At 46.4% G+C, this 63,899-nt stretch overlaps 2 protein-coding genes across 2 annotated transcripts; one reads left to right on the plus strand and one right to left on the minus strand.

Moving 5' to 3' along the window:
* Positions 1–281: 281 nt before the first annotated feature.
* Positions 282–10,193, minus strand: RPLP2 (ribosomal protein lateral stalk subunit P2). Its single transcript, XM_084856706.1, has 5 exons — positions 10,124–10,193; positions 8,861–8,984; positions 4,947–4,995; positions 1,155–1,250; positions 282–399 (listed from the first exon to the last, which is right to left on the minus strand). Exons 2-5 carry the CDS (start codon positions 8,981–8,983, stop codon positions 323–325), a joined length of 345 nt encoding a protein of 114 aa, XP_084712832.1. The 5' UTR covers position 8,984; positions 10,124–10,193; the 3' UTR covers positions 282–322.
* A 4,050-nt stretch (positions 10,194–14,243) lies between these two features.
* PIDD1 (p53-induced death domain protein 1) lies at positions 14,244–48,348 on the plus strand. Its single transcript, XM_084856692.1, has 16 exons — positions 14,244–14,459; positions 17,567–17,941; positions 19,318–19,731; positions 22,184–22,387; positions 23,639–23,693; positions 25,177–25,378; positions 26,514–26,636; positions 27,247–27,426; positions 29,176–29,323; positions 29,717–29,852; positions 31,572–31,722; positions 32,665–32,788; positions 33,276–33,394; positions 34,837–34,944; positions 41,791–41,996; positions 43,946–48,348. Exons 2-16 carry the CDS (start codon positions 17,677–17,679, stop codon positions 44,181–44,183), a joined length of 2,673 nt encoding a protein of 890 aa, XP_084712818.1. The 5' UTR covers positions 14,244–14,459; positions 17,567–17,676; the 3' UTR covers positions 44,184–48,348.
* Positions 48,349–63,899: the final 15,551 nt, after the last annotated feature.

The raw sequence follows: 63,899 nt of genomic DNA on the forward strand, positions 1-63,899 counted from the left end.
ACTGTCTTAACAAACCCAGTTCAAAAGCATCTGACAACAGTAAGGTTAAGAAAGCTCTCCCAGATTGGAAGGGTTCAGCTTACAATGGGAAGCACTGATTTAAAAAACAACGAACAGGTCATAGACTTGAAAATGTAACGCAATAAAGAAAACCCATAATAATTACAACACAGCAACTAACTTTCTCACAGGATGCCACATCTGCAGCAATTCCAATGGTTCCATATATAAAGGAAATAAAGAAAGCTCATGCCTATAAATTAGGCCACAACAATGCAACATCTTTTAACAAAGATTTATTACAGATTCTCATAAGGACATTTTAGTCAAACAGCCCGAATCCCATGTCATCATCAGATTCTTCAGACTCTTCTTTCTTTTCCTCTTTCTTCTCTTCAGCTGAAAAGACAAGTAGATTTAGACAGTCAGTTGAAAATTCTCAAAGCAGCATGCTTGCAGGCTTATTCTATACAGTTCCCTTAAATATGAGATGCGAAGATCAAATAATTAGGAATTAGAAAAAATCCACACCAAGTCGCAACAGGGATTGCGAAAGGCAGACGTCAACCGCCATCAAGTTGTATTAGACTCAAGCACGTGCAGAATGGGGCAGGGACAGGCAACCTGATACCCTGCAGATGTTTTGGACTAAAACTCCTATAAGCCCCAGCCAGCATGATCAATGGGCAGGGATTATGGGAGTTGTAGTGCAAAACATCTGGAGGGCACCAGGTTGCCTGGGATAGTGTTTGAAGCTCCAATTTCTACATTCTATATTGTACACCAACATTACCTAGAGCAAAGGAGCATCAGGAAGCAGAGGAGGGTGGCCTGAGGTTAGTATCCATACTAAAGGAAGCATGGAGTGTCAGAGCTGAGGATGCACTGATCCTTTCACTAAACTTTTACAAGAGACTGCTGATAAGAACATCTCCAGTTATTCAGAGATGGGCTTTCTCCTCAGAAATACTGTTTTATGTGGAATTGGTCAGGTTTAACAAAGGCAACATATTATATGGGTTGGTCAGTCAACAATTTTTTCCATGATAAATGTGTGCTATGCTCCAGGATAATATCAAACTTCCTGGATTCCTATCCATGCAAAGCTCGCCCAGCCTGCTTAGATGTTGCTTTTCATGCTAAATTATACTCACCAGCAGCTGGTGCAGCACCTGCGGCTGGTGCAGCGGAACCTCCAGCGGAGGCAGCTACAGCCCCACCGACTGGCATGCTGGCAAGCTTGCTGAGACCTGGCGGAAATTAACACAGAAAAATGAAGCGCTGCTTGTAGAAACAGCCTTGCCAACCAAACAGAACACTGATTTAGGCATCCAGTGGGTATGAACTCCACCCTGGCAACTAAATTTGCTGCAAGGGCCTTCTTTGAGTCAGAGCTCTGTCTCCACTGGCCAAGTACCAGACCGTTCCCCAGCCTTAGCTACCTCCTCAATCTCACTGCATAACCCTCTTCCCTCCCTGCATTTCTGACAAGGACAGGAAGAGAAGGAGCTTTGATTGGATTGGCAACTAGCAGATCTGGTGACTTTCTGGATGATCAGCTTTGCCACAGGGGCCTTTAACTGTTGATCCTAAAACATCAGATACCTCACATTACCAACATTAGAGCAATTTCTGTTGATCCCCAATCCCACATCAGATGCCAGAAACAGCAACTTCATATTTCCTCAGCCTAATTTCATCACAGAAACTAGGCCTGTCAAACTTGTGATGCCCACCAGCACCACCACCACACAGCTAGTGAGACCAATTCATTTCCATTAGCAGCATGAGGCCAAACTCAGAACTGTGGCAAGGAGTCATTTCTGCAGTTGCATAGTACATGATAGATATGCCTTGGAGATTTATAGACTTGCTACTGCTTAATGCCAACTGTTCCAGGGAAGTTGGCAATATATCATTTCCCTTGTGAGCAGTGAGATTCCCTTGACTTTCATAAGCACGTCAACGGGGGCAAAAAGCCTGTTCTTTGTTTCTAGGAATACATATCTAAACAATTCCATGGTGTTTCTGGTGCCCAAAGAGTAAACATGTTTTATAACCAATTCGGCATATTCTCAGAGTATTTTTAACGTCAAAGCCGAGTCGTTTAGATGTACTAAAACTTACTTAGAACAAATATACAGGCCCCAATTAAGGATTATTAAACAGCTCTGATAGTTTGCTGTACCAGTCCTCCCACAGAAGAATCTAGCTGCATTAACATGATCACTTATAGGGCTGTAATTGTTACTATGACTATTATTTATTCAGCACCATCAATTTACGTGACAATTTATTATACCATAAGACAATGAAGCCAGAAAGGTGTAAGGGATTAATGTGAGCAGATGTCATTACACATACTTCAGCTGTAAACAGATATGAGCATGGAGGAGTTAGTAAGGGCCTCATAGGAGGGAAAGTGGTGCCATCATCCAAGCATTTAGGGACAGAATTCCATACATAAGGGGCATCAAGACAGAAAGCACTATCAATGAAGTGAGCAGACCCTCTTTAGGTGGTAGAGTTGGAGGTCACAGGCAGGGGACACATCAGAAAATAAGGACAGAAAGATAGTATATGATGAGGATAAGATGGTCTTAAACCCAGCACCTGGATTTGAGGATGGGCAAGCAGATTAAATAATTTTGCCAAGGAGTTCTGAACGGAGTGGAGGTGACTGAAAAGTGACAAGGGAAAGCTACAAAGAAAGCTGCTGCAATCAGGGTGGGAGATGACCAAGCCAGAGCATTTTGAATGAGTAGTTACTTGACTTAGCAACAGGTTGAATATTGGGAGAAAAAGGGGGAATCCTGAAATGAAGGTACCATTGCTCATTAACAAGGTGGATAGTGATATAAAGAACACACAAGGCAAGTGAGGGAGGTTCAGCATGCTGAATTTTGGATTATAAGATGTCCAAGTAGACATGTAAAGAGTGTGGCTTGGGACCAAAGAACAAGCCCTTAGGATTCTCAAAGGATTTTTCAGGGAGGGGGGGAGTGGGTTCTGGGCTGTCATATTTTTAGCACTTCACCAAGTGAGATGTATTGAGAGAGATGGAAGAAGGACATGAAATAAATGCATAAATAGGCAACCTAATGCCCTCCAGATATCTTGAACTACAATACCCGTAAAGGTAAAGGTGTCCCCAGGCAGTTGTGTCTGACTCTAGGCAGTGGTGCTCATCTCCATTTCTAAGCCAAAGGGCCAGCGCTGTTCGAAGACGCTTCCGTGGTCATGTGGCCGGCATGACTGAACACTGAGGTGCACGGAATGCTGTTACCTTTCCCACTAAAATGGTACCTATTTATCTACTTGCAATTTCTTGCTTTCGAACTGCTAGGTTGGCAGGAGCTGGGACTGAAGACGGGAGCTCACTCTGTCACGCGGCACTCGGGTCTCGAACTGCTGTCCTGCCAACCTTCCGGTCTGCAGTTCAGCATCTTAACCACTAAGCCACAACACCCATAATCCCTGACAATTGGCCATGCTGGCTGGGGCATATGGGAGTTGTACTCCAAAGCATAGAGGCTTTGATAGATTCAAATTTCACAACTGAAGGAGGCAAGGCACTAGGTAGAGAATGAGGAACAAAGACTTTAGTAGAGCAGAGACAGAAGCACATATATTTGTTATGAGTAGCTATGCATCAAAAATGGGATATAAATCCTTCATCAAAAGGTCTGTTCAGTCCACTCTCCAATAATTAAATATTAGCATATGTTTCCAAAAATGTGAGCTAATGTTTTGTAGCAATTTGTTGAGAACATCCTCTATAAGAATAGGCAAGCAGCAAGTGCCTGTTTTTAGGAGGGTTTCCCCAAATTAATGTAGTCCACCAGCGAAACCCAGCAGGTACCAGCATGAGCCTGTGGGAATTAGGATGGACTCGTTACATTTCATAGCATATTCCACAAATACCACATGTATTTATTGATAATGCTCTGGGTGGCTGTTCTCCATAAAGAGCAAGGACTGATGTTTGGCCACTTGATAATTTCAAAATCAAACACTGTGGCACAGCAGTTGTGTGACAGATAACTAAACGTCTGAATCTTGGCTCAGCAGCCCACCACAGTACTGGACAAGATGTAGCATGGCAATTGGTGGTACATTCAGGGTGCAGTGAAACAGATGAATGTTTCACTGTGATTTTCACTCCTCTTCTAATGACCAACTTCACTACAAAAATGAGTTTCTTGGGGTTCTCAAGTTAATTGGCTGGTTCACACAACACGACAGCCCACAGTGGATTAAATAAGCCATGGCAAGGCTGCAACGTGTGCGGTCACTATTTGCATATCCAACTCGGCTCGGGGGTTGTCATGTCATGTGAACCCTGTGAGCATGGGTTCAGTGGGTAGAAATGGAGTGATCTAGGAACTAGAGTAAAGCGCAAAGGGAAGGGAAGCTAAGATGCATAACTTTACAGTCTGATACCAGTTACCCTGCTTGTCTGAGTTCTTCTTTGCATCACAGGAGGGCCACATTGACTGGGTTCACACAACACGCCACAACTCGTCATGGCTTATTAAACCCACAACAAGCCACGGCACTAGCTTGCATATACAACGTCCACTTAGGGGTTGTTATGTTGTGCGAACCCAGAAACCGTGGCTAAATCAGGCCATGGGTTGTTTAACCTTTGCATAACCCATGCTCAATGGGTTTCCACAATATGACAACCCCTGTGCAGAGGCTGGACATGCAACCTGGCACCCACAGATGCTGTGGCTCATCATGGAGTTAAATAGCCCATGAGCTGCAGTGTGTCATCCAAACCAGGACACTGAGTCCACAGCAACACATTTTGCATTGGGATGCTGTAAGAAAAATAGTTAAAAGCCTCTGAAGTGAGAAGTAGCAAGCTCTCAGCTCTGATGCCTTCAGTGCCGAAGAATGCACCACTACATTCCCTTCCAAAACCCTTCTTCATAATTCACCTTGGGCAATGACATCTTCAACATTTTTCCCATTCAGCTCACCAATGACCTGTGGGAAGCAAATGGAAAGCATTACCTAAAAAATCTTCTAAGAGCAGAGAACTCAAGGACAGGCTGCTTCATAACCCACACTCACTGAAGCCAACTTAGGAAGCGTATTTCTAATGAGGGAAGCAATCAGATGTGCTACCTTCACAAATTTCAGAGAAAAATTCTGCAAACCTCTGTAATAGTAAGCCCCATAAATTAGGTTACCCAAGTCTAAAGAAATAACAAATGAAAAGAGGGTAGGGCTCACAACGTAAGCAACTCCATTCGTGTCCTTCCTTTGTTTTTAACTGAAGAGGTTTCCATGCAGACACTGAACAAATGTACCCCACCTAAAACTGAGCCATAAACAGGAGCTCCCCACCCCTACATTCCCCCCAAAGCAAGCCCTGCCTATGTTACTGTTGGCAGAGCTTGCTTTACTGTTCCATCATGCTCCAGAACTGTTGGTTAGCGTGTTTAATTTTTTTAGCCACACACATATGCATGCATTGTTACTGCTTATGAGTTGGGTTAAGGGTTTAGCAACACAACAAGAAGTTGTCTGGGGATTATCTCTGATATAGCAACATGTGTACTGTTGGATGACTCTAAAAGGGAAGGCACATTCTAGACACAGGGACAGGAACATTATATGGAACCAAGCTCCAGGAGGAGTTCACCAATAATTTCAAGGTCAGCAATGTTGTGTTCCCAGAAAGATGAAGTAGAAAAGCAGCTTAACTGCTGCATGCATATCTGTTTCTTCTGAAAGTTTTATTTAAAGGTCCTCTAAACTTTCAGTTTAGCAATATCCAGTAAGTGCTAACACATATGTGAACAAAGACAAGAGCAAATTCCTATGCAGGGGGAGGAGTTAGAGGGAAGGCAAATTTGAAGGTGCTGGCAACCACAATCAATCCTGAAACATACTATTTGTACATAAAACGTAACAGAATACTTGCATCTGAACTGCAAAGCAAACATTCTGGTTGAAAGCCAACCACCATTTTGCTGGGTTTTTGAGAAACTGTAACCTGATATTGCAAGACTGAAGTTTTTACAGAAAAGGAGTGCGGTGTGTCTCTTTTACTATTTGGCTGGGGAGGGGGAAGGGTTATCATTTCTGCATTACCCACTCCTGTCCTAATGCAGACTAACAATCTAGCTCCAAAATCTATAAAACAGTCAGTTCAACACGCTTTAAAAAAACAATTGGCCTTGCTCCTCTACATAAGTTGCACTGTGCCACAGTGAACTCTTGGACAGAGGTTACCACCTCCTCAGAATGCATGACTGAAGTTGTGCTTAAAGAAGAATATAGTGATCCCAAGGCACTTTTCTGACAACTAGTTTACTGGGGATAAAATTTCCTCATCAGACATGTCTTACCATGGCTTTTTGCCTGGAATCTCATGTGAGTGGAATATTCCAATAAACTGAGAACTATTTTTACAAGTAGAATGAAAATGCAACATTCTAATAATCAAATGCGGAGATTTCATAAGAACATAGGAAGAGCCATGCTAGATCAGACCAAAGGTCCATCTAGTCCATCATTCTTTTCACAGTGGCCAACCAGCTGCCCACGGGAAACCCAGAAGCAGGACATGAGTGCAACAGCACCCTCCCACTCGTGTACATAGGTAAACTGCCTGGTGAAGTATTTCCTTTTATCTGCCCTGAATCTCCTACCAATCAGCTTCATGGTTCTACAATGGCGTGAGGGAGTAAAATGTCTTCCTATCCACTTTCATCACACCATGCATACTTCTGTACACCTCTACCATGTCTCCCCTCACGTGCCTTTTCTCGAAGCTAAACAGTCCCAGATGCTGTAGCCTTTCTTCATAGTAGAGTTGCTCCAGCCCCTTGATCATTTTAGTTGCCCTTTCCTGCACTTTCCCCAACTCTACAATATCCTTTTTTTTAGATGCAGTGGCCAGAACTTTACACAGTATTTCAAGTGTGGTTGCATAATAGATTTGCAGAAAGGCAGATTCCTAATTATGCCCAACATGGAATTTGCCTTTTTCATAGAAGCTGCATAATGGGTCAACATTTTTATTGAGCTGCAAGCCATGGTGGGCTGTGGCATGTGCATGCAACCATTCTGAATATTCAAACTGTGGCTTGCAGCGACATCCAAACCTGATGGTTTGATGGATAATGCGAGGGTTAAGCAACCCTTGCATAACCCATGGCCTGTTTGAAGGATGGGACAACATGGCAAGCTGCGGTCATGGCTTGAATATTCAGAAGTCGCCCAGCATGCATCACAATCCACTGTGACTTATTTAAGCCACAGTGATTTGCAAACCAGGTCCTAGTCTTAACATCAGAAAACATTACGGCACACACAGTATTGAGCTGTAACAGCCTACCATCTCCTCTTCCTCTCTTGTTGGCATTCAGAAGACAAAGAGAGATGCTGCACTGAGCTTTCATTCCAAAATATGTTATGACAACAGAACTTTGCTGCTGAGATGTTCACACAGGGCCTTTTTTTTTTTTTACTTGCCCTAGGAGAATGGCAACTTAAAACTGTAGCATATACAAGCAGTTTTCCAGGCAGCAACCATATTACATTTACTCTCCAGTAGCTTCCTCTGCTTGATTAAGGAATATTCCAGGAGGTAATTATTTAAAAATGTTACCTTTTGTTCAGTTGAACTTTATTGCATTTATGTTTGAGCTAGGCTAATGTATTTTGGAACAAAAGAGCAAGGTTTGAAGAGTTTAAGATAATGTGCACCCAAGGGAAACTGTAACTTATCTTTGGGGATTTTGCTGGAAGGGGAAATGTCACCAAGTCATTAAATAAAGGCAATTTAAAAACTCAGTGGCACAACTGTGTCTTTTTATTAACTAACCACCCTCCCAATTAGCAGACTAATATTAAACATTCCATTAATCAGTTTTCAACTATATACAATGGGTTGGGTGCAAACTTAGTCTCACTTTGTCCAATTTAAACTACATGAAAAATTGATCATGAGTTCCGTAAATCCCATTGCTTTCAATTGGGCCTACATGCAACCAAGTTATAAAAAGGTAAAGGTAAAGGTGTCCCCAACCAGTCGTGTCCGACTCTAGGGTGCGGTGCTCATCCCCGTTTCTAAGCCGAAGAGCCAGCGCTGTCCGAAGACGCTTCCGTGGTCATGTGGCCGGCATGACTGAACACTGAGGTGCACGGAACGCTGCTACCTTTCCCGCCAAAGCGGTGCCTATTTATCTACTTGCAATTTCTTGCTTTCGAACTGCTAGGTTGGCAGGAGCTGGGACTGAAGACGGGAGCTCACTCCGTCACGCAGCACTCGGGTCTCGAACTGCTGACCTGCCGACCTTCCAGTCTGCAGTTCAGCATCTTAACCACTAAGCCACCAAGTTATACAGCAACCCTATTTTTACTTACCTGAAAGGAGGTACCACTCATCCCAATGGGGCTTACCTCGGAGCAGACATATATCACTGTCTTGTTAGTCTGGATCCAACCCGCTATATCCAAACACCTGGCCAGAAAAGTGTCCTTCGGCAATGTGTGCTCACTGCTACAGTGTATACAGCATTATATTAAAGTCACTCCAAATCACCTCAATTCTGGAGCCTGAAAGTTTGCCCCAACAAGGTGACTTAAAGTGCTCAAAAAGTCTCTAGAAAAACTGTTTCACACTTCTGAGGAAGCTACCAAAAAACACCATTTTGCAAGTCTTCACAAAGTTGAAACTCGGATGAGTGCAGTCAAGAGAATCAATTGCCTCTTTCACAGTCATAAGAGAAGGGAGTGGTCGAAGATATTAACATCCTTCCCTCAGTATGATAAAGTTGTACTTACACCCAAGTCAACAAGAACAACTTTCGTGCCACATCACACACCTTCCACTCACCTTGTTCAAGCGTTCATCATCTGTCTCAATGCCTACACTGTCAAGGATTTTCTTTATGTCTTGTTTGTTTGGAGTGCCATTGCCTCCAAGGATAGCAAGAAGGTACGCTGAAACGTATCGCATTCTGAAAAAAGAAAAGCGGGTTCTTAAAGATCTGGCCTGTGCTTACTCACTTGATTGCCACCAAATGCTTTTTCTACCAGATATCACATGCAATAATTTTAAGATCAATGATACTCCCTCCACTTCTAGGGGAATACAAATAGCTGCCCTCAGAATTTTCGATATACTTAACAGTTACCCTCGTTATCCCACACTAGGCACCTCAAGTGAATAAACCCTGAGCCTTGTAGGGAGGGAACCTAACTCAAATTAATAAAGCAAATGCTTCAGGTGCATAATGTCTCTGGGTCAACCTTTGACATCACTACTTTTATTATTTTTTTAAGAATCAGGTAGCAGATGATGCAAAGGCCTTCTGCTTGAGACCACATGTAGTAACTCACTCATAAATGTTTAAAACAGGGGTAGTGGAAAGAGAACTGGGGGCTGGAAGAAGCTGCACTTTTCTGAACAAACTCCCTCAAGGGAATCATACACTGCTATTACATCTTCAACCCATACCAAGCCTTTCTTCAGTTATGTACTTCCTTTAAGTTAGACTTATTTTGTTTCAGAAGGTCTCACCTCCATGGAAGACAAAATCACACGGCATTCAGTTTCTATATGTCAACTTCCCAATATCAAAACAAGCCAGAAAAAGGCGACAGGCTCTTCCTGGTTTGCTTACTAGGCAGCTTCCTCTCCCCCACTAATTTGTTCTCTCCCGCTATCTCTTATAATATTGCACTAGTGTGTAACATACAGTGTTCTTTCCCCGCTATTTCTTATTCTTCTCTTATAGAAGACCAGTATTAGGAGACACTCCCCACCACCGCCATTTGTCCACGTACAGGTCAAGCTTCCAAAGCATTTATCCCTCCCGCACAGATCCTGGACCTTAAATGCGCCCTCTTCTGCCTTCCTTCACAGGCCGTCATAATGACCGATTCTTCTTCTCCCAACGAGGCCTTCTCCACGCCGACTCAGGAAGCACATGGCCGCCATATCATCCCTCCACCCCGTCCCGCATGGGCATCGCCTAGTCCCAAGTCCTAGTCGACAGACTCGCGCAGTGAACAAAATAGAAAACTACACACATCCTGGGCGCGCCCACTGCAACGGCCGGGGGGCAGAGCAAAGAAGCCCACGACACCCACTTACTTGAACGCGTGCTTGGGGCAAAGGCCAGGCCGCAGGACGCGCGCTCCCCACGACGGCGATCGTAAAAAGGAAAGGGCGGAGCTTACCGCACGGGGTTCTTCCTTGCACCTTCCAACAACCGGCTTTGCTATTGGGCTCAAGGAGTAACCAATCAGAAGCCGCGTAGTTAGCAGCGGCTTCTCTGGTCGTCTTGCCCGGCAAATCGGAAATGACGTACTTCATACTGGGCTGTATGGACGCCATGCCACTAGAGGCAGCGCCTCTAGTTGGTTGCCATTGGCTTCCGCCGTTGCGGTATCGTTAGAGCGGCTGCGCGTGTACTGTGTGTATGTGTGTGTGTGAGAGAGGGAGGGTTTTTGCTTTATGTGCCCTGGTGTTTGGGGTAAAAGTCCTTTGCGTTCTGCGCTGTTAACACATCTGTGTGACTTCATTTTGTGTCTTTATATCTGTAAGTAAAGCGGTGGGGAAGCCCTTTAAGGCTGCTATCGTATGCACGCTTACCTGGGAGTCTGCCTCACTGAGCAGAGCGGGGCTTATTTCCGATTAGACATGCATAGGGTGCTGCTGCTGCAAGTTTCTTAAATCCAGTAACGCTGCAATCCTATCTAGGAGTAATCCCGATTGAACTCAGTGGGACCTACTTCTGAGTAGTCGTGTATAGGATTGCACTGTAAGTGAACGTTGAAATCGTCTCTCATGTTAACATGTCTTTATTTTTGTCTCCTTCCTAATTTTCATCCATGAAGGCTCCTCCTCCCTCAGCTGTCATCACCAGCAACCATTCTAGCAGGGTGTAAAAACGAGGGGGGAAGCAGGACTATTCCACCAGCCCCGCTGAAATACTTATTTTTCCTCTTCCTTTCTCATCCCTTTTTCCTTTTGTGTCATGTCTTGTTGAGGTGGTAAGCCTGTAGGCGGGACTGCCTTTTTAACTAATTGCATGTAAGCCAGTTTGGGGGCCTTCTGGTATGAGGTGTGAGATAAAAATATTTTAAATTGAAAAATAATACGCATTGCAGTAACAGTTTGAGACCTGAACATGTTTACTCAGAAGTTAAAGCTGCAATTTTAGATGCACTGAATTGGGAATAAGGCCATGAAACTAAGTGAGGTTTATTCTGAATAAACATACAGTGAAACATATATGGGAAAAAAAAGAAAAACATGGGCTAGACAACCATATGGCTTGTGCACACTTAAAGCAGGAGTAAAATCCTATTAAACTCAGAGCCATTATCTACAGCTGATAGATTTTTGTCTGAAAATCCAGGTTTCACATCACTAGGTCTACAATTTGATACTGTTGTGCAATGAAAATTATTGGTCACCTGTAAAGGCCATGTGGTTTCTTAGGTGGACCCAATGCATACTTACTTGGAAGTAACCCCCACTGAGTTTTCCATATAAACACACTTTAGAAGCTGATGCCAGTCACTGTTTTCTCAAGCTGGCCAATTAATATCAGTGCACATACCAAGAAGAGCAGGAGGGAGATGATCATTAGAGGCTTCAGCTGCACCAGTCAGGAGTGAGATGCTTCACTCTGGGTTCTGTTTGTTGTCTCTGACCGTGGGGATGTCATGGTGCTTCATAAATGTTCCTAGAACCAAAGCTGAGATCGAAGAAAATGAAAGAGCACTGCTGACTAAACCCATCCCCAAAGGTTCTTCATAAGACAGGTTTTACAGTGCATAAATTCTTGTCCTTGTTTGGATAATGATCTTCCTAATATTGAAAAGTCAGTCAAGTCTGGGGAAAAAAAGATCAGTCACACAATCTGTAGTTAAAACAGTTTCAGAATAGATAGATAAACAATTGTTATGTGCTTAGTATTCCATCCTCCAGGGAGATCTCATTTAACTTTGAGAAAAATATGGAAACCGTGTGGTGTCTCTATCCCAGGTGACCAATTGTTTCTCATTGTGCAACAGAATAAGACTGTCATAAGTCAGAAAAAACCCTCTTATTATCAATAGCTAATAATAGGAAACCAGAACAGTTAAATACACACACACACACACACACACCAGGATGTCATCAAATGGTTTGTTCTGAGCTACATACAATAAGTCTGCATTTGGGTCACAACTGTGGAAAACTGCAGTTTGGGTTAATCTCTGGAAAACTGCAGTTGGGCAACATGTTGTCTAGGGTTTGAAGATGGTTTTTGAACCTAAGCTCACATCAGAGAAAAAGGTATTCTTTGCAAGAAAAAATACCATGTGGCTATTTCCTGTATGTGCTGTGCAGCAATGTCCTTGAATAACTATTTACAGCACAATCCTAGGCATGCCTGCTTAGAAGTAAATCCCACAGTGTTCAATGGTGCTCACTCCCTAGTAAGTGTGTTTAGAAAGGATTGCAGCCTTAATGCAACTAACAAGTGTGTGTCTTTGTGTATACTGTATTTATTTTACTCTAATATATATACACCACTCTGGGATCCCTTGTGGATGAAGGGCATTTTATAACCTTGTAAAATAAATGTTAAAATGATTCTACCCTTAAAGGTGATCTAAAAATCATTTTAAATAAACATTGACAGGATCTGGGTCTACACACACACACCTCATTCCCTCTGATAGAGAACTCAAGTAGTTAAGGGCACAATCCTAGGGGGTAGGCGGTGGACTCTGAACTTGGAGGTGACTGCCAATCCAATGCAGGGCAGGAGAAGCACAGAGGGGATTGTTCCCTCTGTGCTTCTCCTGCCCTGCATTTGCGGCTAGACAGCCAATTTCAGCTGTCTAGACATGGGAAGGCAGAGCTGGGGAGGAGGCTGCCGGATGACACACATGCATTTCCGCCTTCCCTGCCCCAGAACATACCTCGGAGCACCCCATTTTGTCCGCTCCACACTCCTCTTCCAAGCACGGAGTGGGGGGCTGTTCCGCACTGCCTGCAAGGCAGTGTGGAAGGGGTGGGGGGAGGTTCTCTGGGAACTGACCTCGGAGTGCGGGCTCCAAGGTTGGTTCCTGGAAAATCACATATCCTATGGCTGTCTAGCCGCTGACTAGCAGCCATAGGATTGCTCCCTCTGTAAGATTGGAACCAAAATGGGGCCACTGAGAAAAGTGGAAGATTATCTATAATCTGGTGAACCCAAAGTATGCAGAAGTAAAAATGAAAATACACCCAGAGACACAACCCCAACCTGGTTCTCTCCAGATATTTTGGACTACAACTCCCATCATTCCTGACCATTAGCTATGCTTGCTGAGACTGATGGGAGTTGTAATTCATGTCCAGCTGGCTTAAGCCTGAAATAGGAGGAACACTCCAGTTAGGGGATGAGGATACATCACAGCATGTTGTTATGGGCCCCACTTGTTTCTGTCCATATGGCCTTAATTTTGCAGTTTAAATAAATAGCAGTGGTGTGGTTTATTTTAGTTAGGTAATTATACTGACATCAAATGGGAGCATTTGTTTTAGGAATAGGAAGTCAATGCATGCCTGCATACTGGTTACACAACAAGCTGCAAATATGGATGATCTGGTGAAAGAAACCACATTTAAAATAACGAAGAACTTTCGATTTAAATCTTGGGCCCTCAGGTGCCACTTTTCGGCGTTGTGATCGGCAGTATCGAGATGTCACCTTACTTGTCTAAGATCTCTCTCACAACCCAGGAAATTAGTTTCGGCGTAACTGGATTTCTGTTCCTGGTGAGAGCGGGGAAAGTATGGCCTGATCTAACGCATTTAAGAACCCCCTCCCCTGCATATGGTTATGACTTCTTAAAGGTTGTTTCTAATGTTTTGCTACGCTTTCTTTGATTGTGGTTTTTATTTTCCGAAATCGTTGTACGCCTTAGTTGGCTTCGGAGAGGCGGTACAGAACGACAATAAATTAAGAATAAATCGCATGAGCAAAATTAACCTCTCGGCGCTTTACGTCTCCAAGGTGGGGAGAGATAAAGGATCACAGCAGCGGGCGCTTGTTGGGGAGTGGCAGATCACAATGGGCCCAAGTCCCCCGCAAGCCAAAACCGGCGCTTCGTCTGCACACTAATCACAGTGAATAACCAACCCTAGGCTCGCCGAGGAGGGAAGCATGTGAAATCGGGAAGCGCGGAGGGCGGGTGGTGAGCTGCACCTTTAAGAGGAAGACGGGCCTGGGAGAGCTTGGCTCTTTCGCAACGTGCCGGCCGCAGGGGACTCCTGCAGGCCGGCCCGGTCAACTAGCGGACTCCGGGGCTGCGATCCTGAGCATACTTATTTGGATTAACTCTTCCAGGGAAAGCAGTTGTGGGCTTTACTTTCCACTCAGGGTGGTAAGGGTCGGGGGAACTAAAACCGCCGAGGAGGGACAGAGTATGCCATCTCAGCTCGGGTAAGAATCCTTTCTTGTCTGAAAACAGGGAAGGGGGTGGCCTGGGGCGGAGCTGCTTTAGTCGGGCTGGGTGGTATGTCACCGGGAGCCTCTTTCAGGAACTTTTGTATGTCTATGCGGCTGGAGGTGGGACGACGAGCCGCACGTGACTGCTTTAGCCGGGGCAATTTTTGTGCTCGTTTCCTGAAAAGTTCCTGCAAAGATTTCTTCCCCCGCCGCTCAGGACGCTCACAGGCTGGCCCTAACCACGGATATTCGAAAAAAGGTCCCGCCGAATTCAGCGCGACTTACTCCCTGGTAAGTATGGTCAGAACTGCGGCACAGGGCTGCGACCCTTTGTACAGGGAGTAAGTCAGGAACCTATTTTCAGTGCTCAATGTCAGTCCTGAAAAATGTGTGCTAATGACCAAAACCATTTTTGAGCATATGCAGAGTTCCTTTTCCCCTTTGCTGAAAAATCACAGCCATTCCGCATCCACCTGCGATTAAGGGGGAAAGACATCCGTCCTGGGTAGCTGAGCCTGAGTTTGGCCCTTCTTTTTAGAGTTAGGTGTCACAAAATGGCCAGGGGCAAGATATTGTTATCTGGGCAGTTTTAGTTCATTTCTTAGCCTGAAATTTGCCCCATTTAACATTGTGGCACAACTGGGCCCAATAACTTCTTGGAAACTGTGTGTGTTGATGCAGCACTTGCTGAAGTGAAGTCGGTTTGGGCCTCGTTAGTACCTGGAAGGGGACACATGGGAACCCAAGCTCACAATCTTGAGTTCTGTGATGGAAGAAAGGTGGGATATACATCTAATAAAGAAATAACATTCCCTAGCTCGTTGGTAGGTCTGACTATAATAGAACTGCTAAGGAACTGAACACTTGTGGATAATGATGGTCTATACTTTCATCCCTCCCATGTAACACTATAGTGAAACAAAGGTTCTCGGCACCCCCCCCCCCCCCGTGCTCTACATAATTCTGGAGAACAGCCTTCAAAGCATAGGAGGAAGCAGAACAGAACTGGAATGGCCATGTGAAGTGTAGTGTAGTGTACACTACTGTAGTACAGAGCCAGTGTAGTGTAGTGGTGAGAGTGATGGTCCAGGAGGTCCGGGTTCTAGTCCCCACTTGGCCATGGAAGCTCACTGGGTGAGTTTGGGCCAGTCACAGACTCTCAGCCCAACCTACCTCACAGGGTTGTTGTTGGGAGGATAAAACAGAGAGGATAATGTAAGCCGCCTTGGGTTTCTAGCAAGAGGAAAAAAGTCTGGATATAAATGCAATAAATAAATAATAAATAAATAAAGGTTAAATTCCATTTAAATAGGGCAGTTTCCCAAGTTACAGGGCTGTGATTCAGTAGCATGGGAATTCAGTGAAGGGGAAAGCTCTACCTGCTAAATTTCTTCTTGGAATGCAGACTGGGGGAAGGTGGCTTGGAGGGGGTGGGGGGTGGCAAAGTCAGAGAACAGAGGTCAGTTTTGGTGGATGAACCCACATTGTATGTACAGTTAAAACACACGTTTACTTACATAAGTAAGTTAATTCTAGTTGTTTGGCCACAAGCCATAAAAATAAAATCCACGTGCAGTGCTCAGCAGAATCACAGGCAGGCCTGGTGTCGGTGCCAGGAATGGTGGGGCAAATGCCAGGGTCCATGGTCCCCAGAGGGCTCACTGGGTCTTGACGCCAGCATCCCATTGTTGTTGTTTAAGTTGGATTTTATTTTACCTTTTTAATATTTTAGGGCCCAGTGCTGGTAAGAAAGGTGCTGGGTGAAGTGGCTGCAGCTGCTGCCATCTTCATTTTCCCAGAATGCCTCTGGACCCCAGTGTCCAGCCCAGAAGCATTCTGGAGACATAAAGATGCTGCTGCTGCATCCACTTTGCCTGATGCTTTTCTTATCCATACCAAAGTGCCCACTACTGCTCCTGGTGTCGTCACCCACTCTTCCACTTTGTGGTAAACTCCTGGGCAGGGGAGACCAGGGCAGCATTGTGGGGGCCAGAGAGCATCTTACCCAGGTCCCCCTGAAACCTGGTTCTGATTATGGGTCATGACAAGCACTCTAATTTATCGTTTTATACTGTTTTAAATTGATCTTATCTGTATGCTGCCCTGAGATCTTAATGATATAGGGCAGGATACAAGTGTTTTAAATAAATAAATAATAAAATCAGTAATTAGAGAAGCAGGTCACATGCACACTTTAAAACATGACATGTGAACTAACCTGAGGTCATCTGTCCTAGAAGAATGTCTCTGCATACATTGAGGTAAAAAGTTCAGTAGGTGTAGCTTCTGTCAGTGCAGGGCTACATCTACTAAATATCTCGGAGGTATGCCTTGTTTTTATTGTTGTTGCTTTTAACAGTTGCTGAAACTCCTAATGAAAGAATAATGAGGATGAGTTACATGAAGGGGGGAAATAATAAGGCCTGATCAGGCCCACAGTGAAGTGGTGAGGGTGGGAGGGTTGAAGGCCCCCTACCCCTCTAAGCTAGGGTCTTGCTCTGTGCCTGGCTGAGAGCTGTAGGCTGTAGCTGCAAACTACATCTTTAAAATAATGTGTGCTTTGGATCCAAGTGCTGAGCTTTGGAGACAAGTTGGCTCTTCATCCACAATTCCCAGGGGGATGTGACCTCACATACCAAGAAGGTGAGTGCCCATAGTTGTGTGGAAGGGGCACTGTCATGCTGACATGAGAGAAGCTGCACCTGTAAATATTCTCTCTTTTCCACAAGCAGTTATCCTATCGGTTCCCGTTCTGTAAAAGAGGGCTACTTATATGAAACATCTGGTATTGCCCATGTGTCGGGGCTGGGGATTTCGTACTCAAAAGAGCTGGAAACCTACAGATACAACTGGTCCATCTACAATGTATTTCAAATCTGAATTCCTTGTTCCCAGTTATATCACCTTTATATCCGCCTGCCTCATTACGCTACTTCAAAACCCCACCTAGAGGATGTGTTATGCTGTATCCTTACATATAGTTATTATCTCTGCTACCTTTATTGCCTCGGGTGCAACCTCCATTGCTTCCTTTGTCCGGACAGATTGTGCAGGTACATGAACTCTTTAACTGTTTGTCCTTTTCCTCTCTTTCTTTCCAGAGGCTGCCTCTCTCCTCCATCTTTCATTTTAATTATTTGTGCTACTACCAGCACTTTGTTTGGCTGGCAAGTCAGAACATGAACAGCCCACGGCAATATAACACCCGGAGATGGCAGGGCCGCAAGAGCTTGGGGACCCTCTGGGGGAGGGCACTTTGGGGGCTGAGGCTCTGGCTAGTTCCTGCTTGGCTGGCAACCGGCTCAACCTAGACGTCTACACTGAGGGCTGTCGCCTGTTCCTCAAGCTCCTGGAGACAAGGAGGGAAGACGTGGAGCAGGTGGAGTTCTTGAGGCTGAGCTGCAATGAGGACCTCATCACGCACACGCTGGGGGCAATTCCTGCTCTGAAGGGCTTGAAATCCCTTGTACTCAAAGGTAAGTGCATGCTTGCTCTTTTTTCTCCGACTGTTTCATTTCCTCATGTACATTTCTCCTGTCCATCTAGATCAGGCAACCTTTGTGGGCACATTTGGAATTGTGAGGAAGCACCATGGGGCCACTATAAAACTGGCTGCCACAGGGATCTGATCAACACTTGTTTATTGGGCTGGGGGGGAATGCAGGTTCACGTGTGTGTGTATGCGCACACGCACACACAGCAGATGAAACCAGAGAAACTCAATAGCTCACTTGCTCGTGGCAAAGGAGACACACTTGTTAGTTGGGGGTGAGGGGTGGGGGAATGCAGAAAAACTCACACACACAGCAGACCAGAGAAACATATTAGCTGACTCACTCAAGGTAAAGAAGGAGCATTTATTTATCCCCGGGATTAGAATCACTTTTTCACATACTCATGGCAAAGAAGGAGCACTGATTTTTCCTGAGGTGGGGGGAGCTCCACTCATTCCTCCACTCATGACAGATGTACAGATACACACACACATTTTTATGTATCTATCTATCTCCTGGAAGAAACCAGTCCAGTGAGCTCTACGAGGAAAATTGCTCTCACCACTTAGCAGTTTTCCCTACATAACTAAGCCTCATGTAGTAGCGTTGGGCCACAGTTACAGATGTGAAGACCCTGGGGAGAAACGGGGTCCCATTTTATGAAATGTTCAATGCTCTATAGATCAGCCTTCCCCTATCTGGTGCCCTGCAGATGTGTTGGACTGTAACTCCCATCATCCCCAGCCACCATGGCTATTGCCCATGCTGGCTGGGATGATGGTAGCCCATCACATTTGGAGGACTGGGAATGGCTGATCTATACCCCCCCAAAGCTATTAAAAACCTACTTGTCTTTAATGTATGTATTGATAACCTCTTCTACTGAATCTGAACAAAAATAATATTTATATTTTTGTTATATCCAAATAACAAAAAGTTCTGTTGCAAAAATAGCTGTTTGCGTTTCAGATGCTGCTTCTGCAGTCCAGTTTGGGGGGGGGGGTGTCAGAGGGACAGGAAGCCAAAAAAGGGGCTGTACACGTGCCACCTGGCTTGCAGGTAGGATGTTACTCAGAACTGTTTTAGCCCTGAAATAACCCGGAGCTGGTAACAACAGGTGCAGGCCCAGTTCCACTGACTGCAATGACGTCAGATTCCTCTAAGTTCCTTCCTGCCCCAGATCCTTCCTGTGCTTCCCAATAAACTCTGTTCCGCCTTCCATGTTCTTTCCTAGGAAAGAGATGTGCTTATGTGAGGCCAGTTAACAGAGATCATTGCAACAAGAACGAGCTCCTGCAATTGAGCTCCTGCAGTTTTAATCAGAACGATCTTCCTGCATTTTCCCTCCCTGCCTGCAGGAGGACACACCAGGGATGAAGTTGGCACATGCCAGAGAGGGCTGCTGGCATCCTTGCCGCCAGAGCTCTGGGAATTAAGCCGCCTTGCCCATCTAGATCTCAGCTTCAACAGCTTTGCCTCTTTGCCGCCCTGCACCACCAAGCTGGCCAGCCTCAGGAGCCTCTTGGTCTGCCACAACAGCTTGCAGGAGCTGCCGGAGGACTTTGGCCAGCTCACCAAGCTGACGTTCTTTTCCGCCATGAAGAACCAGCTCAGAGGCCTGCCGCAGAGCATAGGGGAGCTGGTGGCACTGCAGACGCTGGACCTCTCGGAAAATGCACTGGAATCACTCCCCAAAGAGATTGGGAATCTGCACAGTTGCACGGAGCTGGATCTCTCAGGAAATCTGTTAACAGGAATCCCCAGCTCTCTTGGTAAGATGTCCACAAATAAGAGAAAGGGAGTGGATGCCTACCTAGGTCTTAAGCCACACTTGAGCCCGGATGAGTCATGAACGTAAGAGTGTAAGAAGAGCCCCGCTGGATCAGACCAAGGTCCATCTAGTCCAGCATTCTGTTCACACAGTGGCCAACCAGCTGCCCACGGGAAACCCACAAGCAGGAGTGCAACAGCACACTCCTGCCCATGTTCCCCAGCAACTGGTGTGCGTAGGCTCACTGCCTCTGGTACAGGAGGCAGCATAGAGCCATCAGGACTAGTAGCCATTGATAGCCTTATTCTCCATGAATTTGTCTAACGAAGATTAACACTGCAGTCCTGTACATGCCTACTCAGAAGTAAGACCCATTGACTTTAATGGAATTTACTCCCAGGTAAGCCAGTATTGGATTGCAGTCTAAAGCAGTGATCTTAAAGACATGCTTGAGAACGCACTGTATGGTGACGATTCGTGGTGTTGTTACTAGGAAGCAAGTCTCATTGAACTCACTGGGGCTTCCTTACGTAGGATGTGATTTGTTGTTTTTTCCAAATATGTATAGCCTGTTTTTCAGCACATGTTCTCCAAGTGCTTTACAATTCAAACTTGTAAAGAATTGCAGATTACAGTAGAAAACATTAAAAATGTTTTCAGACTCATGATATGCACATCACAGTCGGCAGAAAATTAGTAGTGTTGACGACGCTGTCTATAGTCAAAGTCCTGCCTGAACAAAAATGTTTCTATGGCCCTCCCCAAAATCCAATGTTGCAGATGTGGCAAAACTCTTAACTAAAGGGAGTTCCGTAATTGCAGGGCCACCACTAAAAAAGTTCTACCACTAGTAGTAAGTAGCCAGTTTTCCTCTAATGATGGTGCAGCACTGGTAAAACGGCCTGGGGCTGTAAGTATTCTATAGTTGTAATCAGAACCTGAAATTGCCTGTGAGTGTGCGTGCACCAGACCTGCTTAGCTTATCTTTATCAAGGGCTAGTGGCTATTCCCTTAGCAAGTCAAATAGAAGCGCTGACTGTGCTGCCCATTTTTGAGGCAGAGGCGGATGATGTCAGTGAGCATGGCCACACCCATTGATGTCAACCATCTTGTGGAGGGTCTGGGGGGGGGGCAATTCATCCCCCCCAACAATGTTCTACACCCCCAATTTAAAACCAAAATAGGGAATCCTACAGGAACCCGAGCTGCAGCCACCTGGCAGGAAAGATTTCTTGCTGTTACCTTGACAGCAAGCAGAGTTGTAGGAGTTAAGCTTCAAGGAACTGAGGAGCTGGCTTGGAATCCTTCTGCAGTGTGAGGTGGTATATTTGCATGTAGTTTATTGGAGTCAGATTGCTCTCTTCCTGACTCAATAACCTTGGCTGGTGGTAAGGAGTGAAAAAAGTAGAGAAGGGGAAAGAATCCGTGAGAAATACTAAATTAACTACATGCCCACGCTCTAGGCAAGATTGGATTAAAGGACATGAGGAGCTCACTGAGCTACACGATGGCATCCATCACCTCATGACGGCATCCGTCACCTCATCCTCCCTAAGCTACCTGCAGCATTCCCTCCTCTGCCTTCACTCACGTAGGCACCCCCTGCCTTTTCCCCACTGATCCCGCCCCTGAAATCTACAACAAATACAGAGAATACTTGGCTGCTGTCAGTATTCTAAATAACTTCAAAGCAGGGCAGCACAGCCAACGTTTCTATTTGACTTGCTGAGGAAACAGCCACTAGCTCCTGAGCTATAGATAAAGTGAAGTGAGTCTGGTGCAGGGTGCGAGTTAATGCACATATGCGCCCCCCCCCCCACCCACACACTCACAGCAATTTTATTTCATCGTTGTGCCACAGCTTCACAGAAAATGCTTAATGCCAGAGATCACATTTTAGTCCAGTTGTGGTAAACGTTTGCACATTGTTTCACCTCTGTGGAAAAGGAAAAATGTACGTGTGTGTGTGTGCGCACGCATGCAAACACACGTGAGAGACTGCCAGTGAGAGTATGTTTGTGGGTGTGTCTTGGGATTTTCTAGGCAATGTCCCTGCATAAGGCCTGTGAATAGGCCAATTTGTGTGGCAAAACACACACACTGAAAGCACCAAGGCTTTAAAATACTTAATTTTGGCTGCATTGTGCCTAGGGATTATGAAGTTCCACAGTTTAATGGACTTTTCTCTTGACTAGTATAAACACCTCACTATAGTAAACATTTGTGGTACAAGTGTACCATATAAAGGACCTAGAATTGGTTTTTGTGTATGCTTGAGGATGGATGACTGCAGATTGAAGTGGCTCAAAGCAAGATCCCAGGTACTTTTTGAAGGGAGTTGGAATTTGTGAATGGATAAGAGTTTTATAGAGTGAGATGGGATTTACTAAGCGTGGGTTGATCCTCTTCTCTCTCTCTCTCTCTCTCTCTCTCATTCCTGTTCTGACTTGCAGCCAATTTGCAGTCTCTGCGGCAGCTGCACCTTCACAGCAATCTTCTGGTGACAGTCCCTGTGTCCCTTGCCCGCCTTCCCAACTTGTCCAGGCTAGATCTGCAGAATAATAGGCTGCGCTCTGTCCCTCCAGAGATCCAGAGCTTCCCCTTTGTGCACCTCCGTGGTAATCCTCTAGGAGAACCAGAGGTGCCTTTGCAACCAGGTAATTGCTTTTATTCTGCATGATTTGTCCGCTGAACAGCTGTTCTCTCTTTCTCTTGAACGAGAGTCACAAGCTGGTGTGTGATCTACTGATTGTTTGGCTGGTGCAGAAGGAAGCTCTGCTGAGTGAGATTCATACAGACAAACTGACGATACAACCCTTTCTTTCTAAGGAGTTCCCAGTATGAAGGAATGATTGAAAGACCACTGACATTTGCTGTCGTTAATATTTGTGTGTTCCATTTACCAGTCACCCAATAACAATAGTTCTGTGGACAATGTACAAGATAAAACAGATTAAAAATCACAATTCCAGTAAAACAGAAAACTAATAAAGGAGGAAAATTAAGACAGCTATAAGAAACACAATGCCCATTCCAAAGCAGAGACCTAGAGATTAAAATCACAGCAATAATCAAGGTAATACAGAGCGTCAAAGGAATATGTTTTCACAGAGCCAAACAGCTATGCTAAAACCACAATATAATGCAGGGATTAATTTCTTTAAAGAAAGATTTAATTAAAATATTTTAAAAGGCCTGGGAAAAGCTCTTTGGCACTGAAAAGATAATAAGGTGGGTGCCAGGCAGGCTTTTCGGGCGAGGTCATTCCACAGCTGGGAGGCCACTACTGAAAAGACCCTTTCTCTCACTACCACCCTCCTCCATTGTGGGGGCCCATGGAGAAGGGTCAATTAGATTTCACAGGCATTCGGTTCATCTTAAATCGGGCATTGCTGAAAGCAAGAAATGGGGGTAAGGAGAAGAGAAGGATGCTGGGAAAGGTAGGCAAACTTTAAAGCCAAATGAGGGAGTGCCGGAAGGTGGTCCTGCCTAAGGGCTTCCTGCATGTTTCCCCCTTCAGTCTAAAGCCAGGTGTGATCAGTGACTTTTTAAACAATGGGTCCATTTGCTTGGTGATTTTATTCACAATCACCTTTATCAAATAAAAATTCCCACTACCTGTAGGTGCACTGATTTTTTTTTTAATCACATTCTCACAGGATTTATTGTGGAGGTTTGATGGGAGTCCATATCGCAGGAGATCTCGTTAATATTCCAGCTTAGGTGGCGAAACATCTTGGGCCAGCCCTGCAGAAATAAGGCCTGCACGCCTGACTAATCCCTTCAGAAGGACCCAGTGCTTTGCATTTATGTTCACGTGGGTTGGACTGAATGGCCTTGTAGGTCCCTTCCAACCCCACTATTCTATGATTCTATGAACCATCACACTTTGTTTCTGATTGTTGCAGGTGACTCAAGCTCAGAAAAATTACAAAGACTGTTTCTTGAAGCTGGTACAGACAGGTATTCCACATTGTTCATTTCTTCTGCTTTGTCGATCACGTCAGAGCGTCCTGCCAACTCCTTGTTGGTGTCCCACACTGTACCCTGAGGTTTTCTTCAATTGTTGATTCAGAGATGGTTTCCTCAGGGTTGTTATGCTGCATTAATAATCCCCGTTTTTACAAACAAGCCCTCCTTGATTTTTGAAGAGAAAATTGTTGCATGGTTGCAGTATAACTATGGGGTGGGCAACTGTAGAGGCTCCGCGGGCCAGTTTCAACCCCTGCCCCGGAACCCCCTGGGGGTTGCTCCCCCGCTTCCACTGTGCATCACCGAATTTCAGTGGTGACAGGAGCAAACCAACTGGCGGTTTGCTGCTGCATTTCAGCAGCAAACTCTGACAGTGGTCTAAAGTGGCCAAATGTAACTTTAAAACCAGGCTTCAAAGTTAAAACTGGCCTCTTTAGGCCAACATTTCATTTGCTGAATGCTGAAATTTGGTGGCAAATGGCTATTTGTTTTGCTGATGCAGCAGTAGCAAATTCAGCGGGGCCTGCGCTTGAGGCCAGGGGTCACATGCAGCCTGTGGCAGCATGTTGCCCACCTCTGGACTACACTCGTGCAAGAGAACAGGCCCAGTGCTGCCACCTGCCATCCTTGGGCAGCTGCTGGGGTCCCAGCTGCCTAGCAGGGCCCAGCATAAATGCCTGCCCTGGGGGCCCCTTAAAATATTAGGAAAGGTGATGTTTTGAGGTCTGGGCAGCTGCTAAGTGCTGCTGCCTGCCTGCCTGCCAGCCACTGCAGCACTTGGAGCACTGCCACCCATGCTGCCCCCTGTCCTTACAGCAATTGGCGCACCATCACTGCTGCACTCTTTGGAGTGCTGACGCTGCTACCTGTCCATAGCCTACCAACTAAGCTTGTGGGGACACCAGATGGCTTCCTGCTGGGGCCCTTGTCACACCTGGAGCCTGCAAGAGGGGAAAAAAGGAGGGGGAGAATGAGAGTGGCAAGATGATGGTTGATATTTATATATATTAAACAATGTATATACTGTTTATCAGATCTGAAAAATATCTCTAAGCCATTTACAAAATCAATAATCTAAGATGCATCGTAATAAATACAAAGAAACTTATCAGTTAAAATCAGTATTACAGAAATGGGAACCAGATGCTGTTGAAGGGGATGCGCTTGCCCCCCTCCCCTTTTTAATACTGCCTGTTCTTTTGTGCCAGTCCACATAGTTCAGTTGCCAAGGTTTGGATCTGTTTGGGGTGTGGGGCCTCTTGAATATTTGTCCCATGAGTTTGGAGAAAGCTGAATTCTGGATGAAGCATCGCGAAACACACTGGAGTCGATAGTCTTGTAACTGTGTAGAATTACAACTTCATGACTCCCTTACTATTATTTTTTTTGAAGTCTTGCAACTCTGCAATAACTTTGGGGAAAAGACGGTTGTCATATCAGGAGAACATCACCGCTTTTGTTTGTATTTTCTAAGCTTTACCGTGACCCCTGAAGGCTGCAGAGTTTCCCTGGCTTGTGGTGTCCAGTTTTGTTTCCCCCGGGGTGCTACCTCAACTTCAGTAACAATCCACTTCCAAAAATCCTCTCCGGATCCTCAGTGGGTGAAGCTGAAACACCACGACATTCTGCTAAGCGAGGTTCTGGAACTGCAGCCTCATGGGATTGATTTCCAAGAGGTAAGAGCTCATGAGATCATAAAAGGGTTCAGGCCAGAACGATGCTAAATCACAGAAGTGTTGCCACCTGGAAGCTAGCATAGGAAAAATTGCTTTTCTCTTTTTCACATGCCCCAAGGCATTCTCTTGGCCAGATTGTAGAGGCTAGTTGTGGGAATGGATTCCCAGTTCAGCATGCATGGTTTGAAACCACACCTCTCATATTTTAGAAAATAATCAGTGAAGAGGCATTTATTTTCACAATTATACCTCACCTTTCTGCAGTCCATGTTTAAGAACAGGCTAATGTTGACCCTTTGAATGCTCTGTAGCCACTCCAGACACCATTTAAAAAACTGTAAATTTTTAAAAATATATATTTTCAATGCCATGGTGGTGGGGGAGGCATGGCACGGAGAGGCCAAAATGACCCCCGGACCTTGCAAAGTTGCCCACCTCTGATTTAGATATATACTCTGCCCTATCCTTGAAAGTTGAGAGTCAGTACCAAGTTGAAGGCATCAAAAAAATTGCACAGGATAAAATGTCACCATGTTAAAAGTCCCCATCACTTTTCCAGCCATGGCATCCTATATGCATTGCACAGTCTGTACTCGCAGCCTCGCACAATTGTTGTTAGAGGAGCAGTGTAGGTTGGAACGGTGGGTGGAAATGTATATTCATCCCCTTTCAATTCCCAGTGGGGTAAGCCTACTTCTAACACAGGGGAAGGCACCCTGGTGCCCTCCAGATGTCTTGGACAACAATCCCCATAATTCCTAACCATTGGCCATGTTGGCTGGGGCTGATGAAAGTTGTAGTCCCAAACATCTGGAGGACTCCAGGTTGGCTGCCCTTGCTCTAGCATGTCTATGAGCATCCTAAGTTCTTTTATGTATGGATTGCTGCGCTTTCTTGGCCTTGATGCTGTAAAACGCAAGCTTCCATGCGATCATCCCCTCATTTTCCTCATTGCCTTTCTGATGCCTCTGTGAGGTACAGCAGAAATTAAATGCCCTTGCTTTCTGGCCAAGCCTTCTCTGATTGTGGTCATCCTTGAGGTCCTTCTCTTGCTCCGTATACTGTGGAGCCCAAGTCGGGTCGCTTTCTCTGTGATTAACTCGTGGTACCCGTCTTGTTCCATCTTGTGTGCTAGGAAGTGCAGATCTGGATGCCATACACTTCCCCTCAGAGCCTACATGACCGAGAGATCATAATTCGAACCTTCAGTGGGCAGAAGTGGAGTGATTTAGGAACCAGAGTAAAGCGCAAAGGGAAGGTAAGTACAATCCGTTGCCCTTCACTGTATTGCTGTGTGCTTTTTCTAAAGGATGTAATTCATAATGCCCAGTGCATTGTCACATACTGACATCCTGTTCCCAACCCTGTTTACTTGTCAGTAAGTCCTCTGCTTGAAGCGTGAATTCTGCCTGACTGGTTTGGATGTAATGAGCATGAATAAGCAACTTGCTTTAGTGCCCCTCCTTTCCCTCTCATGCTCAGCTGCAGAGAAGACTTCCTGATTTCGTAAGCCACAACTTCCTGGTTCAAATGTCACGGGAAGCTCTGGCTTAAGAAACCAGGAAGTCTCTGCATCTGAGCACATGAGAGGAGGAGGGAAGGCATGAGAGGAGCCCTCGAGGCTGTTGCCCACCCACAGTTCAGCAAACCGTGTTTGGACTACAACTCCCACTGGCCATGCTGGCTGGGAGTCCAAAACAAGTGGAGGGTGCCAGGTTGGCAAAGGCTGCTTGTATAAATCAGTGTGGGCACTTTGTTTTTAAGAGCCACACTCATTGCCGGTGCCAAAAGGACTAGTTTCCTTTGTATGTTTCAAGCATTGTCACACGTTACAAAAATTCTGTTCATTCTTCCATACCCTCCAACAGAAGCGTTTGGTGTGCTGCAGCGTCCCTCACTTCTCCTGGTTCGTGGTGGTCTCTCGACTGGTGGAGAATGAATGCAGAGTCCCTGAGGAGGGGGCTTTCCTTTTTTCAACTGTCGATCCCAACGTCAAAGTGACCTTTCCTCCTGGTGTAACCGAGGAGACTAGGACAGTGAAGCTCCAGGTAGGGGATCACCTTAACGAAAACAGAAGAAAAACATGCACCCGAAAAACCCAGCATTCCAGCAAAGAATTTCCCCATGTTAGAAGGTTGGAGATAAAGCCTATCCAATTTAGGTCACGTGTGCTTTACAGCTACAGAGTCAAAAGACATGACTGGAAAGAATGTCTTAACCTCGTGTGTGACTTGTAGGGTCAAGATTCAAAGTCCTTGTCTTAGTAAGCCTATCATGTTGGCTTGTAAAGCTTCATTAATGCTCCTCCACATCTACCAGCACTTAGCTCTATTTAAGATTGTGAGAGCAAGAGTAATTGCTCGGCTTACTCACCTTCGCACAATTCTGTACATGCAGAATTTCACATCCGATATTTTTACTGGGAACGGTGTTTAGCCACGGATGCAGAATTCTGAGGAAGTTGGCTTTTATTTTTTTAAAAATAAGGTTCTAGACCTCAGGTTGCAGAGATAAGTTTGAAAGGCTAACACACTCTATCTGGTTCAGAATAACGAGCAAACTGAAAACAGTTATGCAAAATAATGCATATATATTTTTACAAACTAGCACAATTTATTCTGAGAGTAGAATCTGAGTTTTCACATGGCAGGATTTTCTGTTGCTTTATTTTTTTAGTAATGTGTGCTTGAGTCCTACATCATGATGGTTATCGAAGGACTAAATAATCAAACTAATCAGAATTTTAAAAACTGCAGACATTTGTCATACATAGTTATGTATTTAATATATTTCTTAGCCCCCTTTCATGACCATAGCCTTTCCAAGGTGGTTTAAAATATAAAACAAAATTCGGTATCGACAATTTTTAAAACCACTTTAAATTTAAACTACTTTAACTTTAGTTTTAATTCAATAATGTAACTTGTTAGAATAATGTTTAGGAACCAAATGCTTCTACCTCTTGCCATATAGAACGGAGGTCATGACAGTGCTGTTCAGCAAGAGAAGCTTCTGGCCTGGTAATGTGCCATTCTGTGTGCTGTTCCCACATTGGCAATTCTCCACTGAAGCGAATAGATGATGTCAGTGGCACCTAGACACCCTGATCTTCATTAGTGTGTTCCTTTCCAGCCTTATTCAGTGTGACCAGGAAACTGCTGAGATTTGTCAGCATTTAGATCAGAGGTGTTGAGCCTCAGGTTGAACCTCAGGCCGCTCCCTCTCCTCTGGCCCCTCCCTCTTTTCCCTGACTGCCTGTTGTTTAGTGGTTTCCCTGCTTTTGTCTGTCTTCCCCCCACCCCATTCTAAAAGGCTGAACTGCCTCTCCTAAGCCTTAGTTACTGGCAGTAAGAATTTTAAGCTACAATATGGCTGGTACTTTTGGCCCAACCCCTCTTGCCTTCAGCCCCAACCACCCCCGGGAATGCTGCGCCCCCCCCCCCCGATAGTTTCTCTGAAATGGAATTTGACCCTCCAGCTGAAAGCAGTTCAACGTCCCTTATTCAGATCACTGAACCAGGGTTGAGATCTACATGACCAACAACATCAGCCCTCTCTCCAGATCAAATTATTAAGACCTGTAGCCGTAATCCAAAGACCTTTCCTGATTATCACTCCCGAATGCTGCCCCTTGCATTATGTCAGATCTCCCCCTCTGGTGGGCCTTTTTACATTGAGGACCAGCTCTTCAGGGCATAGAAGGCTGCTGTGGGAAGGGGAGGTCCGAAAAGTACACTGCTTCTGTAGAAGCCTACGCACTACTTAACAGATGCCACCCTTTTCTTTTTACTGTTCAGGTGCTACCGGTGTCAGCAGAGGAGCTGCAAGAGATTGTGAAGGATCCTGAAACGGTTGCCAGCCCCCTCCTCTGCCTTTCCCAGAATTCCACTGTGGACTTCCTCCAGCCTGTTAAAATTCAGCTCCCACTACCTCCAGGGGTCACAGGTCAGTTTGCTCCAGGAATTCCCCAACAGAGAAGTGTGCTGATGGAACTGTAATGTGTCCTTAGAAATCCTACACCTGAATTCACTGAACCATTATGTGTACAACACATCAGTACAATTAAATGCATTTTTTGAGCTGGGACAGTTAATCTTTGTTGGAGGAAATGGGATTAAGTCCTTAAGGACCGGTGTTGCACAAGTATAGCACAATATAGCTCTGACCTGCAGAGCACTCGATGTTTACGTTTGGCCAAACTACCCCAGTCCTTTCAGAGTCTCACATATCCCATTGATAATGCAGTTGGAGCCAAACCTCCTTCACCCTGATGCAGTTCTGACCTGAAAAGAGGTCAGCCTCGAGGCCTGTAGATAACCTCTTTCCATTTGTTCTCAGGTCTAACCTTGGATCACTCCAGGGTGCATCTGTTGCATGGTGACTGGAATGCTCAGAACTGGGATGACATCACAGATCAGGTGGTGCTGGAGTTCACCCATCTCTATGCTTTGTTTGAAGTCACACACTTCTCCTGGTGAGTTGACCGGAGAGCATGATCGGTCCTCAACTGTACCTAAGTGGCTGCACTCTCCCTGAGGTGTTCCTGCATCTGCTGGGCCAGCAACCCCCTTTGCATGGTAGGAGAGAGGATTCGAGGCCCAGTGTGACGTGAGCTGGATGCTCCAATTCCTCCTCCTCAGAACAAGGGGGTGATGGGAATTAAGAGAGCTATTTGGTATCCTTTATGTTAGTTGGTCCTCCATGCCTGCTTCTCCATCGTGCAAAGAGGGTCAGCAAAGCAACTCCGGTAAGTGTATGAGCCAGACCTGAGACCACAGATTGGGTTCTGGTTGTTGCTAAGTTCCTGCAATGCATTTCTGGAACACAGTTCAGCACAAGATATTTGTGTCTTTTCAGCAGAGGATACAAAGCTTGCATTCCCCGTTCTTAAATGCATCGGGTGCCCAAGCCAAAAATCTGAAATTGCTCTGTTCACTCCAAGACTGATTCATACAAACAAACTAGCTCATGGAGAAGGGGGGCTGATCATATGGGGGCTGGTTTGCCTTTGGGGTGAAGTAGTTGCGTGTCTGCTTCACAATAAACACAACTGGCAACCCAGCCTAAGTTCACAGTGTCATTTGGGTTTGGGGGTTTTTATATAAGCTTTGCAGTGGGCCAATAAGCATGGGGATTGAGGTGCAAAAACTCATCACACTATCTTGGTTGTGGGAACTGATTTCTGGTCCTTGCATCTAAGTGGAGACAATGAGTATAATCTTTATGAGTTGTATCATGTTCTGTTTGCATGTATCTTATATAAGAATACGGTAGTGTAAGGATTATTACTTGAGATCTACCAGACCAATTTTGCTTGTTTTTGTTTTAAACTGAAGCGTGAGCAGTGTAGATTTGCAGACAGTTTTGAAACTTTGAAAAAGTTCAAAGCTTGGGCATTGGGCAGATCGGAAAGGGAGAAGAGAGAGGGATGAGGCAAAGGGGAGGTTAATGCATATGCCCCACGCTGTGCATGTAATGTAACATGTGACACAGTGTGTGTTACGTATGTGTAATAATGCTTCCTCCTGTGAGGTCTTAGACTGCTGGGCCAATGAAAGGACAGGCACAGAATGTTGGGAAAGGGGTTGAAGAAAAGTCAGGTGGTGATAGTTAGAGTAGGAGGAATTGAAGGTGAGGAGAAAGAGCTGAAAGGACACCAGAGGGAGAAGAGAGAGAGAAATCTTACATCTCATGTTTTCGACCTCAAACTTCAAGAAATGGTAAACAATCTTTTTAAAGAACATATTATTTTGTTTTCACCTTTGTCAGTTTACACTTTAAAATAAATGTATTACAAATGACGTTGTTCAAGTCACAAGGGAAATGGGCAGACATATTTTTATCCAGTCATTCTCAGACTACTTGCTCCCGTGGCAACACAGGATTTGCACTAGCATTCAAGAATGAGATTCCTCGCTGTTCCTTTTTCCGAAACATTGATACCTTTGTTGATTTCTGCTGATATTTGAATAGGTGATCGTGCAGGTAAGGGTGGAGATGTTTGGTATTCTGCCTCTTCAACACATTTTCTTTCTTTTGATGTAAAGGACCACTCATGCCCCTTATATTTTCTTCTGACGTTAAGGAGTGGGATTTACACACTCACACCAGTCGTATTTGCAAATGTACATGCTCATAAGTGAAAGCACCGGACCAATTAAAATCACTTTGCAAATCCCCGCTTCTCCCCCAGGTACTGGTTATGGTGCACTACCAAGACCTATATTGGTGGCTTGGCCAAGGAGGTCTATAAAAGGCTGCGCATGTACCATGTGAACTTCATAGCTCTACAGAGGAAGAAAGATCCTGAACAAGTCTTGCTCCAGTGTGTCCCAAAGCACAAGGTGAAGTGTTTGCTGTCCTGGCTTTTTGCTTTGTTGCTTTGTTTGTGTGCACATAAACACACGGTAGTAAGCACAGCTTGCATTCTGCAAGCATGGGCTTGTTCCTGCTGCCGCTGGAATCCAGTTCCAGAAGTGGCCAAGAATGTATGTGCTTGGAGAAGAGCGCAACTGGCAGTCCACCAGACCCCAAACAGCCCACTAGCCAGTGGGTGCTCAGTGAGTCTCCTGGTTTTGCTACCTGTCTGGGATTGCAAAAACAGAGGGATTATCAAGCAGCTGGCAGACCACAACACATGACTGGTGGGCTGTGTTCAGCTTGGTGAGTGGCGAGTTGTGCAGGGCTGGAACAAAAGCTGTCATTACTAGTATGGTCCATAACATTACATGAAAACAAGGAAGAGTTCTGCATTCGAAAGGGGAACCATCTGGTTCTCCACCAAAACTGCTCCAATACCCTACAATACTTGGGAGTGGCTTGCATGTTTTGTTGCAGTAGGTCAGCCATCCCCAACCTGGTGCCCTCCAGATGTTTTGGCCTACAGCTCCCAGCATTCCTGGGAATTGGCCATGGCTAGGGCTGGTGGGAGTTGAAGTCCAAAACATCTGGAGGGTACCAGGTTGGGGAAGGTTGGTAGTTTGTTTGCAGAAGCGAGAGTAGCGAGTAGGGTGGGAGGGGCAGAGACGTGGGCTGGTGAAGTCTATGAGTTGCTGCAACACTGAGTGTGTGAGAGTGAGAGAGAGAACAAGACCAGCTTAGGTATCAGTTAACTGAGACTCCCATAATTAGATCTACTGGTAGCATTTCTTGAGTAGAAGCAGTCCTTTTGGACGTTCCTTCCTTGGAAAACCTGAATCTTCCCATTGAAACTGCACAAGGAGTAACAAAATGTGTTGGCATTGTGAATTCACAAATCTTTCTATTGCTTCTTGTACATCTTGAAGGTCGATCCTGTTTTGAAGAAACTCCATGACAGATACCGAGGACCAGAGCCGTCTGACATGGTGGAGATGTTTGAAGGGGAGCAGTTCTTTGCAGCCTTCGAACGAGGCATCAGCATTGACGCAGGTTCAGTGCCTGCTTGTATATAGCCGTATATATTTTTTATTATTGATTGATTGATTGATAGATAGAGTGTGTGGATATGGTATATATTATTATATATTATAATAAATAGTATGAGTTTTAATCGGTCCTGGGTGTGTCTTTAGTTATGACTGACTGTTCAAAATTGGTTTTAGTTATATGTTGTTTGTGTATATTGTCTGTGTGCTTTTATGTAAATGGATTTTAAAAATTTTATATTGTATTTAATGTTTTAACTTCTGTAAACTGCCCAGAGAGCTTCAACTATGGGGTGGTATAGAAATGTAATAAATAATAATAATAAATAATAATACTGAACCCCAAACGTACTTGGGTCCTGCTCTCTAACCTCCAGTCAGCTGAATCCAAGAGGGCTTGTTTAGGAATCGAAATACTTTTTCTTAGACTTTACAGCAATATCGTTTCATGTCATATATCTAATACATCCATTGTCTCAAACTTAACCCAGACCGCCCGGACTGCATTGATGGAAGGATTTCATTCAACTTCTTTTCTCACTTGAAAAATGTGAAGGAAGTCTATATCACCTCTGAAGTGGACCGAAAAAGTAATGCTGTGAAAGGGCAGGTACAGTTTCTCCTTTTGCTCTCAGCAGGTTTTCTCATGATATATACACATTCACAATATGTATCTTAATATGCATCCCTTATATTAATGAATTTAACATTGTCGTTTTTCCTAATCATACACCAATCCATAAGGAAGACTGTCTTTGATTCTGTGGGTAAAATTCAAAAGAAGTATGTAAAAATCCTATTGAAATAAATCTGAATTAATTGCTATACACACACACACACACACACACCTCTGTTTCTTTAAATTCTGCTCTATGTATGTGAAATGTACAGAATCTGGCACCTAAACTAGAATCTCAGATTTTATACAACACAAATATCTGTCTCCTATGTTTATGGAGATTCATTTGAAAACATGCAGGCACTATGTTTGCAAAAGGTTTTCGCGCTCAGGGGACATTTCCTCGTGCCCCCAGTTATGTTCTCCTGCCCAAGTATGCCAGATGCCTTCACTTGTCCAAACTGCTGTAAAAATTCATATCCTGGGTCTAGAATAAACCATGCAAATTTAACTAGCTAAATCTCCCTAAGCAAGTCCTTTTAGGTTGGTTGGCAGAATATACATTTTAGTGTGTATGTATATAACTTGTTCCAACTATGAACACAGGCATGCATTCTATTTAGAGGCATAATTTTATGCATGGACAGAACTTGGGCATACAAATTCATGATTTTGCTGGGGCAGAGGAGGGTAAGCACAGAATATACCAACCCTGGCTTATTTGCTGAGGAGGACACCGCATGAATCCTTAGTAGCTGATGGGGGGATACATTTATCTGCCCTTAATTACTTTAGATGAATGTACTAGCAGGAATAGGACGAAGTACTGGAGCTCACAATGATAATAATCACAATATCTGATGTTGCATATGGCATCCAGAGTGTGGACCATAGGCTTACTTTAAAAATATAGCTAGGAGTTACATCTTTCGTTCCTTTTTAATCTACATTAAGCACAGGAGACCCAGTCCACATGGTGGACCCTAGCATGGGAGGTAGAAGGACTTTAACTCTCTCATCCTCCCCCCCCCCCATTGTGGTCCTGATGGGGCTTTGGGGGGTTGGACTTGATGGTCTTGTAGGCCCCTTCAAACCCTACTGTTCTATGATTCTATGATCTGGACTGGAACCCCCACACCTGTAATTTATATTGCCAAAAAGTATTCTGTTGGATCCCCTTTTGGCAATGTAAACAGCAGGCATAGAGAAGGAGCAATCCAGACTGGGTCCCCTGTAATTACTCTGGAGTAAAAAGAAAAAAAGTAACTCTTAGCTACGACTTTAAAGTAACAGGTAGTCTGCCCCTATTTGATAAACCTCTGGGTTCCCGGAGGACGGGGGAAATGGTCATTACCAAATGACAGAAAATGGCACCTTTACCCAGATTTGGTTATTGTACACCTGTATAAACTTGTGATGGTTTCTTTCTGAAGGTTTCCTTTTACCGAGGAACTGTTCCAGAGAACATTCCGGAAGAGGTTACCAAGAGGAGGAAAGGCCCTGATTCCCACTGGCTAGCTACCCTGCCAATCAAGCTACCTGTAAGTTGACCATTTTTCCTCAAGGGGAGACTGAAAACAAATGAGGAGCTGGAAGGTAGAATTGCTCTCTCTTTTATTTTCTGTCCTGGCCCTGCTTGTGTACAACCTGGCATGAAGAAATTAGCCAGGTGATACTCTTCCCCATCATTTAATACCAGGGGGGAAAACCCAGAAGTTTGGACCAAATGTGTCTTGCATGAGCAGAAAGGCACTTCTGCTCATGCAAGGCTGCCCTTCTCCAAATTCTGCCCATTTCCCCTTCTCACTGCAGCCCCCATGCCCCGTCCCACACTCTCCCAGAGGGTCCTGTGATCCTCAGGAGGGGCTTTGGGGGGGCATAGGGGGCTGCAGTGGTAAGGTGGAGCTCCACTCTTCCTTCTCCCATGTGCAAGTGGAGCTCCACTCTTCCTTCTCTGGATCCAACCCTGTATCTGCTTAATTTCTGCATGCCAGGCTGCTGTTTAAGTCATGGGAGTAAAGCCAGTAAGAAAGGAATGAAATGCATTTGGCAGTGTGGCGGAACTAGGCCAATGGAGCTTCAGCCAAACTTTTCAACAGTTGGTGTGGAGAATGTGGATAGGGAGTCATTTTTCTACCTCTCTCAATACCAGAACCCAGAATCAACCCATGAAGCTGGTCGGTGGGAGATTCAGGACAGATTAAAGGAAGTACTTCTTCACACAGTGCATAGTGCACTGGTTACCAGTTGTTTTCTGGGCTAAATTCAAGGTGTTGGTTTTGACCTTTAAAACACTATACGGTTCTGGCCTAGCCTATCTCAAGGAGCGCCTCAAGCAACACCAGACAGGCCTCTCAACAAGATCAGCCTCAAATGGCCTTCTCTCTGTCCCATCAGCCAGGACAGCTAGGCTGGTGAGGACGAGGGAGAGGGCCTTCTCTGTGGTGGCCCCCACTCTGTGGAACTCCCTCCCTAGGGAACTCCACCATGCCCCCTGTTTAATGAGCTTCCGCCACGCATTAAAAACGTGGTTGTTCAGGCAGGCATTTGGGGTGGGTTAGGGTATTTGTAGAAATACAATGTTTTAATGTGGAATTTTATTGTTTTAAACTGTTGTATTATGGTACATCGCCCAGAGTGGCCAGGTGACAGGCCAGATGGGTGATTAAGAAATCAATCAATCAATCAAATAAGTAGTGAAACTATGGAATTCACTACCACAAGACATAGTGATGGCCACCAGTTTGGATGGCTTTAAGAGGGGATTGGACAAATTCCTGGAGGAAAAGGCTGTCAATGGCTACTAGTCCTGATGTCTCTGTGCTACCTCTAGTATCAGAGGCAGTATGCCTATGTACACCAGTTGCTGGAGAACATGGGCGGGAGGGTGCTGTTGCACTCATGTTCCTCTTGTGGCTTTGCTGTGGGCAGCTGGTTGGCCACTGTGAACAGAATGCTGGACTACATGGACCCTTGCTCTGATCCAGCAGGGCTCTTCTTACGTTCTTAAAAGGGAAGCTGAGAAATTACCCTCTATTTTTATTTTTATTTTTTTAAGGATGGGGGTGAGTGTGAGGTTGTTTTGAGAGCTGGCTGTGTATTGTATTATATTTGTACCCCTCCAGCGTCCCCAGCCAGATAAAACAATTATATAGTACTGTTTTTTCCAGAGCATTACACACCCTTCATATTCACCTACAGTATCACTATGTGTCAGGGTGCAGCACAGAAAGGGTTAATCTTGAAAATACAGTTATTTCCACTTTTCTGATGCTCATGGGCAATATCCAGTGCTGCCCGTCCATAAGCGGGGCCCACTGCTGCTTCCATTCCACGAGCGGCAAGCCCTGCCAATTCTTCCTGCAAGCAGCACCTACTGCTTGCAGAACGGAGATTTAGCACTTCTGGGGGCAAGCCCTGAAGCAGGCCGAAATGCTTGTTTCTGGAACTGGGGAGGTTGGTGGACATCCCATATACGAGCTCTGCTGGCCTGGCCTATTCCACAAACGAGTGCTTTCTCTCGTTTGGGGGCTTAACCCCGGAAGCGTTAAATCTTCATCCTGCAAGTGATGAGCGCCTCTTGCAGAAGGGAATTGGCAGGCCTGGATGCTCATGGGCGGTCTCTGTTCAATACTGCCCTATGTCTGGTTGGCCCATTCAGTGTAATGATGTCTTCTGAGCCACACATGTAAATTCCACATTGAAGGTTTGATTTGCATCATTTCTCCAGCCTTCCAACCTCTTCTTCCCCATTACCATAAAGATGTTTTCTCTCCACTGATACCTACAGTCAGGGCCAGAAATAATGGAACAAGGATAACTGTTTTAGCAGTTGGCCTCCGTACACCACCACATTGAAGTTGAAAGGAAGCACACCCAGATGGGAGCAAAGTCAGGACTTTCAGCTGTAATTCAAGGGGTATGACAAAAGTGGGGCACTAACCATTCAGGAAGGACAGCCAGTGGCATACACACACACCCATCGTTGGTGGCTCATAAGTAATGGAACAAACCAACATCATTTCAAACTTAAGGATTGCCTTTAATACCTGGATGAAACTCCTTTGCAGTCAATGACTGCCTGAAGTCTGGAACCCATGGACATGACCAAATGCTGAGTTCCCTCTCTTGAGATGCTTTGCCAGGCCTTTACTGCAGCTGCCTTCAGCTGCTGCTTGTTTGTGGGCCTTTCTGCCTTCAGTCTTGTCTTCAGGAAGTGAAAAGCATGCTCTATTAGGTTGAGATCAGGTGACTGACTTGGCCACTGAGGAACATCCCACTTCTTTGCCTTGAGAAACCCTTGGGTAGCTTTTGCTGTATGTTTTGGGTCATTACCCATCTGCAATATGAAGCGGCATCCTATCAGTTTGGCAGCATTCGGCTGAATCTGAGCAGAAAGTATAGCCCTATACACTTCAGAATTCATCCTGCTGCTTTTATCAGCAGTCAGGTCATCAATAAACACCACTGACCCGGCTCCATTGGCAGCCATACATGCCCATGCCGTAACTCTGCCTCCACCATGTTTGACAGATGATGTGGTATGCTTTGGATCATGAGTTGTTCCTTTCCTTCCCCATACTTTTCTCTTCCCATCATTCTGGTACAAGTTCATCTTGGTTTCATCAGTCCAAAGAATCTTATTCCAGAACTGGGCAGGCTTTTTAAGGTGATTGCTGGCAAAGGCTAATCTGGCCTTTCAGTTCTTGAGCGTTACCAGTGGTTTGCACCTTGTTGTGAAGCCTCTGTATTTACATTCATAAAGCCGTCTCTTGACTGTAAATGTTGACAATGACATGCCTACCTCCGCAAGAGCGTTCTTGACCTGGCTAGATGTTGTGAAAGGGTTCCTCTTCACCATGAGCAAAATTCTGCGGTTATCCACTTTAGTTGTCTTCCGTGGTTTGCCAGGCCTTTTGCTGTTGCTGAGCTTGCCAGTTAATTCCTTCTTTTTCAGGATGTTCCAAACTGTTGTATTGGCCACTCCCACTGTTTTTGCTATCTCTCGGATGGGTTTATTTTGTTTCCTCAGCCTAATGATGGCCCCATTCACTTGCATGGACACCTCTTTGGACCTCATGTTGGGAGTTCCAGTGAACAGCCACCAAATGCAGATGTAACACTCAGAACCACCTCTGGGCCTTTTATCTGCTTGATTGGTCATAGGGTACCCAGGAAACAGGCCACACCTGGCCATGCCGCTGCTTGTCAGCCATTCATTCCGTTACTTATGAGCCACCAACGATGGGTGTGTGTGTATGCCACTGGCTGTACTTCCTGACTGGTTAGTGCCCCACTTTTGTCACACCCCTTGAATTGCAGCTGAAAGTCCTGACTTCGCTCCCATCTGGGTGTGTTTCCTTTCAGCTTCAATGTGGTGGTGTACGGAGGCCAACTGCTAAAACAGTTATCCTTGTTCCAATATTTCTGGCCCTGACTGTATATAATGAGAAATAGTTCACACCTCTTCCCCTCCATCCCCCAGCTAAATCTACTTCATAGCATTGGAGGCTAGCTGATGTGATGATATTCATCCCAGAGTGCAGGACACGGAATAATGGCTTCAAGTTACAGGAAGCCAGATTCCGGCTGAACATCAGGAAAAACTTCCTGACTGTTAGAGCAATGTGACAATGGAACCAATGACCTAGGGAGGTGGTGGGCTCTCCCACACTGGAGGCATTCAAGATGAGGCTGGACAGCCATCTGTCAGGGATGCTCTGACTTGGATTCCTGCATTGAGCAGAGGGTTGGACTCGATGGCCTTGTAGGCCCCTTCCAACCCTACTATTCTATGATTCTATGATCTTAGAGGGGTTATTGAATTATCACTTTTTGTTAATTGTTTCAACTGTTGTTTATTTAAAATATTTTAAAATCAATGATTTTTATTATTTGGATTGAAAGGAAAAGTTTATGCTGTTTCAGTGGCATTTCTATTCATGCTTTTTATTTTATACACCTCCTTGAGAAGGCGTTTTCATCTTGGAAGGCGGTATGAAAATATTTAAATAAATAAAGATGAAATAAGTAGGAAGGGAGGCTGCCTAGAATTATTCTAAATATTATGGTCAGATTTCAAAACGTTTCTGAGCCACAATTTCCACTTCTCTAAGAGCTGTGGAAGGACAGTTTCTACAGTCTCTGAATAATTAACAGTTAAGTTGGCAGTAAGGGAGTCGCGATAGGACTTTTAGCTTTGTTGAGCTTTATCAGTCTGTGGTTCCAGTATTTAGGAAGACTTTGGCTGCCAGTCAACAATCTATTCTTCAAATAATTAATATTATTAATATTAATATTAATATTAATTAATATTAATTAATATTAATTAATATTAATATTCTTCAAACAAAGAGCACACCAAACATTATTTTTAGGCAGGTTGAGTTCTGGTTTTGTACTAACAAGAATTACTAAGGGAAAGTCTTAGAAACCATTTCCAACTTTTATTTATGAAATATAAACTCTCAATAAAGCATAACATCAACATATAACATATAGCATAGCCTAAGATATTGATAGTTTAACAGGAGGTAGTCTTTCTTAAACATTTCTTGTTATTATGGAGGAGAGTGTTGCTAAGAACCAAATCGTACCTGTCTCAGTTTGTTAAACTGGGTTTTGTTAAATCCAAAATTTGAGTATATTTATACTTTTTTGTGGTGATTACATCATATTATAAACACACATTAGGTATCTTATAAATTTAGATAAATAGTTATGAATTAATGCATTTTGACAAGCCTTAATTCAAAGTTTACTGCTATCTTCGAACCATAACATGTATATACATCAGCTTTTGCTACCATAACTTGCATATAACTAGTTAACTTGCATATAGCTTTTCTTAACACAACATTTATTATCCATCAGTTATTGACTATTAACTGATAAGCCAAACCTTAAGCACACTTTTGACTTTGAATGATTGACCATCCCAGAAGCTTCAAATAAACCTCTAACCTTGACCATTAGAGGTTTATAGCCCATCGTTACTCAAATAACCCTTTGACCCTGGGTGATAGGGCTTTTACTAAAAGTTACTCAGATCACCTTGTGCATATAAGTTCTTATAAGTTACCCAGAATTCAGTGTGGCCCTGCTTTGTGTGTTTGTGTGTCTTCATTTTAAAATAATCACTACTTTTTTTTCTTATGCAGATCTCAAAATTTTTATGTCTTATAAGCCATTTTCAGTTTACTTGTATCTGCAAACAAGAAATGGTGTATATCCTATTTTGAAGGTTGGCATCTCATAGGTGAGTGAAATGCCAGCCTTTAAAAAAAGATATACACTGTTTCTTTTTGTATATACATTAGACTATTTTCAGTAGCCACTGTCAGCAATTCTGCAAAAGCTAAATCAACTATTCTCTCAAAATCTGGAACGGTGAGAGCAAAAAATTCACCTCTCCCCATTTTTAAAACCAGAAGAAAGAACAGCAAGGGCTAGATTAAACTGGAAGGAGTTTCCCAAGGTGTCTGTGGAAGAGGTAGGAGTGATTTCACTTATCCTTAGTCCTGTTCTATCGCCGTAACTTCATGATGGCAAAAATATCCAGAACGCAGAAAGCCAGTAGAGGTTTTTTCCATGAGCCATATGCTGTATTGAAAGTATATTTCACTCACTTGGTAGGAAAATTGGTCACTTATTTGGTATCAGTCTTAAGATATCAGTCTTAAAACATCAAGGTTGCAATTCTATATCAACAGATCTGGGAATAGTTCTGAGTAGACATGCATAAGATTGCACTGTAAGTCAAGGGCTTTGAAAGACCAGATCTAATGGGCATAAGCTACAGGGAGCAGATTTTTGGTTGATCATTTTAATGGTAAGAACTATTTGAAAATGGAACCAATTACCAGCGGGTGGGGGCTCTCCCTCACTGGGGGGTCTAAGCAGAGGTTGGACACTCATGAGCACATAAGAAGAGCCATGCTGGATCAGGCCAAAGGCCTATGTAGTCCAGCGTTCTTTTCCCACAGTGGCCAGCCTGCTGCCATGGGAAGCCCACAAGCAAGGCATGAGGGCAACAGAACTCTCCTGCTAGTGTTCCCCAGAAACCGGCATTGAGAAGCATTTTGCCACTGATTCTGGAAGTAATATATAGCCATCACGTCTAGTAGCCATTGGTGGCCTTTCCTTCATGAATTTGTCTAATCCCTTTTTAAAGCTGTCCACGTTGGTGGCCATCACTACTGCATCTTGTGGTAGGGGCTTCCACAGTCGTCTGTTGGGGACGCTGTAGTTCTGGAGGTCCTGCATCGAACAAGGGGTTGGACTAGATGGCCTACAAGACCCCCTCCAGCTCCATGATTCTAAGTGTTGCTCTTTTGTAACATATCATAACACAAATAGCAGCGATATCTATCCTTCTGTTCTGCCAGAAACTGAAATCTCAAGGGAATGAGCAACCTACGACGCAAAATGGCTTCTCTTTTCCCCCTCTCAATTTGGGGAATGCTGAAACGGGCTACTTAACGCAGTCTAACCTACTTGGCATTGCTGGGCGCATTGGAGCTGATTGGCAAACCATTGGCATAAACCTGGGGCTGTCCTATCCGGAGATACAGCGGATACAGTACAATAACAGGTGAGAGAGGAAACTACAGAAATTGTTACCAGGTGTATGACATACGGCACTGATTAGCCAGCTGCTGATACTGACTCATATGTCAGAGAGTTTTTCTTCGGTATTCCTTTTGCCATGGGATAGTCACACTAACCAGGATTCCTGTTCCCTACTTTACAGACTGTATCCCTGGGGTCTCCAGCATGGCGACTGTGGACACCAATGTGCCTGTGGAAGCCTCTTGTGGTGCCCAAGAGGCTCCCTGCCCCTCCCGATTTCAATTTTATTTCTTCAGATTATTTAAAATGAAAAATGTCTTCTTTTTTTTACCGGGAGGCTGGCATGCTGCAAAGTGAAGTATTGCTGTCCAGTGCCATCTGTATTTGCGCTGAAAAGAGTGTTTTTCTGTTTTGGCGCTCCGCCCCCACCTCTGCCTTGTTTTGGGGCAAAATAGGGGTGTCTTGGGTACATAGGTTACTTTCCTTCTACTTGCACATACACTCACCTTTCTCATCCATCACACTCACACATCCCCAAGGTCACTCCCCACCGGCTCCGCCCCTTGCCAGCTTTTCTAACTGTCTCTCCCCCCACCCCAAATTCAGTGCTAGCTTTTCTAACCTTCTCTCCTCCCACTATGTTGCTAACCCCAGGTTTATAGTATCCTGAAGGAGGGCATGGCTGACTGGAGCCCGGAACAAGAACACACCTGCTAGGAAGTGTGCTAGTGTGATGTAGTGGCTAGAGTGTTGGTCTGAGAATTGGGAGATCCGGGTTCTAGGCCACACTCAGCCATGAAGCTCACTGGATGACTTTGGGCCAGTCACTGACTCTCGGCCTAACCTACCTCACAGAGTAGTTGTGAGGATAAAATGGAGAGGAGGAAGACCATGTAAGCTGCCTTGGGTTCCTTGCAAGTGGAAAAAAGTGGGCTATAAATGTAATAATAAAAAGTGAGGATAAGGGCAACATCTTATTGTGGGTCTTACACTACCCCTACCCTTCTCAGTGGAGGATTCAGTGTTTCCAGATGGAGGGCTCCTGGTTATACAAATCAAAATACATTTTGCAGCTATTCCATCTTTTCCTCTTGAATGGGTTTTTTGACAGCTATAACTTGAAAGAATACTTAGGTGTTTGGCAATAGCTGTGTAGATGCAGGGACTGAAGGAAGTGAGGACAGACTGGAAATAAAGCCGAGTGCAGAAACCATAGCCAGAAAAACCATGTTTTCCCCTCAAAAGCATAGGGACTGGAATGTTCTGCTTTTAAAATGCAAGTGTCATTCCTTGGGTGCTGCTTTGTTACGTATCAGAATCTGCAGTTTGGTCATGCCAGTGCTTTGTTCCCTTGTTGGAGGAGTGGCTTCCCTGTTTGCGAAGGCATTTGGGTTTGCTGCTGCACACGTTCATAGGCTGCTGCTCATTCTAAATTTTGTTTTGCTATTCTTGGCATTGTTGCTGTAATGCAGAGGTAGGCAACATGGTGCCCACAGGCACTAATGTGCCCCAGACACCTTTCTTGGCACCCACCAAAGTGCTCTACCCCTCCCACTTTTAGAAATTAATACATTTCCTTACTGGCAGCTGGGATTGCTGTGAAATAGGTTTCTGGTAATGTTGGAAACTGTGGGATAAAAGGAGTTGTTGAATGTGTTGGGGCTCAGGCCTCACCTCTGCCTTTTACTCAGTCTCTTGGGCAGGTTACCTGTCCTTTGCCACACCTCCCCAGGCAGCCATTTTGTGGTTGTGCCCAGGGCAGTTTCTCAAATTGCCAGACATGCCCACATCTCAAAAACGTCGTTTACCTCTGCTCTAGTGAAACTCATATTTTATTATGTGTTTTAAAAGTGTGAGCTGTCTGGAGCATACGGAAAGGCATGGTATACATATTTAAATTGAATGAGGCTTGCCGATAATGGATGTGTGATACTGATTTGCGTCTCCCCAATCTTTTTTTGCTTCTTTCAGGGAAGACCTCAATACTCAGATTCTGAACATGCTTTTCTCCTGGGCTCAGCAAAATGAAAAGAACTCTGACTGTATAGACAAGCTGATCAGCGCCATGAAGGAGAGTGACCGCCAAGACATAGCAGATGAGATCACAGCCATTATTGCACTGGGAAGGCAGAAATACAGGGAGTCCATCCGGAGGGTGGGCCTGGACCAGGAAAGTAGCACTGAAGACTCGGCAATCGCCATGGTGTAGGTGCCAGTGGAAGTCCTCTGTCGCCTTACCATGGTACGCAGTGGGTATGCCGGGACTGTGCAACCGACTGCTGGTGGATCAGTGTGTTACCAGGCATTGTAAGAGCTGAGGCTGTTGATACCAGGCTCCTAGCCATCCATGCTGTGTACTAAAGCTCGAACATTGCCAAGCCTCCACATGGTCTCGCTCAGAAATGCTGGAATGGGAATGATCAGCTGGGTCTGGAACTGAGGCTCTGAGGTTCAATGAAGTGGAGACACTCTGAACCCTAAATGTTGCCAGTTTTGTGACATGAATGTGCGATATATTTATTTCATTTCTGTCGCCACCCCTGTAGGAAAATATCCATTCATGTTGGGGTCTCTGATGTACCCACGGGCACCTCTCCGGGTACCTCCCAGGCTCCCTGCCCCTCCTGATCTTTATGTGATTTCTTAAGATACTTTCAATTATGTTTTAACTGGGAGGCCGGCATGCTGCAAAACAAAGGGCTGCCCTCCAGCACCGTCTTTATTTGGATTCAAAACAATGGTTTGGGGTTTTAGCGCTCAGGTCCCACCTCTTGCCTTGTGCTTAGTTTCTTGAGCAAATGACTTTATTTTACTCTCACCAGTTTACCTTCTGAGAAGTGAGTGTCTTATGAATAGCCAGGCCTTGTCATGAGAGCCTTTTTATGAAGCCCCACCCCATGGCAGCCATTTTGTGGGAGCACCTGTGACACTTTCAAAATTCCAGATGTGTTCACCAACTCAGAGAGGTTGGGAGCCCCTCCCTTAATGTGTTGTCAAATTCAAGCTGATGAAGGGATAGCATTGTTCATTAGGAAGGGTAATGTGCTATGCAGTCTCCCAAGGCACATGGAGTTCAGATTTATTTGAATACCTAAAGGAGCCTTCGTTTTTGGTGTAGGGAGCAGGAAAGGTAGCATGCCTCTCTTACCTGCCATCAGATTTACACCTGGTTCACTCTGGGTCTCTGGATCTAGTCCTTACTCCCCTGCTGACTTCAGAGAGAGAGCTGAGAGAGAGCTATCAGGCTTTCTAGACTCCAGCAAGAGCCTACCATGTCCCATTATTAGCAGTCAGATCCTTCACACCTTCCTCCAAGAGCTTTACTGCCCAGCTACCACCTTTCCGGTGCTGCTGGTGGCTTTTAGAGAAAGCTTGGAAGTAGCCACTTGCCAGGTTGAGTTAGGATTACCCCTAGGCAATCTGACGAGAGAGCTTTACAAAAGCCCCATCCGTTTTGTTTTGAGGCCCAAATTGACATAAGATAGCTATACGTAGGCCGGCAAATAAAATTCTTTCTGGGCCCTGGGAGTGTTTATGCTCCATTGTGCCCTACGCTTTCAATAGTACCTGGTCAGATATCAATATGGTTAAGAGGCTCAGCTGGACTGCCTTAACCATGTTGCAGTTTCAGAAGTCGGAGCGGCCACTGGGAGCCCGTTTGCTCTTCAGAGGATGATGGGAGGCACGCTAACCATGGTGAGACTATCCTGGTAACTACGGAGGGAGTGGCCTGCGTGTTGTGGTTCCCCCCCACCAGTTACCCTAACTACCCTCTCCCCAAGCATATCTGAACAGGGCCCTTTGTATCACTGCTGTCAGAAACAGGATCTCTATAAAACAGAAGTTGTCCAATATTCCTAAACCAACACTTTTATTTACTTCATTCTCCCCACTCCTAGTTTCTCCTTCATGCCCTCTGCATGTCTTGTAGACCTAGAGGGCTCCGTATATTATGAGGGCCTACAAAGTGTTACATGGCAGTCACCGTCTGCTCATCTCCACTTTCCTCAGTCTCAGCTGTACTTCTAGTATTTGTCTATGTCTAAGAACTACTTCTAATTCCTTCTCTTCACTGCTTTCTAAACTGATCAGGACCTGGTCTCAAAACTGCGTAGGAGCTACGTGTTAGCTTGAAACTCATATTGAACACCTCTGCTTTAAAACACCAAGCCAGTTGCCTGGGTTGAATCTGGGACAGCCATTCCTACTTTCAAGAGTTCAATTATTGTGCATCCTATGGTGGCACCTGCAACACTCAGCCACATTCAGGACTCCCTGAAGCCATTATGGAGGTGCTTTTTGTGGATTTACTTCTTACTGTTTAGCATTCACGTAGTGTCAACAGTTTTCTAAAGCTGCAATCTTGAAAGCAGTTCTATAGAGTAAGCCTCATTGAACAGTGTGTGACTTGATTTCTGAGTAGACACACAAGGGATGGTCCTCCTTCCCATCTTTTGAAAGCGTTTGTGCTTTGTTATTTGCTTGAGGTTCCACGGAGTCATGTATAAGCATCAGCCAACTAAAATGATCAAGGGGCTGGAGCAGCTCCCCTGTGAGGGAACATTACAACAATTGGGATTGTTTAGCTTGGAAAAAAGGAGGGTAAGGGGAGACATGATAGAGGCCTACAAAACTATGCATGGTGTGGTGAATGTGGACAGGGAGACATTTTTCTTCCTGATAATACTAGAACCTGGGATCATCCCCTGAAGCTGATTGGTGGGAGATGCAGGACAGATAAAAGGAAGTGCTGCTTCACACAGCACATAGTTAAACTATAGAATTCACTACCACAAGATGCAGTGATGGCCACCAATTTGGATGGCTTTACAAGGACATTAGACAAATTCCTGAAGGAGAAGACTATCAATGGCCACTAGTCCTGATGGCTATGTGCTACCTCCAGTATCAGAAGCAGTATGCCTGTGTACACCAGTTGCTGGGAAACAGGGATGGGGCAGGAGGGGTGCAGTTGTGTTCATGTCCTGCTTGTGGGTTTCCCATGGGTACCTGGTTGACCACTGCATGAACAGAATGCTGGACTAAATGGACCCTTTCTCTGATCCAGCAGGGCTCTTCTTATGTTCTTATGAGTTGCTCTTATTCATGCTAAGATTCCTGCGTGGTGTTGTGTGTGCTCTCTTGGAGCAGACATGCAGCCATCAGGAGCAGAATGTGAAGAGAATACCGCAAAAGTGAGCTGCTTTAGGGCAGCCTTTCCCAACCTGGTGCCCTCCAGGATGCATGGATTACAACCCCCACCATCCCCAGACAGTGCTCCCAGCGGCCATGCTGGATAGGAACAATGGGAGTTGTAGTTCAACACTTCTGCAGGGAACCAGGTTGGGGAAGGCTGCTTTAGAGGCTGTGTTCAGGAAGACTGAGGTGGGGAAAACGTGTTCTCCTTCCCCAAAACAGAGGGCAAGGGAGGAGAAGGTTTTGTCCTCCGTTCAACTGCATCATCAAAGTCACATTCATTTTCATAACAGTGGGAATTTCATAATCCACTTCTGTGGGATAAAGTAAATACAGCCCATTCTACAGCCATAGGCTAATAGTAATACAACTGAAAGCTGAGGGTCGCATTCCATGCATGTTATGTCACAGGGTTTAGAATACGCTTAAGAAACAATGGCATGAGTGAAAATGTAGGCAAAGAGAAGGTTAGCAGGCCACTCAGTGAGTATGAGTTTAATTACACTGGCTGCAATCCAGAGAGCTTAATCATGTTCGAGTTCCACTTAAATCAATGGAGCTTGAAATAGTCATGACCAATTTGTCTCTTTGATTTGAATAGGATTGAAACACAACACATTTTCTCTGGGTTGGAGATCTGTTTTTTCCTTCTGTAGCCCTAGCTGAAGTGGCTAATCTTGGCAATTTATTCATGTTGAGGGCCAATAGCAAACCTTTTGGGCCATGGGCACATATGGCAATTTGAGAAACTGTCCTGGGCACCACCACAAAATGGCTCTATTGGAGGCATGACAGTCAACAAGGAACCTGGCCAAATGACCAAGTACAAAGTAGAGGTGGGGTCTGAGCTCCAACACGCTAAACAACTCCTTTGAATCCACAACACCAACAGAATCCTATTTTACAACAATCTCAACTGCCAGTAAGAAAATGTGTTTTGTTTTTTAAGTGGTAGGGTTAGGACATCTTGGCAGGCTCCAAGAAAGGTGTCCAGCGTGCATTGGTGCCCATGGGCATCACATTGCCTGCTGCTGGTCTATGGAATCAAACACCTTTTACTTTGTTTAATTCTTCTTGTTTTGGTGTCTGTGTTTTGACATTTGTCTGTACTGGGGAAATATTTATGTTCTTTGCTCCAGCTCTGGAGAGATTAAATTGGGCATGTTGCCTTTATTTGTAATAAGTGGAATTTTGTTTGCTCGTATGTATATGAAAACTAGAGATAAGACTGCATCATAATAGAAAAAAAAACATGACCAAGGCTGTGCATATTGTATGACTGCACTACAAAAGTGAAGAACAGGTCAGTATTCCTAGAAACATCATGTTTCATTAAAAAATAAATAAATGCAACCCTGAAGACTCCGCAGAGAGGCTTGGAAATATACACACTGCTTGGGAAACAAAATATCACAATTTTGCACCAAAATAATCCTAATTCTGTATCAGGGAAAGATAAATTCTACAGCCTACATTTGCTTATTGTGCATAATTTATTCTGCTTCTGTAAGTCATAGAGAAAGAAGGGCAAAGAACTGTGCAGTGAAATTCCAGTACAGGTTCTGATATTTTGCTGGCATTGCCACACACTTTCAAGCCTAGCTGGAGCTTTAAGGACTAGAAACTTGACTGGGTGGGGATGTATTAAATGAAAGGTTTGGTTTTCTGAGTGCTGAATTCTGTCTTCAGTACTCATTTCTACACGCAGAAACAAACTGCACAAAAATGCCCAGCCTGACACATTCTTCTTGCCAAAAAGTTCTAATTTCAAAACTTTGCTCGTTATTAATAGTTTAAGTCTCTGATGTATGGTTAGCCACTCTTTCAGTAGGTTGGCTCTAATTAAACTTGCTCTTTACCTCTTAACCTTCAAGGACATGTGTGGCTAGCCAAAACACAGTGACCTGGTAAACATGCTTCACCAAGAACTTAGATCCAGTCATTCCCACATGCTCACTGTGTCAGGTAAGTGTCACTTCACTTACCCTTTTTCCGCCATGCAAATTTAAAAGGCAAGAAGGTTGCACTGAAGTCTGTCTTACAGTAGGTGGCAGCAACACCGCTCCAAACTCTATAGCAGGCAGGGATGTACGAAAGTCACTTACCTGGTCGCAGCTTTTTTCGCGGTGGGGGGGAGGCGCTTCGCTTCCCCCCCCCGAAGTTCAGGCGAAGCGGGGGAGGCTTCCCGCCTCGCCCTGCCAAAATTCAGGCCGGGGAGAAGCGCCCCATCTCCCCTTCCGCGAACTACGAAAGAAAGAAAGAAAGAAAGAAAGAAAGAAAGAAAGAAAGAAAGAAAAGACCACATGGCCGTGATAGGCTATGTAAATTGTAGACGTAGCCTATCATGGGTGACTTTGGAAAAGAAAAAAAGCACGTACACAAATGGCAGCGCCCATGGGGCGCCGCCATTTGCATTCCTTGACCCCTGTAGTCTACGTAAAGATTTACGTAGACTACGGCGAAAATAAGGACGCCATTTGCGTTCCTTATTTGACCCCTGTAGTCTACGTAAAGATTTACGTAGACTACGGCGAAAATAAGGACAACGCTATTTGCGTTGCCCTTATTTTCGCTGTAGTCTACGTAAAGATTAACAATTACAACATAATTGTAAATATTACGTTGTGATTGCTTACAGATTTCCTCCGTAGGGGGGAATCCGCCTGTTGCTTCCGCCGTACTCTCGCCATTGTGGATTGCCTTGGCCAGAACTTTTCCACTATTTTCGTAATTATTTACATATTTTTTGTCATTGCTGCCCGAAATATGTTTCCCACTTTCCCGCCTTCTGTGCGCTCGCCCGCTGTCGTTTTCTCGGACAGGGACAGGGACTTTGATTTTATTAATTTCTGTGTATTTGTGCTTAATGATCCTCGCGTTTACTGGTCTTGTTAACCTAACCGCCTCAGTCACAATAAAAAAAAAACGGGACTGCAGCTCCGCTTCCGCAAAATCTGTCATCAACCTCCTGCTAACTTCCTGAATGTCGTCTGCATTTGCACTTGCGTCTGCGTGGGGATTTGTGGGTGGAGTTCTGTGGTGTGGTGGTGTGTTAGTGGTGGTGCTTGCTTATTATTGGATTTCCTGTTGTTTGTTCATTGTTGTGGTTTTGTCTGGTCTGTGTGTGTGTGTAGTTGTGCATTGTGGTGTTTTTGTCTGGTTTGGTCTGTGTGTGTGTGTAGTTAAGTGGTGGTTGTGCACGTGGCTGTCTTGGTGTGTGTTTGTGCGCAAATTGCAAAATGGCTGCACCAGTGCGTGGCAGGAGGTGGGACCATGAGGAGACCAAGGCCCTCCTCATCAACATTAAGCGCAGCGAGGCGGTGGCAGTGCTGTTTGGCAGCTCCTCCTGCCTCAATGAACTTTATTGGGCCCAGATAAAGAGGAGGATGGAGCCACCATCGCACAGTTGGACAACTGAGGTCCAAATGGAAGGCACTCAAGCAGTCCGTCGGAGAGGGGATTGCTGCTGCCGAGCAGAGGGCACCGCTGTCCAACCCCCCCCCCGCCTACTACTGGTGCATCCGCAGAGTGTGGGTCCAAGCAGGCCGGCCCCCATTTTTGCAGAGGTATATGCCTGGTAAGTTAGTTATCCCATCATCAAGCTCAACTAAATATGAAGACAAGGATGTGTACCGAAAATGAAGCTATCTCTTTGTGGTGTCATGCAGAAACAAACAAATCCTGACATTTAGCCTGCAATCCTATGCTTGCTGAACTTGGACAGAAAAAGGTCCCATCATCTTCCGGCCACTTTGGCTGGTTGAAGAAGGGATGCTGGGAACTGCATTGTTTTTCCCTGTACAACCACATGCATAGGATTATGCGGGCCTGGCTACTACAACTCATATTACACACTGACACACTGTCCATTTCCAGGGAAATGCTCCTGCTGCCGGTCTCTGCAGTGCACACAGGAGGACTGGCACCAGCCCAGCAGCAACAGGGCCAGCCTCTCGGTGTCTTCCTTCTTCATGTAGTGATTGCTGAATTTTTGCACCCCACCCACCCCACCTTTCTACCAAAACATTGGCACTCAAGTAAACTCATGAGCAAGTGTTCATCTGAGACCTTGGAGATCTGGGTATAGTCCACTCAGCCATGGAAGCTCGCTGGGTGACTTTGGCCCAGTCAGAAAGCCCCAGCCTACTACCTCAGTGTTGTTGTCAGCGTTAATGGAGAGGAAGAGGCTAATGTGAGCCGCCTTGGGTTCCTTGCACTAGGAAAAAAGGTGGCATTTATGCAATGCATCAATAGAATGAACAGATACCATGGCATTGCAAATGTAGAAGTGGGGTGACTAGAAGTGCAATCCTGTGCATGTTTACAGAAGTCCAACAGTCCCCATCACACCAAAACTGTCTGTACTGCATAATCTGCCTCCCTAATTATCCCCTCATCATTAGACCTTGTGGTGGGAGGACAGAATCAGTGGTTCTTATGGTAGTGGGGATGGTGATAGACAGATCAATCAGTGACTGGTTTTGTTCACTCACCACATATATAAAGGCATTCATTCTGTTACTGTGACATCCCACAGCTGCGCATCGTGCCTTGCTGGTGGAGGAGGCACTGGGGGCCGCGGAGAGGGAGAGGACAGAGGAGGAGGAGGAAGAGGAGAAGGAGGAGGAAGAGCCAGCAGCAAGAGGAGCAGCATCTGTGGAGGAAGGCCACCCTTCTTCGACAGATGAAGCCCCTCCTCTTGTGATCCGGACGCGTCTGATAAGAGACGTCCGGATGCTCAGGAGGACCTGTAAGTAGTACTACAGAATGGCACTTGACCTGAGCTAACAACTCTGCCTGCAAGATGCATATTACCATTGTGCTTTATTCTTCTCTTTTCTTTCTACACACAGGTGACGACCTTCGAAGGAGGGTGGAGGCCCTGGAGCGGGAAAGTCATCCTCCTCCGACGAGCTGAGGCCTGCAGCCACAGCCAGCCAGCCCAAGGTTTTTGAATTGTTGAATTGTTTCTGTGTTTTGTTTTGATCTGTTCTGTTTGTATATAAAGTTCTTTCTAAAAAATAGGTAACAATTCCTTGGTTCAAGTCCACAGATATAATTTCTTAAATCTAGATCATTGTACACAATGACCTCTGTGTTTGCTTACTGTTAACCACAACAAGAATGCCTCCCCAGAATCCCAGCCAAACAAGAACAGCTGCTGTAAGCTTCCCTCATAGGGAGATGGACAGTCCGCATCCCTGATGTTATGAATGAATGCATTTAAGACGAGGCTGGACAGCCATCTGCCAGGGATGCTCTGACTTGGATACCTGCATTGAGCAGGGGGTTGGACTCAATGGCTTTGTAGGCCCCTTCCAACCCTATGATTCTGTGGCTCTACGATTCTATGAAGTATGCTTTGTTTTACGTGTAGGTGCATATCACATACATGTAAACTGGACGCATACCAGAGGGATCTTTTCACATAGAACTCTTGGTGCTTAGGAAAACCCAAAAGCTGAGGGAGTCCAGGGAGAGACCACAACAAGGTCTTTGAAAGCAATTCCATGATTTATGAAAGAATTTTAAATGAATTAAAAGCACACATCAACATCAAGAGAAATAGAACTACATACATTTGGGGAATCAGAATCATACTAACATTCAGAGGGGTAAAGACACATATACAGTCGATAGCGGAGTACACTGGGATGCATAGAGAACTGTGTGTGTGTGTGTGTGTGTGTGCGTAGTAGGGATGTACGCTGTTGCATAGTCTGCCACACAGTCGGGTAGCGCAACTGGATTCTGCATGTGAGGTATTATAAAGCTCCGCCACATATTGCCAGTGCTTTGGGCTCTGCCCAGGCCAGACAGGGACTGCAGGTTTGGACAAAGTTCTGAGGGACACCTCAGTGTGACCACTCACAAATTGTATCATTCTGCCTCATTGTCCCTCAGAACTCTGGCTCACATTAGCAGCAGTGTCATCCCAGGGGTCCTCCTCATCACTTGATGACTGCTCTACTCTGCTGCTGACAGCTGGTGGTGGTGGGAGGAGGTGCTCCTTGGGAATCCATCCCCTGTTGGAGCATATGAAGGAGAGGGTGGAGACATGTTGTGGCGTGAGTCTGGAGAAAGGGAGAAAAGCCTTTCAGAGGCAACACTCGAGGGAGGGCAAGATAGATGCCAAATGGCGACTTTGGTCAGATGTGGCCAAACGCCACGTTTTGTATCCCAGTATAGGAGAGGATCACTCTCTGGGCTGATCTGTGTTCCCAAGAAACTCTCTCTTGAATAATCTTCAAGTTCCCGGACAGCCACATCATAGGCTGATGCTTTCCTGGCTGCTTTGGCACATTCCCCCCGCCTGCACCCACTTACACCAAGCTCCACTGCCATTGAGGAGTAAAAGCTGAACTTGAGACAAGATGCCCCTGTGTCTGACTCTGTTTGTTGTGTTGGTGGTGCAGCTGCTGTGGCATCATCATTGCCCCTCCTGCTGATGGTGCTACTGCTGCAGATATTGTCTTCAGGGGAGGTAGCAGTCCTACTAGCCTCACCCAGCTCCTTCTCATCCAGCCCATCTCTCTGGAAGCACTCCATGACTTTCTCAGTCAAATTTTTTTTACACTTTGGAAGTCAGGGTTGTCGTTTGGAGGCTCCGCACTTGTTGTGCTATCCCTGAACCGTGGTTCAAGGAATGCAGCAGCAACGTATTTCATGTCCCCCCTGATTGAAGTTATGTGTTTGTTGGTGCCCAGCTCCTGCAGAAGGAATTCTGCAAGCCTAACTGCAGGATTGGGGAATAATTGCCTGCCTCCAGCACTGGTGCGCTCAGAAATCTCAGAATGGCGTTTTCTCAGCACCCCCTCTATGATCCTCAGCACAGGTAGCACTTGGCCCAGTGTGGCATAGTCTGCACTCAGTACCGCTGTGCATTCATCGAAAATTTTTAAAATGTCCACCAGGTCTTGCATCCAGAGCCACTGATGTGGTGTGACAAAAAATTTGGAGTGGTGTTGCTTCTCAGTGATGTAGTCATTTATAGCTGGTCTCTGCTCACAGAGTCTCTGAAGCATATGCAATGTGCTGTTCCAGCGTGTGGACACATCCAAAATTAATTTGTGTTCTGGAAGGCCACGGCTACGTTGGATGGCGCCGATTGCCTCCATTGCTGAGCAGGACTGCCTGAAGTGGGTGCAAATGGATCGGGCCACCTTAAGTAGCTTGCCAATTTTAGGGGAGGCGTTGCTCAATCCAGAACGCACCACAAGGTTCAAACAGTGCACAATGCACGGAACGTGGTTTAGCCGTGCAATGCGGGCTGCTTTTAGGTAGTTTGAGGCACTGTCTGTTGCTACACAGCCCACTGTAAGATTTAAGGGGGCCAACCAGGACTGAACAACACCACTGATGCTGCTGACGTTTTCCACTGTGTGTGTCCCTGAAAGCATTGTGAGGGACAATGTCGCTGTTCTACGACTCAGTCGGCTGCTCGCACTGATGGATACCCATTGCGCGGTGACACACAGATAAGACTTTGTTTGGTTACTTGTCCATGTGTCACTCGTTAAATGTACACTTCCTCCAACTGCACATTTCAAATCCTGTTGGAGCACCCGTCTGATTGCAGAAGCCAGGGCTGGAATGGCTACGCCACTAATGTAGTGACGAGAGGGGACATCCCACCGAGGGCAGATGCTCTTAATGAAGGTCAAAAAGTCTTCATCTTCCACCAGGGAAAAGGGAAGCATACGTGCTGCAATGGCCACTGTCAGGAGGTGGGTCCACTGTCGTGCCTGGGCGCTGTCAGAGGGTAATTTCTGTGTCAGCGCAAGGCATTTCTCCAGTGAGACCTGCCTCTTAGCAAAGCTGCCTTCTGTGCCCTTCCCACCCAGACCACTTTGCGTGAGGTCTTTGGAAGATGAGGCAAAGGCGGTACTGTTCTTTTTGGATGGTTGTGGCTTCCCGTTGCTATCTTTGGGCACAAGAAGCAGATGATGCACCTCCATGTGTCGCCTCATGGCAGACGTGCCCACTCGTGGACAGCCCCCTTCTTCTCCTAGCCGCACACGGCTTCTACAAATATCGCACATCACGACATAGCGGTCGTTCTCTGCATATTTGAAGAAGCGCCACACATAGGAGCTCACCCTGCCACCACCATTTCTTCTTTGGGGAATGGGGGTTTCGGTTCCAGATGAGGTGGCATCTGGAGCTGCATGTTTCCACTCATCTGTGGATGGTGTTGTTGATGGTGTTGTTGATGGTGTTGTTGATGGTGCTGACCAGTGCTTAGCAGGGGACGTTTGTTCCTGAGGTTTGGGATTGCTCCCACAGAACCCAGAAGGCTGGAAGTGGAGAACAGAGTCAGACCCAGTCTCAGCAGGGACATCATTGATATAGAAGAGCTCCTCATCATCTTCGCCGTCCGGATCACTGATGACGCCAAGTCCTCTGGCCTTTTTTTCAAAATCACATGAGCCGCCGCCCACGAGGTGATCATCAGCAGGCAGCTGTGGACCTGGTTCACCTGTCCCACTTCCGCTGTCTGATGCAGGGAGGACGGTTGTGGGCGTCTCTGTAAAGATTCAAAATAGATAGAAGCAGAGTTTCATGAGAAATGCGACTTTTACACATGAGTAATAGCCAAGAGAATAAAACTGTGTTGTTGTAGCAATCTATGAAACATAGCTTGGAGGACTTGCAATCAATCCACATGACACAAGGTGCAGTTGTAAGCTACTCCTGCACTACCGAGCACTGAGAAAACACATTAGGTGCAAAAACAATGTACTGTACAGTCTTGGAAACTCAACGAGTGTTATCTAAACGTGTCCTCACTGGTGAAAGTCTGAAAAGCATGAGGGAGGAGATATCTGGCTCCCTTGGAAGGTCCACTCCTTTCATCAGCTCTATTATACCATTGTGTGGGACTCATCACCCACAGGGCTGGCCCAAAGCGTTTTGCTTCCTGAGGCAAAGGGTAAAATGGCACCCCTCCATCCTACATAGGGCGATAGCTGAATCTTACTTGAACAGTGACAATGGGAGAGCCTCTTCCACCACACCAGAGGACAACAAGCTGGCTGAGGAGCTGCAAGGCAGTCTGAGGAGCACCCCCAGTTCTGTGCCACAACACCTCACTGCTCCGTAATGATAGGGCTGGTCCTGACCTGAGCACATACTTGGCGAATCCCACTGCCTTTTTACAGGGTGCATTTGTGGTCTCCCAGGAGCAGTGCCTGATTAGTCAGGCCCTCTTTTTGTAGTAGCCATATCAGGGGTCAGACTAAAGAGACTAAATAAGTCTCTGACTCAGATTTCTGCAACATTTTAAAAACCATCCTCAGAAATGTAATTGCTTAATCAATTCACATTGCAGCTCTAGTTAAAAGAGATCAAGCCCAAACAAGACAGCAAACTATGATGAATGGCTTTGGAAACAAAGCAAGCACAAAACACTGAAGTGTTTTCCCACCGAAAAGGTGTATCGTTTGAGAAAGTATTGCAGTTCTTTTAAAGACTTGGGGTTTTCTTTAGTACTGGAGCACCATGTAACATTTAAATAATATTTATTTATTTATAAATAAATAATATGAAATATGTTCACATCAATGAATATGAATGAATGTAAAACAGTCGTGTATGTTTTGTTGTGTTGAAGAAGAAGATCCCTTCCCCAAATGCTCCCCTCCAAAGGTTTTGGACTGCAACTCCCATCAGGCCCAGCCGGCATGACCAATGGTCAATAATGCTGGGAGTTGTAGCCCAAAACATCTGGAAGGCTGCAGGTTGCAGAAGGCTAATGTAGGGACTATTCAAATATTCAAAGATATTTATTTGTATCCAGATATTCACAAGCACCTGTGATGACAGAGTCTTACCAGATTCATCCTTTGGAATGAGGTAAATATCTTGACTTTCATCCCGCCGCTGCAGAGTCTCCTTGGGAACATTTTCATCCGCTTTGGGTTTGGAGACACTGCCCTTCCGCTCACCATCCAAGAACTTTCTTCCTCTTCCTCTGGAGTTGTGGCCGGTTGTGCCTGTGTCACTTTCTGTAGCGGAAATTGGTGGTGTGCGCTGCTTACGGGTGCGGGGTGGGCTGGGGCTGGGGCCGCTGTCGCTGCTGGTCACACCTTGGGCTTCCTCCACTTCCATCTCATTATTAAAATACCGCGGAAATGCAACCTCAGCGGTGTATGTTCTTGCCGGGCGTCCACGCCTCTTTTGAGTGCCGGATTGACCACAGGTTCCTCTTTTCTCCATGTTCATGTCTCTGGGCAGAAGGAGACATAAATGCATGTGGCAAAGCTGAAATCATGTGAACAGCCTACAATCGCAGATATAGGACAGTGAGCAAGTAGTTACCCTCCAATCCAGCCATTCAGTGCTAACTAAATAGGGGCATATTGTACAGCAGACTAGGCTGAAAAGCCCAGGATGGAGGATGTGGTCCATCCATGCCCAGGAGGATGGGGGATGGAATCCTTCCAGCTCCCCCCCTCCCCCTGCCCCAGAAAGAAATACATAGGCAGGCACATGGGTGAATCCTGGAAAGCCCAGGAGGATGGGGGATGGAGTCCTTCCAGCTCCCCCCCTCCCCCCGCCCCAGAAAGAAATACATAGGCAGGCACATGGGTGAATCCTGGAAAGCCCAGGAGGATGGGGGATGGAATCCTTCCAGCTCCCCCCCCAACCCCAGAAAGAAATACATAGGCAGGCACATGGGTGAATCATGGAAAGCCCAGGAGGATGGGGGATGGAGTCCTTGCCTTGTTGCAGGCTAGCAATAGCAATGGCGCCTGGAGCATGGCTCCCCCCCCTCCCAGGCCAGTCCCCCTCTCCCCCCACCCCAGAAAGAAATACATAGGCAGGCACACGGGTGAATCCTGGAAAGCCCAGGAGGATGGGGGTGGAGTGCTTCCAGCTCCCCCCTCCCCCCACCCCAGAAAGAAATACTTAGGCAGGCACACGGGTGAATCCTGGAAAGCCCAGGAGGATGGGGGATGGAGTCCTTCCAGCTCCCCCCCTCCACCCGCCCCAGAAAGAAATACATAGGCAGGCACATGGGTGAATCCTGGAAAGCCCAGGAGGATGGAGGATGGAATCCTTCCAGCTCCCGCCTCCCCCCACCCCAGAAAGAAATACATAGGCAGGCACATGGGTGGATCCTGGAAAGCTCAGGAGGATGGGGGATGGAGTCCTTGCCTTGTTGCAGGCTACCAATAGCAATGGCGCCTGGAGCATGGCTCCCCCCCCTCCCAGGCCAGTCCCCCCCTCCCCCACCACAGAAAGAAATACATAGGCAGGCACACGGGTGAATCCTGGAAAGCCCAGGAGGATGGGGGATGGAGTCCTTCCAGCTCCCCCTCTCCCCCCGCCCCAGAAATACATAGGCAGGCACATAGGTGAAATATGGAAAGCCCAGGAGGATGGGGGATGGAATCGTTCCAGCTCCCCCCCTCCCCCTGCCCCAGAAAGAAATACATAGGCAGGCACATGGGTGAATCCTGGAAAGCCCAGGAGGATGGGGGATGGAGTCCTTCCAGCTCGCCCCCTCCCCCCGCCCCAGAAAGAAATACATAGGCAGACACATAGGTGAATTCTGGAAAGCCCAGGAGGATGGGGGATGGAATCCTTCCAGCTCCCCCCCTCCCCCCGCCCCAGAAAGAAATACATAGGCAGGCACATGGGTGAATCCTGGAAAGCCCAGGAGGATGGGGGATGGAGTCCTTCCAGCTCCCCCCCTCCCCCCACCCCAGAAGGAAATACATAGGCAGGCACATGGGTGAATCCTGGAAAGCCCAGGAGGATGGGGGATGGAGTCCTTCCAGCTCCCCCCTCCCCAGAAAGAAATACATAGGCAGGCACATGGGTGAATCCTGGAAAGCCCAGGAGGATGGGGGATGGAGTCCTTGCCTTGTTGCAGACTAGCAATAGGAATGGCGCCTGGAGCATGGCTTCCCCCCCCCTCCAGGCCAGTCCCCCCCTCCCCCCACCCCAGGAAGAAATACATAGGCAGGCACATGGGTGAGTCCTGGAAAGCCCAGGAGGATGGGGGATGGAGTCCTTCCAGCCTCCCCCCTCCCCCCGCCCCAGAAAGAAATACATAGGCAGGCACATGGGTGAATCCTGGAAAGCCCAGGAGGATGGGGGATGGAGTCCTTGCCTTGTTGCAGGCTAGCAATAGCAATGGCGCCTGGAGCATGGCTCCCCCCCCCTCCCAGGCCAGTCCCCCCCTCCCCCCACCCCAGAAAGAAATACATAGGCAGGCACATGGGTGAATCCTGGAAAGCCCAGGAGGATGGGCGATGGAGTCCTTCCAGCTCCCCCCTCCCCCCACCCCAGAAAGAAATACATAGGCAGGCACATGGGTGAATCCTGGAAAGCCCAGGAGGATGGGGGATGGAATCCTTCCAGCTCCCCCCTCCCCCCACCCCAGAAAGAAATACATAGGCAGGCACATGGGTGAATCCTGGAAAGCTCAGGAGGATGGGGTATGGAGTCCTTCCAGCTCCCCCCCTCCCCCTGCCCCAGAAATACATAGGCAGGCACATAAGTGAATCCTGGAAAGCCCAGGAGGATGGGGGATGGAGTCCTTCCAGCTCCCCCCCTCCCCCCACCCCAGAAAGAAATACATAGGCAGGCACATGGGTGAATCCTGGAAAACCCAGGAGGATGGGGGATGGAGTCCTTCCAGCTCCCCCCTCCCCCCACCCCAGAAGGAAATACATAGGCAGGCACACGGGTGAATCCTGGAAAGCCCAGGAGGATGGGGGATGGAGTCCTTCCAGCTCCCCCCCTCCCCCCACCCCAGAAGGAAATACATAGGCAGGCACATGGGTGAATCCTGGAAAGCCCAGGAGGATGGGGGACGGAGTCCTTCCAGCTCCCCCCCTCCCCCCGCCTCAGAAATACATAGGCAGGCACATGGGTGAATCCTGGAAAGCCCAGGAGGATGGGGGATGGAATCCTTCCAGCTCCCTCCCTCCCTCCCTCCCTCCCACCCCAGAAAGAAATACATAGGCAGGCACATGGGTGAATCCTGGAAAGCCCAGGAGGATGGGGGATGGAGTCCTTCCAGCTCGCCCCCTCCCCCCGCCCCAGAAAGCAATACATAGGCAGGCACATGGGTGAATCCTGGAAAGCCCAGGAGGATGGGGGATGGAATCCTTCCAGCTCCCCCCCTCCCCCCGCCCCAGAAAGAAATACATAGGCAGGCACATGGGTGAATCCTGGAAAACCCAGGAGGATGGGGGATGGAATCCTTCCAGCTCCCCCCTCCCCGAAAGAAATACATAGGCAGGCACATGGGTGAATCCTGGAAAGCCCAGGAGGATGGGGGATGGAGTCCTTGCCTTGTTGCAGACTAGCAATAGGAATGGCGCCTGGAGCATGGCTTCCCCCCCCCTCCAGGCCAGTCCCCCCCTCCCCCCACCCCAGGAAGAAATACATAGGCAGGCACATGGGTGAGTCCTGGAAAGCCCAGGAGGATGGGGGATGGAGTCCTTCCAGCTCCCCCCTCCCCCCGCCCCAGAAAGAAATACATAGGCAGGCACATGGGTGAATCCTGGAAAGCCCAGGAGGATGGGGGATGGAGTCCTTGCCTTGTTGCAGGCTAGCAATAGCAATGGCGCCTGGAGCATGGCTCCCCCCCCCTCCCCAGGCCAGTCCCCCCCTCCCCCCACCCCAGAAAGAAATACATAGGCAGGCACATGGGTGAATCCTGGAAAGCCCAGGAGGATGGGGGACGGAGTCCTTCCAGCTCCCCCCCTCCCCCCGCCTCAGAAATACATAGGCAGGCACATGGGTGAATCCTGGAAAGCCCAGGAGGATGGGGGATGGAATCCTTCCAGCTCCCCCCTCCCCAGAAAGAAATACATAGGCAGGCACATGGGTGAATCCTGGAAAGCCCAGGAGGATGGGGGATGGAGTCCTTGCCTTGTTGCAGACTAGCAATAGGAATGGCGCCTGGAGCATGGCTTCCCCCCCCCTCCAGGCCAGTCCCCCCCTCCCCCCACCCCAGGAAGAAATACATAGGCAGGCACATGGGTGAGTCCTGGAAAGCCCAGGAGGATGGGGGATGGAGTCCTTCCAGCTCCCCCCTCCCCCCGCCCCAGAAAGAAATACATAGGCAGGCACATGGGTGAATCCTGGAAAGCCCAGGAGGATGGGGGATGGAGTCCTTGCCTTGTTGCAGGCTAGCAATAGCAATGGCGCCTGGAGCATGGCTCCCCCCCCCTCCCCAGGCCAGTCCCCCCCTCCCCCCACCCCAGAAAGAAATACATAGGCAGGCACATGGGTGAATCCTGGAAAGCCCAGGAGAATGGGGGACGGAGTCCTTCCAGCTCCCCCCCTCCCCCCGCCTCAGAAATACATAGGCAGGCACATGGGTGAATCCTGGAAAGCCCAGGAGGATGGGGGATGGAATCCTTCCAGCTCCCTCCCTCCCACCCCAGAAAGAAATACATAGGCAGGCACATGGGTGAATCCTGGAAAGCCCAGGAGGATGGGGGATGGAGTCCTTGCAGGATGCCTTCCCCCCCAGTTCCCCCTGCTCCTCCATCTCACCCCAAAATCACTAAGCATAGGGGCACATTCAGGTAAAGTAAACATACCTTCATTGTAATAAAGAAAAAAGAAAAAAGGTTGAACTGCAGTGCCGTAGAATGCGGGGATGCAGAGAAAGAAACACCCTCCTTGCAGCAGCTGGGACGGAGCAGCAGCGGCGCCTGTTCTAGTCTATCTCTGGACTCTGGAGTCTAGCTTGGAGCAAGTGAGGCTGCGGGACCGCTGTCCTATGTGAACTGAAGGTGGGAATCCATGCGATAAATGGTCGATGAGTTCCCTCCCCTCAATGACGTTATCTTCCTGGTGGGGTGGGGTGGGGGGGCTGGCCTGGAGGGATCTCGCTCGCCTGACCTCACCTGACCTGAACCTGACCTCACACAGACAATGAAAGTATAAAACAAAAGTTGAGGCTATGCAGCTGAGCCTCAGGGCTGGCAGGCACTTCGTGACCCCGTCCCTCCCAGCGAAAGAAAGCCGCGTCGTAGCAGGAAAGGAAACTGCATGTTTATTAAATAGTTTCGTGAAATCCCTTTCATCATCTTTCGTCCAAATTTGCGAAGTTGCCTTCGTAAATACCTTCGTAAAACTTTCGGCAGACAGGCAAAGGAAAAGAGACTTTGCTTGAGTCTGTCTGGTTTCTTGGCAGTGGGAATGTTGCCGCCATCAGTCAGCAAGCAATAAAGGGCTGGCAGCATTCTAGTGCAGAGATAAGGCTAGAGCAGATAATATTATTTCTCCTTCTCTAACTTAACAAGTTGAGCTGTGCATTGACAACCACTTCCATAACTGCCACATAGCAGATAAAAGTGTGTGTGGCCCCCCGCCCCGCAGACCCTAATTAACCCCTTTGCTGCTGTAACTGATGAGACTGTGGAAACATGCAAAAGCGATTGCCACCATTAACAAACCCACCACACAAGTATAGATTATAAGCCACTAATTTAGATCAGCCTTTCCCAATCTGATGTCCTCCAGAGGTGTTTGACGACAACTCCCATCATCCCCAGCCAGCATGGTGGAGTGATGGGGGCTGTAGTCTGACAGCTCTGGAGGGCACCAGGTTGGAGAGGGCTGATTTAAAGGATAGCTAGGAGTTTTGTGGTGCTTAAAACCATAGAATCATAGAATCATAGAATAGTAGGGTTGGAAGGGGCCTACAAGGCCATCGAGTCCAACCCCCTGCTCAATGCAGGAATCCAAGTCAGAGCATCCCTGACAAATGGCTGTCCAGCCTCGTCTTGAAGGCCTCCAGTGTGGGAGAGCCCACCACCTCCCCAGGTAATTGGTTCCACTGTCGTATTGCTCTTACAGTCAGGACGTTTTTCCTGATGTTCAGCCAGAATCTGGATTCCTGTCACTTCAGCCCATTATTCCATGTCCTGCACTCTGGGATGATTGAGAAGAGATCCTGGCCTTCTTCTCTGTGACAACCTTTCAAGTACTTGAAGAGTGCTATCATATCTCCCCTCAGTCTTCTCTTCTCAAGGCTAAACATGCCCAGTTCTTTCAGTCTCTCTTCATAGGGCTTTGTTTCCAGTCCCCTGATCATCTTTGCTGCCCTCCTCTGAACCCTCTCCAGTTTGTCTGCATCCTTCTTCAAGTGTGGTGCCCAGAACTGGACACAGTACTCCAGATGAGGCCTAACCAGTGCTGAGTAGAGGGGAACTAGGACTTCCCGGGATTTGGAAGCGATGCTTCTATGAATGCAGCCCCAAATAGCATTGGCCTTTTTTGCAGCCACATCACATGGTTGGCTCATATTCAGCTTGTGATCGACAACAATCCCAAGATCCTTCTCACTTGTAGTGTGGTTGAGCCACGTATCCCCCATCTTGTAACTGTGCATTTGGTTTCTTTTTCCTAGGTGCAGAACTTGGCATTTGTCCCTATTAAATGTCATTCTGTTGTTTTCTGCCCAGCGCTCCAGTCTATCCAGATCACTTTGAATTTTGTTTCTGTCTTCCAAGGTATTAGCTATCCCTCCCAATTTTGTGTCATCTGCAAATTTGATCAGCATTCCCTGCACCTCCTCCTCCAAGTCATTAATAAAAATGTTGAAGAGCACTGGGCCCAGGACTGAGCCCTGCGGTACCCCACTCGTTACCTCTCCCCAGTTTGAGAAGGTCCCATTGATAAGCACTCTTTGAGTCCGATTCTGTAGCCAACTGTGGATCCACCGGATCGTTGTTTCATCTAGCCCACTTTG

The sequence above is a fragment of the Heloderma suspectum genome, chromosome 1 (genome assembly GCF_057233095.1).
Source record: "Heloderma suspectum isolate Gila_16-S chromosome 1, 16-S_ref, whole genome shotgun sequence".
Classification (NCBI taxonomy): Eukaryota; Metazoa; Chordata; class Lepidosauria; order Squamata; family Helodermatidae; genus Heloderma; species Heloderma suspectum.

Bases quoted from the DNA above. Each gene is read 5' to 3' on its own strand.
- RPLP2 (XM_084856706.1), bottom strand. From the start codon at position 8,983: ATGCGATACGTTTCAGCGTACCTTCTTGCTATCCTTGGAGGCAATGGC. The intron at 1,251-4,946 runs GTGAATTATGAA...AATTTCCGCCAG, and splicing joins TGAAGATGTCATTGCCCAAG to GTCTCAGCAAGCTTGCCAGC. The intron at 400-1,154 runs GTGAGTATAATT...TTGTCTTTTCAG, and splicing joins AGGTGCTGCACCAGCTGCTG to CTGAAGAGAAGAAAGAGGAA.
- PIDD1 (XM_084856692.1), top strand. From the start codon at position 17,677: ATGGCAGGGCCGCAAGAGCTTGGGGACCCTCTGGGGGAGGGCACTTTG. The intron at 23,694-25,176 runs GTATTCCACATT...GTATTTTCTAAG, and splicing joins CTTGAAGCTGGTACAGACAG to CTTTACCGTGACCCCTGAAG. The intron at 25,379-26,513 runs GTAAGAGCTCAT...CTTGTGTGCTAG, and splicing joins ATGGGATTGATTTCCAAGAG to GAAGTGCAGATCTGGATGCC.